The 61,456-nt window shown below is 43.4% G+C and overlaps 1 protein-coding gene across 1 annotated transcript; it reads right to left on the reverse strand.

The window, feature by feature from the left end:
* Nucleotides 1-5,289: 5,289 nt before the first annotated feature.
* On the reverse strand, nucleotides 5,290-51,210 carry LOC121609701 (semaphorin-4B-like). Its single transcript, XM_041941396.1, has 15 exons — nucleotides 51,075-51,210; nucleotides 37,540-37,973; nucleotides 24,096-24,256; nucleotides 23,704-23,766; nucleotides 22,960-23,058; nucleotides 20,483-20,594; nucleotides 19,892-20,008; nucleotides 19,400-19,557; nucleotides 13,826-14,007; nucleotides 13,160-13,310; nucleotides 12,485-12,695; nucleotides 12,259-12,374; nucleotides 11,310-11,467; nucleotides 10,537-10,628; nucleotides 5,290-10,285 (listed from the first exon to the last, which is right to left on the reverse strand). The coding sequence occupies exons 2-15, from the start codon at nucleotides 37,658-37,660 to the stop codon at nucleotides 9,513-9,515; spliced, it is 2,514 nt and encodes an 837-aa protein (XP_041797330.1). The 5' UTR covers nucleotides 37,661-37,973; nucleotides 51,075-51,210; the 3' UTR covers nucleotides 5,290-9,512.
* Nucleotides 51,211-61,456: the final 10,246 nt, after the last annotated feature.

Genomic DNA, 61,456 nt, shown 5'->3' on the forward strand with positions numbered 1-61,456 from the left:
TACCTCCTCCAAACTGCTGCTGCAATAGATCCGAATGGCTGAGTTAGCCAAGGCACATAACACAATGACGCTATTGTCCTGGGTTTGGGACATTTGTCACATTTCATCATCCCATTTTATGAAGCAAGACTTACCGGTGTGCCAGCTACGTGCAACATTATTTTAATTGATAAGAAGTGTGTGCAGGATTTTCCCTTGAAGAAATGTGTGATTATGGTGCTCATCATGTGGCTGATAAATATAACCACGGGCAGGTGCTCCTCCTGTTTCATTATGCTGAGGGCAAAGGCAGCACAATATTTTAATAATGCTTGTCTTCTGAAGATAATGCATCTTTTAAACAGTGACACTGCTGCAGCCACTTAGATAACGGCTACACAAGGAATGATGGACGCTATTAATCATGTGCCACAGTGTGTACAACATGCCTTACCTCTTCATAGTTCTATTGCTACAGATAATGATGGGGCAGGAGCTACATGTATCAGCTATAAAAAGATTGTCTCATGATGCTGCATTATGACGAGCTTCACCCAACACTAATTCATTTAATAATATAATTGTGTAATTTGAATATCACAGGACCACACAATTCTATATTGACACTAGTTTAATAGAACAATAGGAAAAACACATATACAGTATGTTGCTTCCATCAGTGCTGTGTGTATGTGGAGAAGTGGAGAAAATGTACTCCTCCTGCCCTGCGTCTCTCTTGCATCTCTTAACACACACGACTGCTTCTTTTGATGCCAATCCAGAAACCATTTTTTAAAAAATAATGTAGACATTTTTCTGAACCAGAGAGTCAGCTGAGCTCCTGGAAGGTAAATGGGAAAAATGTCTGCATGCATGGAAGAGTGTAAGTGCACATGCATGTAGCATCTGTACATGCTCACATGTACAGTAAATCACCAGCTAAATGACTGGCCTCCGACTGGCTGAGACACGGTGGGACATTAGTGAAAGATGAAAGTATTGTCCCAAAACACAATATACACACACAACTGTTACAAGGTGTCCTTCCATGAAGAGAAAGGCTGACAGTTTGGGTGTTATTTGGTGTGGTCTTATCATTAGATTTTCGAGAGTTATGAACGAAGCTGTCCTTGTCAGAATGACAAGTATTTTAAAGGAGTAGTTCGACATTTTTGGAAAAGTGCCAACTTATTTCTTGGCCTCTGTTGAATGCATGGTGAGAACAGGAAGTTACTGCTCCTGGCCAAGAAATAGTCCAACACATAACCTGCTGTTAAACTGACACCTTAAACTTGGTTTGCACATCATTTGATATAACATGTTAGCTTCAGAGCTGCTGGTAGGTGGATTATCTGACCTCTGGACAGAGCCAGATGAGCTGTTTCCAATCTCTGATGCCAAGCTGGCTTTGGCTTCATATTTATCCGACAGAGTTGTGTCAATCAAGAATAAGAGACAAAGCACAGACACAAGACAGTGGATGCTGTGAAAGCAACTTTCCCCTGGGACAGTAAAGACTATCTATCTTTGACACTACTCACCGTCTTTAATTAGGAGATGTTCTGGGTCATCATCAAGTCATCATCCATGTCATAATATTGAATGTAATGTGAAAACCCAGTTTTGAAGCACCTGGGAAGCTGGTTTAAAAGATCTTCCAGTTCCTTTCATTGACTGTGAAAAGTAAATCTGCTTTTCAATTTCACCATCAACGAAGCGTTGCCATGAAATATGCAATGCAATCACAGCTGAAACGCTGGCTGACTGTAATTGTTTTCATGGCTGAGGCAAACAAAAGGCACTTTTCACAGCGCAGTGATTTGTTAATAATGAAGAGCAAATTACCGTCTTTGCTCTTCATCAAATGGTCGGTGACAGCAGATGAGCGGCTGGCGGCGAGAGTAAATGGGATCTGTCGCAGAGCATCAAAAGAGAGAGAAGATGTCGAGATTTAGTGGGATCGAGAGAGAGGAAAAAGACCGACAGACGTGAGCTGAGCGCGCGAGAACAAAGGTGGGAATGGACAGGTTTCGTTTTGTTCTTATTAACCCTGAGTCGCTCTGAGGAGAGGTGCTGGATGAGAGGCCTCTCTGCGCAGTCACAGTCAGCTCTACCCATGTGACCATCGGAGCGTTCACACACATGGGCCGTTTGTGAGGGAAGAGGCCTGTTATTCCTGCTGGCAGCAGATCTCTGTCTCAGCAGGCGTGTTAGGACATCAATAAGGTGAGATTTATTCACAGCGCTGTCTGAGCAGGCTCTCCTGCTGAATATTTTGTCCATGTTGAGGCTGGGTTTGGGTCTGAAGGTCTCAACCGAATGCTGACTCTGGAGTCCATCTCAGCATGTCCGTGAATACAGTATGAACATGAGTGTTAATGGTGCAATAAGCTGTAATTACAAATCCTGAAGCGAGCACATAAAGCAGTCCTCAGAGGACACAGTGGACTCAGTGTTACTAGGTACGCTTACAAAGGGAAGCCTTTACCTCACAGTGGGTAGGTGGGTGGATGGGAAAGTGTTATCTTTATACAGCAGAGCCCCCCAGTGCTATTTTATGGGCTTATTTGCTTTCACTTTTGTGTCTGTCCACTGTGTCTACCTGTGCGTATTAGTATTACTTTTTGTTTTGTTGTTCCTGTCAGCAAATCCAGAGTGACGCCAGCCTCCGGAAAGACCTCTCAGATATATTGTGAACTGAATGCTGAATCAATTGTTCACCTGCTCTCTTCAAATGAGGCACCATACACAGAATGTTATTTAACCCGCCTTTGCTTCTGTGGTGCTGGCATGGAGAATGAAAAACACATGTCCTCACACTCTTCCAAGTGAGCCACGCTGAGCTGGAGTAATGCATAAACACCGCCCTTGCACTGTAGACCTAGCAAATACCAGCTTCCAAAAACCATCTTACCTACAAATTTTTAAGATAACGCTGTAGGTTGACAGTTGCCACATGGTGTTTTCTGCTGAACTGCATCTGGAGAGTCTGGTTTCATGCACGCGAGATTTCCCCCTGACTACGTATGAACGCTGTCTGACAGCTGCTGTTAATTCACTGCTGACTTCACTGACTTACCATGGTACTGACATGTACCTTGTAAGCATGGAGAAAACATACAGAAAACTCTCTTGGAAGACTTTGGTCAATAAACAGCACATGACTTGTCGTGCCACATGACACAGACAGAGAGTCTCAGCTACGTTGCACAGTTGCCTTGCAAATGCTGGAATATGACATTAAAATTACTGTTGGGCAACTTTATTAATGTGACAAAACTTCACTGGAATACTGTTTGGACCTAATGTTTTGCTTTATAATTTTATCTGATAATCACGGTCCTTAAATAGACCCTGGTGGTACACCACGTCATACATACAGTGGTAGAATCCCAACCATTTGCTCTTACATAGTAGTCCCTTTCACTCAGTTAATGACTGTTTTCCATAAATCTCTCATCTGTGTGACAGTTGTAAAAAACTGAAGCTCTTAAATGTAGCACCCAGCTATAACTCTAGAAGACTCTGCATACTCACAGGTTGCTGCCCCGGAAAACAACACGAGAGCCAAATGTGTCGCATTTTGCTGCGTGTGTCAATATCTGTGAACGATGAGTAATAAACGTGAATTTGATGCTCTCAGGAAGTGAGAGTAAAATATGCTCCAGTGAGCGTCTGGTATTTGTTTATGAGGCCAGATGGTCAAAATTTGCATTCAAAAACTGCCCTCACTCTGGTTTCTTTTTACCACTTTGCTATTGCCCGAATGGTCGGATAACATCTGTCAACACACGACAATGACAGATGATTCTTCCCTCTGTCAGAGAGACCATCTGCAATGTGGCCTTAATATAATACAGTAGCCTGTGAGCCATCAAGCAGGCTGGATGTTTGCAGGTGTCCTGTGCAGATGATGGTCAGTGATATGCAGCAAGTGAGTGTTAGAGGATGTGAAGGGCTGCTTACTGTTTGCAGCAGCTGTGGTCATGAATAGAGGAGGAAAACTAAATAACTGAATGTGCTTGAATTATCCAGAACGACTGTATGTAAAGATGTACTGATGAGCGCCTTGTGCTCCCAGGCTTTGAGAAGAAGACTATAGATTTCTATAAAGTCACCTCTTTTACAGCCAGGACCCTGATATTCCATTAATTATGATGTGGATTTGACGCAAGAAGTCTGGTTTGAGGTGACAGTGCTCCACAGGAAAGAATCATTTTGTACTTGATGATGAGCTCGTGCAGCATTCACAGTCCACAACAGGGAGCCAAGTAGGAAAAAAAAACCAAACCCAGTCTTGACCTGTGCCGGACCATAATGAAACAGAGCCCCTGTGTCATCACCTCTCTGTCCCTGCTGAGTGAACATCATTCAGCACTGGGTGGCAGCTTCACAGTGTTCAAAAATAACTGTTTGTATTGATTCACAAAGCTGACGTTTATGACAGGGCTGCCCTCTGAAACTGTGTGCAGCCATGTTGGCGTGCAGCACAATGAAGATACTTTAACCGGGTGTGAGGAACCTGAAGCCTTTCTCATAGCCGTCATGTTCAGTGTTGTGAGGAAGAATACACACTAATACACACAAACATGAACTTATACTCATAGTCAAATCAACAATCTAGGAGGAGGCTGGGCGTTGGCAGCACACAGCGTTGGCAGGAGCCTATCAGCAGAGCAGCAGTGACGATGATCGCTGTGTGCAGCTGCACGAACAGGGTCAAACATTACAAGTCAGCTGGTCGCCCAGCAGCTCAACAGCGAGCCAGTGATGGCGAAACATGAATGAAGATGCCAGTCTGCTACAGTGAAATGCAATTAATTACCTAATTAAACAATTAGTTTTTTCTTTTACTAAGTTTTACAAATACCATCATTTAAATGTAAATGTACTTAATTACTAAATTAGTTGGATTTTAAATGCTGTGATTAATTAATTGATTGATTGAATTAACTGCTCAAATGCGTATAATTATTGAGGATTATTCAGTTTGATGACAACACTCTAAAGAAGACAGAGGTTGTCTTGAAGGCCATTGGGGCGTTCACACCTGGAAGGAATCTGATATTCATCCAGAACATATCAAGCGATGTTTGTTTTAAAAAGCAAGTTCTCATCCAAAGATTGATGCCACTTACATTTCATCCTTATGCAACTGTTTATGCGCCAGCTTTCACATTCAAATTCAATACAAATGTAGTATTGAAGTGGGCCATTTTCACCTTCTTCCTCTCTTGAACATGCCCTCTATGCAAATGTCCAGGACTAAACAGCTATTTCCTGCTTTAAATGGACTCCCACATCCATATGTCAAAACATGTATTTTATTCATTTATCTTAAAAAATTAAAATAAAGTGCTTTTATGTACAATATAATAAAAACAACAGTCACAATCTCAATGATACAAAAAATACAGTTCACAATGTTATTTTTACACAACAAATAAAAAAAAGAAATCATGCAGGCAAGACCACATTTGTCTAATAGTTATTCAGTCAACTAAGCTTACGGTGTTGAGTATGCTGAGGCAAAGCTGTTGCTGTGTCTCACGGTGGAGCCGATATGGAGGATTTGAAGCTGTGCTTGCATCTTACTGCGGTACTACACCGTGCAGCACAAACGATTCACTTCCTCTATTGTGCTGTTTCTTCGTTGGATGACCGTTCAAACAAAACCCTGAAAGGATGGCGCAATGGATTGCCTACTTAAGCCGTTGTAGGAAAATAGACTGCTGTAGTTGTTCTACAAAATGTGAGAGTTGTTTACATTCATGTCCAGTGCGGTATGTTGCGTTACTGAGGAGCCACTCAAAATGAAGCATCAATCACCATGGTAGTGTTTGCTTTTTTAATGAAAAGCGCGTTGTTAATAAATATGCATTTATGACACAATATTGACCTTTTAGGCATTATTAACTATTAAGGTCATTGTAACTTCAGCTGTTCTATATGAGATTAGGACGTATTATTATTATTAAATATTGACCTGTTCAGGAAGATGTCTCCAATGTGCACAGTATCACTTTTGACACAAGCCAAGACTGCAGAATGGTACGAGATTTTGAGCAGCTCCCAGTCTTATTGTTTGCAGGTAAAGTTAATGGTTGAGGTGAATCTGTAAATCTACTGTTGACCCGTGTTGTGGAGTTCAGTGTGCCCACGGGGGGGCTACAATCACGCCATTCACCACGTCTCTGTTGGTGAGGTCACTGCTGGGTGGAGTACAATGTGGCACATGGCTAAAGGCAGAACAGCTTGATATCTAAAAAGGCATTTTGAAAATACGCTGTGAGGTTATCCTCCAAGCATCTCAAAGCAGGGTATGCAGCCACCAGAGAGGCGTTTTATCGCTCAGAAAATCTGCCTTAGCTCTGGGGACAAACAAGGCTTTTCAAATCGGATTTATTCGTGTTATGCATCTGTTGGTTAGATTTATTTTGTCAGTAAGTAAACAAGATTAAAAAGGAATAGGTAGGCCTTTTGGGAAATAGACTTACTTGTTTTCTTGCCAAGAGTTAGATGAGAAGTTTGACACCACTCTCATGCCTGTATTGTAAATGTGAAGCTACAGCCACTAGCCTGTTAGCTTGGCTGAGCATAAATACAGCTAAATAGCTAGCCTGTTTCTGTCCAAAGGGACCAAAACCACTCTGAGCCTCACTAATGAAAATATTGTCTTTATCTCTTTAAAAGGAAAAAAACAGGGCAAAAACCAAAGTGTAAAAACGAAACATTGCAGTTTTATGAAGGTTATGTGTGACATTGTGTTTCTGGGCCTGGAGCAGTGACATCCTGTTGTCTCCTTTCTGGTTCCATAGCAACCTCAAGGCAACAATGAGACTCCAGGGTGTTACTGCATGGGTTATGGGCTTTGTTACCTTTGGCCAGATCCAGGCTAGCAGGTTTCCGCTTGTTTCTAGTCTTCACGCTAAGCTACGCTAACGGCTGCTGGTTGTAGTTTCATATTCAGCGTGCAGACGTGAGTGGCATCGTTCTTCTCATCCAACTCTCACCCTGAAAGTGAATGAGCCCATCTCCTCTAATATGAAACGACCCTTTTAATTCAGTACGGCATGAAAATAAAAGGACGCTTCTCCCACTTTGACATGCTTGGTGAAAAACCAGCCCAGGTGCTGAGCTAACAGCACGGTGAGAAATGTGCAGAATTCTGTGCAAGAGTTGAAATGTTTGCTGAAGTAGGCAGTAAAGCGCTATGAAAACAAAATATCAGCAGTGTTCACTCTCTAGTTTTAAGACTATCTCTACAACACATCTTGCACAAGGTCCCTTAAAAACGCACAATATTAAGCACAGACACTGTATATACACAACAAAAACGAAAGGAAGGAGGAAACACTGACCACTGTTGCGCAGTATGCTGTGCAATTACTTTGTCACCTTGTAGCAGTTACATAGCATTTTGACATCTGCTCAGTGTTGGAAATAGCAAAATGTTTCTTCTGTATGGTACTGGAATATATACTGTAGGCTTACTTGATCAATACAGTGAACTGGTGATGTACGCTAAGACATGTGGTGCCATATTGTCCCTATGGCCGTGTAAATGTTCCTCATTCAGATTTACACAACACTACCAGCTTCCTACATCTTTGGAAAATTCTGCTTGTTAAGTCTCAAAAGTCTATGCAATGTGGGTGCAAGAGTGTCCGTGATGGCTGCGCTGGTCCCTGTAATAACTGATTTCTAAGAATCGTTTTCCGTAGCAGCCACATCTTCCGTCCCTCAGTAGTTGCATTTCTTAGAATTCGCTCCAATTGTACTGACATGTGCAAACCTGTAAGTATTCAAGACCCTGATTACTTGTGCTTTCACATTAACGTCGCTTTGACATCTGACTGTGGTGAATGCCATGCATGTAAGAAATGTGACCTGGTGGGGGAGGATCCACTGAGCTGATACAGCGTTCTGTGCAGCTACATCACTACATGGTGCAGCTGCAGTCTGGACAGAAACCTCGAAATATCATCTCTCCACTGCAGCGACAGTTGTTAGTTGTTCTTTGACTTTTTCCATTTTGAGTGGGCTTATTAGCACTTAAAAGAAGTTTGTATTGTTAGCGCTCATCAACTAGCTGTATCTGTATGTTTCAGTGTATATTAAGAAGGCATATTTTGTAACTCCTTTAAGGGCAGCTGAAGGAATATTTTTCTCACAACCACAAGACAAGTTTTCACATGGAGAAATCTCCACGCCACATCCTTTGGCCCCAGGTCAGATTTTACATGAAAGTCAACTATTTTGCCCGACGCGGTCCGAAAGGCTCGTTATGAGCTAACAGTCTTGGAGAAACTTCCAACCTCGCACTTCACATTTGTTTATCATTAGTGCCGCTTTACGTTTAGTGAAACCCAACTCTGGTTCCATCACCATGTGCTCTTCGACAGTGATCAATGCCAACACAAAGCATGGAAGTGGTCATAACAGGATGGCACTATTGCATTTAGAGAAGACAATCAAGAGAGTTCTGTTTTTTGGCACAGTGCACGTGATGATTTCGGTGCCGCCCTGAACATGATAGAGGTGTGGTCGTCGCCCTTTTGTCTTGGCTCTCTGTGTTTGTAACGTCCGCTATGACTGACTTAACAAAGGCAGGTCTCTTCTCCATATTTGCCAGGGTACCTGTGTCAGTTTATGAGCCCACCATGGTGCCTGCAGGTCAATGCTGAAGAACAGGGCTGCCTCAGGTGCACAGAGATGCAGAGCAATGGGTTGCCTAAATTGTCCACGGCGCAGTGAGTCGTGAATGAAACAAGACCTTCTTTGAACAACATCGTACGTTCGGGAGGTAAATGCCAGTCTTTAGGCCCTGAAGCAGAATTTCAGAACACCTTTCTTAAAGTTGCAGTCTTTTTAACTGTCGTTCGTTAAGAGGGCTCCATTTTAACCAAGGTGTGGCTTATTCTCCTGGTCTGACTCCTCTTTCAACATCTTTATCCTCATACAGTCGTGACAATACAGCCATCTTCTGCAAACAATGTGCAAGACTACACATACTCAAATAGGGTTGGGCAACATATCAATACTTAATATTTGTTGTTGTTGTTTTTTTTATTATATCGTGTGATGAAGATCAGAAAGACAATCTGATGTTGGATCTTGCATACCTAAAGAGAATCTGTGATAAATACTGATATTGTAAGAAGATCTTCTGTATATGTATATTTTACTTTCTTCCTCATATTGCCCAGCTCTACACTCACACACATTAGTGGCTGTTAGTGGCCACGAGAATGACTCAAACAAAGACTGTGGTGTAACTTTTCTTAGCAGCTGCCACGGTTTGTGACCGCCGCTCCCTCTTGCTGCCCATGGGCAGCGAACCGGACCAAGCTCTGGCTTTGGAGTGGAAATGGTTAAACTAAATGACCTCCGCACTGATCACAGAACAACGATGACTAAAATAAAAGATGTGCTGTGATGTAGAAGGATGTCAAGGTCTCCTCTCCTTCGCTCGGTGGCCTGTATCCTTCATGGGGATACAGGGTGGCATCTTTGTACCGGATACTGTGCTCTCATACAATAGAGTCTTTGATCTCCGAGCCTAGCCTCACTCTGGGCCGAGGGCAGGTTGGGGAGTATTCCACGTGGCTCTCCTTCAAGTTAAGCGGCCGCCTGTCGGACGACTCGGAGAAGCTCTTGCTGTTGTCTGGCGAGGACTCGTGGGTGGGCGTGCTGCAGATGTAGTTGTCATTTAACGTCTGGTAGCCCTTGTGATCAGAAGTGGAAACCGGGATGGTGTTACCATTCAGGGGTAAGCTCTCTGCAGGCTTTCCCACTATCCTCGGCTTCTTCTGCTGCATGTTGGGACACTCGCCCTGCTTCAGCATGGACTTCATATGATCTCGGTTCCTGTAGATGACGAACAAGGAGAACACCACCAGCGAGAAGGTCAGCAGGGCGCACACCACAATCAGTTCGTTCCAGTACGTCTTCATGTGGACCTGCTCAGAACGGGATTCGCCGGGCAAGATGATGGTCTCCTCTTGCTCAATGTGCGGTGTGCGTGAGTGACCAATCAGAGTGGTGCTTTCCTGGCGGGGCTCTGCCCTCACGCAGTAGTTGGCCAACAACTGGCGGAAACCCTCCTCCTCGGACCAGCACTCGTAGGTCTCAATCCTGTCGGCCTGAGCCACAACCACCAGGTTTCCCTCAGGAGTGGCGTAGAGGAACTGGCTGGCGCTGTCACTGTAGCGCCACCTCCTCTGTGCCAGGTTGGAGCGCAGCTTACAGGGCAGGACCCTGAAGGTGTTGGCTGGGATTGTAATGAGCTGGCAATGGGAGCCACCTGGGTATAAAAACAAAAAACATGAACAATACTGCTTCAAAACACTTTAAGTTTCATTCAATTAATATTTGACTGACTGCATATGGGATAAAAGAGAGGCAGGCTAGCCGTTTGCCCCTGCTTCCTGTCTTTATGCTAAGCTAACCGGTTCCTGGCTGTGTTAAGTACTAAATAGCTCCTTGCACACAGAACTGCATGTTGTTGGGTTGACACTTTAATCAAAGAGCGCTACACACAGGGAACACACTCACGTGAAGATGCTGGTCTGGCCGACCTGGTGCTGGGAAACGTCCTGTTACAAATGGCTGAAGTATCGGCCTCCTCGACATCCTGCTGCCAGTGACTGAAACCAAACATACCAAACAAAAACAACAGGGTGAGGGTCAGCAGCTGTAATGACAGGCACCGTGCATGCACCCATTTCAGCCAGCAAGCCTGTCATTTAAACCCTGAGTACACGGTAGCTTCACTGGTATGACGAACAAAACAATGCACTTTTAAAAGCTACTTCTTCAAGCACATAACTATGAGCTTCTGCATGTTTATTTCATGTGTTTGTTTGGATGCGTGTTCACATCTAACACAGAAAACACACATTCATGAAAGGTTATTATGGTTAAACAAGGTGAGGTAACACGATTTCCCAACCTGGCATGTTTTTCATTGAGTAAGCACTTCGGGTCACATGCAAAAACCACTCGTACAAACAGATTGAAGCGGCATGCACGAGCTCGTTAAGAGGACTCTTTTCTCTGGGTACTAACAAATGAATCATGTTCAGATCATCTTCCTCTCTACATGGAGGACAAAACCTGGATTTGACCTGAAAAATGCAAAATCTAAATTCTGTTCACCATATCCTCATCAACACGGCTTGCCAAGTTACAGAGAGGGTTTTAAGATTTTAGTTCTATATGGGCATGTTTTGGTGCAAAAGCAGGTTTTCTAACACCTCCCACAGGCTGTAATATTCCCTTGTCTGATGTCTCTGAAAGAGAAATTCCGTGTGTATGTAATCTCTCACCTGTCAGGTGGAGCCATCCTGACGTCCCGACACAGCCGCCCGGTCCAGGCGCAGTAGGGGTCTCTGGACAGCACGCACTCTCCGCAGCTCAGGTAGTTGGAGCAGTTGGCCACAGGAACCTCCACCAGCCCGGAGTTGGACGACACAAACAGCAAACCCTGCGGAGGAGACAAACCGCGTGTGATACAACTTTCGCAATAAAAGGTGAATGCAGGGCCGAGCAGAACTTCTGCTTTTGCTTACAGACTTCAGAGAGGGAACCTCGCTGAAGCAATTTCTTGAGATACACAGAAGAACACAACCTAAACAAAGGGCTAACTCTGACCAGCTGTTCTCTGGTATCTGCCACATAGCATCACCTCCATTTTTTATCTATTCTTCAGCATTTTCAACACTTTTCAGACAGCACGGGTCACTGTGCAGAAACACCAATATGTGACGTTGATCCTGACGTACAGCACATCCCCGTGTTCCCAAAAGCACAGTCTATATTTAGTCCGTCTTATCTACCAGTATATTAGATAGACATCATGTGGAGTCTGTCTGTCTTTCATATCCCTATTTGGAGCTCAGAATATACTCACAGAAGTATCTTGGAGTTAGAATTACATAATCTTAGATAAGATTGCTGTTTGGCTGCTTTGGCCCCGGGAGAGGCCATTATGTAATAAAGAGAGAAAGGTAATGAAATTTAGCTTCGGGTAAAATGCCAGAGAGGATCATAAACTCTGTTCCAGACGGTGCTATAACTTACAGGAAAACTCAATGGAATGGCCACTGCGGAAAGAAAATAACTGTAACCAGTTTGTGCTCTGGTAAATCTAGCTCTTCCACATTTTTATGACTTGAAAATGAGTGTGAAATGAGCAAACATGAAATATAAACTGACAAACCAGTATGACAATAATCATCACAGATGCGTATTAAAGATGACAGAGTTGTGATTTACCCTCTGAGGATCCAGCTCGATGTGTTGCACAGGCTGAGGCTCAGGAAACAGAATCATCTCCTCTATGATGTGCATCTTATCATTGGCATTGATGGCCTTATGGAGCTTTCCATCATCTGGAAGACACAGAGGATGAGTGGAAGTGACACATCAAACAAACAAAACTATATGTAAACTATGAAAATACACACAAAATAAGTTGCTGTTGTAGAGTAATGAGCTGCACCTGTTCCAATGAAGAGCACGTCGTAAGCCCTCTCCATGCCTTGGATCTTGTGCACGGCGATCTGCGTGTAGCGCACGCTGCGTTTCAGCAGCAGCGGAGCGCTGCGGATCACGCTGTCCATCAGGAAATGGTCCTTGACAAAATTGAGCACTTTATCAGGCATGTGCAAGGACGACTGGATACCCATTTGCCTGGCATGGTTGGTCACGCACTGTGCGGGAGTAAATTTGACATGAAAAATGAATCTCTGCTTACGGTAGTGGTCCTGGAAATACAAACATATGATAAGAATGCATGGAGGGCGATGAATGCTTAGTGTGAGGCATCACTGGAAACACAGTGACTACATATAAACCACTGGATTGGCTGTTTTTAAGCATTTGTTTTGCTCCTCCTGTGCAAAATATCAGCCAGAGAGTACTTTTGGATTCTGCATTAGAAAAGAAAAGGAGACCCTCTGCGATACATCAAGCTCACTTCAGCCCGATCAGTCTACAGGTACAGCTGGATATGTTTGGCTGGAGACTGTAATAAACAATTTTAAGTGTAAAAATAATAATAAATATAGATATTTGGGATTTTAAAAACCATGTGAACTTGATGCAGATGCAGAGACTGATCCAGATGAAGCTGAACTGTATTGTTTCATCACAGGATATTGCCTGAGCCACTCACCGCCCCGGGCCGTGGTTCAGGCACTGGGTGGTTGTAGGTGTACCACTGCTGCGTCTCCCTGTTGACCTCTCGGTAGCGCCCGCTGAAGGCTCTTTCCACCTGCGCCATGGTGAAAGCGCACACCGCTGAGCTGCCCGACGCTCCTTTATACCTGCAAAACACATAAGAAGTCGATATCTGTTCCCTGTTTGAAGACTCCGTACTTCTTTTGCCGTGTGAAAATGGAGCCATTTAAAGATTTAAGTCTCACGACGGCACCCGTTTATAGCACGTTACCATTTTTCACTCAGTCCAGCCTTTCTGCAGTTGTCGTCATTTTATTCAAGAAACTGGAGCAGCAACTTCTCACTGGAGAACAGTTGTAGAGTGGGCGCTTGAACGATTTCCATATAAAAACCTTTATTTGGTTGATACATTAATTAGGCATCGGGGTTGCATGAGCTTGTGTTAGTGTTTAAGCTCATTACAGCTGCTCCAAATTCAGAGGAGCCAAGTAGGAAAAGGCAACTTGCCAGGTCTGAGTGGAGATGTTAAATAAATACTGGCTGAAGATGGTGTATGTGAGCCGTGTAAATTCAAGTGTGTGTGACTGTGCATAAACATAAACTGGAACATAAATTTAATTCATTAAATTGCCTGCGTGTGACTCTTCCAGTCGTCTCTTACCACTGGGAGGTGAAGACGCCATAGAAGACGGTGCTCTCCCAGCTGTCTCCCATGGGCTTCAGGACAAACATGTCCTGGATGATGTTAAAGGGGAAGCCATCATCGGGGAGGGAACACAGGAGCTGGGCCTTCAGGAAGGTGGTCCATTTCTTCTGCAGCACCCGCTCGCCGCCTTTATCGCCCTGCAAACAGTTCATGTCTGTAAGTTAGTGTATGTTACAGAAGACTTCACAGATGTGTCACTGGGCGCCTGGCTGGCACCAGTGGATGTTTGGCGGACACACGACCCACGCTTTGACACAGAGTACAAATCGCGCAGTTGCAACAACAAATACTTGGTGACACATAAGCAGAGCTTGGAGGACATGTTGGAAAAACTCTGCAGCGTGACAGCAGGCTCTGTAGGGAGGAAGTCAAGCTACGATTGTCCTACGTGTATGACTGGAGTGTGCCACCCTCGCAGTGTTGCCAAAGGAAGGATGGCATTCCTTAATTTTTGTTCTTTTTACAAGACTGAAGTTGGCCTCTGATTCATATCTTCCAAGTCAGGGTAAGGTAAAGGGATAATGTTTTTTCACCAAATAGCCCCATTGTTACACCATCTAGAGTTGTGCAACGGGTCCTTGACATAATAAGACATGTTTCCAGTTATCCCTCAAAAAGAACAGAACACCAGATACAACACATGGCCGATGAAGACTTTCAAGTCAGTCCCAATTTCTCTTGCTACTGCAGCTAAATGTCATTAGAGCAGATGTGAGCAACAAATCTGTCCATGCCAAGTGCTCCTGCTGAGCATATGTCTTCTCGGTTAGGGTGACGTACGTGGTCCCTGATGATGGAGTGGAGACCCCACCTGGCTGACATCAGCGATCACCAGGGCAGCACAATGTCCCAAAAAAATACAAATAAAATGCAGAAAGGCAACATTTGGAAAAATATTTTCTTTTCGTTGGAGATGAACACATTGTGGTCAAAAATCAAACAAACAAGCAGAAAAACACACCCAACTCAGTAAGAACAGGCAGCTTAGTGCTGTGGTTATAATTTAGGTTTTCCATTTTATACGTGCTACAATGGAAAGCTCGCCACAAGCTAATCACACTGCAACCAATTCAGACCTGGGCTATTTATATTAACTTAAAGATCCCCTCCAGACATCAAGCCACTTAAAAATACTCTGCTGATAATCACTTGAGTCTGATATGGTTCTGCTAATTCTTTAAAAATGAATTCTTAATTCATAATAACATTAGAATCAATTAAGATGCAAATATGTTTCATTTTGAAAGGTTAAACCGCTTGGCACAAGATGTCTCCTACTCCACCGCTCCGTCCTCAGTGTATGTGCACTTCACATGTCCATATCACATTTCTGTAATTAACAGATTGAACCATGACTGGCTTTCAAACTAGCTGCAATGTCACAAAAATCAGGCTCATGCATACACGTCCTGTGGTATGAAACTCTGCACAGATACCGTTCTGCAGGGTGAAGCTCAAACATCCTACAGAAGTAACAATAAGCACAACACATTTTGACTGGGGGGGGCACCTCAAGTTGGTAGCTGTGCAGGTCCAAAGAGACCTGCAGTGCTCTGAGTCCTTGTGCCTTATTAAAGCTGCATTTCCTTGACTGTACTTTAGAAGGTGCTGCTGAGGTCAAAAAAAGGAATCAGAGAGTAGTTATTGTGATAGCCATGACCTCTGTTTCAGGGAAATAAACTGGACAAACAGTCCCAACCAAACAGGACTTTAATGTTCTGATCCAACTCCAACTACTTACATCCTTTCCTGTGCAGCATATGTGCGTTTATACTGAATTGCAAATGATATTTTGACAATAAAATGTCATAAAAGATGCCTGAGCATCAGCTATGAGTTGTTGTTTGAAGGAGAGGGGATGGTGAAATGGAAAACAAACAATGGTTAGTTATTAATTACAGCTTTGAAATCAACATCAGTGTTTCCCGCCTCACATCTCCTCCAAGATCCAGCGGAGACTCACTCTCCTTTTAAGCTGTCACAGAATATTCACATAAACAGTTATCAGACGACTTTGCTGGGACCAGCAATTATCAAAGAGCTTGTAAACACAAACCAACAGAAAACTCCTCCCAAATACAGCTAGCAAGCTGGAAAAGGATGAGCAGGAGGAGGAGGAGGAGAGGAGGAAGAATAGCAAAACAAGTGGTCTCGCCCAGTCTCAAGACAGTTTCCTTGACTCAGATCCAAACTATCCCGTCAGCAGGGCCTCCAAAACCCAGAGCAACTCCTACATAACAGCACACGGAGTGAATCAGCCTTGAGGAGATAATAAAATGCAAAACTATAACTACCTCTGCCCCCCCCTGTTTGTGCTACACACAAACACTCATGTTGTTGAACGGTGAGGTGAAAGCTCGCGGGGCTGATGCAAGCCCAGGGAGCCAATTACTAGCCTGTGGTAGTAGCCTGTCCACATAATGAGGAGACCACATTCCTGCTCTCTCAGCTGTCCACCGCCGTTGTTGCTGTGCTCCACTGTGTGCACCCAATCCCCCCCCCCCCCCCACACACACACCTCCCCCCGATAGCTGCCCTCCAGAAACACACTCCCTCATATGTGCTGTTTTACGACGCTCTCACGTTTGATCCGAACTTCACGTTTCAGATTCCTCACGTTTGTCGACCTGAGAAGCAGACGAACAAGAAGTAAAGAAAGTGGTGCCACACAATGTTCAGAATGTGCCTGCTTTCCTCCGTCCCTCAGTGTGCACACCTGAATAAACAACCGAAAGAGGGAGTGGAAGAAGGGAGGGGGGCAGATAGGAAAGAGGGGGGAGGAAAAACAACTCGGAAGCAGAATAACTTGGCAAACCCAAGTAAAACAGTAGTTAGGAACACTGTGAAAAAGCTGAAGAGGCTTTGATTTATCTTTCCTAACCAGAAACATGTCCTCTTTATAAGGCAGCAAACATGTCTGCCAACACATGCAAAATGTTTCAGGTATTAAAACAGAACCACATTTAAACATATCTGGCCTCGGCCTGGTGCACGGGGGGGAAAAAAAACAGTGCATGCTCTCTGTCAGTCTGCAAAAAAGTGTGTTATAGTTACTGAGTCTGCTAACAGGGAGCGGCCTTCATACCTCCCTGTTACCTAACTGATCTGAGTCCAGCACTTTCTGCTCAGTGAAGGAGTGTACAGGGTGTGTGCTCAGATGTGAGAAACAAAAGGTGAATTTGGTAGTAGTTAAGGATGCTAGCCTGCAGCAATTCAGGGACTGGTCTGTAGTGTTATACTGGTCTTACTCTGAGAACTGAGGAGGCTTTCCAACTGTGAGGGTGTGGGAGAGTTGCTGGGGGGGAGGAACTCACGTGAGGTAAAGCGAGACAGGTGTATGCTGGTGTGCTGGACACGACAGGAAGTTACTAATTGTGGTTTGGCCTGCTGATTCGGCCCCCTCACTAACACAGTCAGCAGAAGCAGCAGTGACACACAGCTCGCGAGGCAATAAAGGCGCAAATCGTGTGGTCCTCCTCTGAGTCACAACTCACTTCAATCTAAACACACAGACATAATAAGCATGTTTCACTACCTCTGATGTCCGTCGCACATAAACATCCACAAATCCGTGTACAGATCACAAAAAGATGCTCCTTCTAACTCCAGAACTTGCTTGAGAATTATCAAATTTATTTATTAGATTATCAGAAGTTTTCTTCATCCGAAGTAATCCAGTGATTGTTGTCTGTACATCCATGGGTACTTAGCAAACAGCAATAAAATAATAAATGATAGGGAAAAATAAAGGCTGACTTATTTTAAGCCTTAAAAGTTAGCCACTCTTACCCGCCTGGGCTAACTCTGAACAGACTGCGCGTTCACATACTCCTTGGATGTATTCCCCAGCTGGGCAGTCGTTCAACTGACTTCTGTGCATTCACAAGCTTATAAGTCGTGATGTGGAAACAACACAAACGCTACAAAGGAGATGTGTTTTAACATTTAATTAATAGAAACTTTCTTACCTTTAACCGAACATTAACTTTTGTTGTGTTTTTGCATAAAGGACGTCAAAAATTTCTGTAAATTCTGCAAGTTGGAGCTCAGTCACCACACACATACACCACATGAATGCGTAATAATAGCAATGTTTCCCAGGCAACGATCAGTGGCACCTGTATATTTGTACTGAATGTTCACAGTAAAACTTTCCTGTAAATGATGAATTTCTGCAGAAGGCAAAAGTTTTCTGCTGGAGTGAAGGCGGCTGAGCAGTTTGACGTGGTTGCTCGGTCAGATTTTGAAATCTAAAAAAGTCCTCACGGAGGGAATTCATGGAAAAGTAGTCCTAATTAAGACAGTCCACAACCAGACAGCTTGGAGCAACAGATGAATTTGTCTACCTGAAGTCTGACCACAATTAGTTTAGTTAGTTAGAAGCATTGCTTTTAGTAGAAACTGGAGAATGTGTGGAATTCCTATGCATCATCTCAATGCACTGATTTGTTAACGTTCTTGAACATTTCTCCAGTGCACTGGACAATAAACCACCTGCATCACTACTGTAGTGCCACAGAACAGCATCTGAAAAGATGTCTGTCTGAAAAAAGAGGGCTGCTGCATTCCAGTGAAATAAAGGCGCTTTACAGAGCAGAGAAAGCCATTCTTCTGTCTCTACTGCACAGTTCATCTGCAGCAAGTTGCCACAGTCTGGGGGCCTTTCTGTCAATGATTTCCATATATAGAACCCAGGAGGTGCTCCGCCGGCTTCGAGAGGTGTCGCAGCACCGAGTGCCAGAGCCTAGCAGGACTAAGTCATTAAGCTGTCACTTAAGATTACATGCTGTCCCCACGATTACTCACATTACTGCCTCCATGAACAAGAGGCATCAGTCAGGGAGGGATGCTGAGTGCATGTTTATCAGGCAGCTTCATAGCCATTTAATTGATCTGATGACAGGTGAAAAGGGATAAAGTCTGTTGTTGATTATTCAGGGTGATCGACCAAACTAAACTCTGGCGGAGGGAGGAGGGGAATGACGTCGACGCCTTCAACGACGCCAGTGAATTCTGCAGTTGCTGCATGCTTTGCCTGCAACAAAAACAGGCCATACAGTAGAGTGGAAAAAGAATCTCATATTGCTGCGAAGCACCCTTGAATACTAATAATGCCTGCAAAGCTCAAAGCGCTGGCGGAGAAAGGCAAAGAGCTGGAGGGATGGACGAGTGCAGCTGACATTGTGAGGGAGATGGAAGGAGAGGGGGAGATGACATTGCAGAGAAAAGGGAGGGAGGGCGGCGTGGTAAGGAGGAGAGGATGATTCAGGCATGGGGAAACCAAATCTGTTGCAAACATGTTTGCACAATGAAACATAAAAAAGCTTTAATGCACCAGTGACACATTTCCACTGCGTCTGCACGGGCATGACGTACAGTCCAATGTGAGCATGCGTGCTTTGGCGCGGGAACGTCATGGCATCAGGATTATCAAGGATTATCAAGAGGAAGCTGGAGAACCGCGCTGTGCATCTTGTTGTTGCACGGCTGTCTTAGGTGATGACCTCACCCCAACCCCAGGTGTCTTACCTTGCACACGCGAGCGATCCTCGACACAATGGTGTTGTCAAAGAAGTCAAATTCTTTTCCCGCCTCGCTAAAGAAGAAGTAAATCTTGTCGTCGTCTCCCACAGGGTTGCCTATTGGCTGACTCTCCTCGATGTAAGCCGACCCGACAAAGACGGGATCTGTTAAAAATAGAAGTTTGTTACACCTTTATCATCCACGCCATGGAACTATTTTCTCGGCTGTTTCATCACTTTTGTTCCAGCGTAAATTTGGAAAGAAGTCAGAGATCACACAGCAGAGATATGTTTTGAAGTGCAGGTGCGCCGACTGATAGGACCGGGCCCCCGCGATCTAACAGAGCTCGTCCTCGCTCTCGGCCTGCATGCACTGGTGGCCGTGCCTCGCTAATGATCGCTACTTTTTTGAGCTTATCTGCTCTGCTGGGTACATGATGGGAGATGTGTGTGGTGGGGGGAGCAAGTCTGCCAATCTGATGGGGTAAATGGGGTTTACCTTGCAGCCATTTTAAAGAGTTTTCTGTCTTCAGAGCAGTTCCCTGACCCAAACTCTTGTAAATGACTGGTTCATTCCCTTGGAAGTTGCTGACAGTCCCAGTGTACAATTCACCATCTGCATGAACACAAAGGAAAAGACAAAGGTTGCAAGATTTTAAATTAAGAACTTGATTTAGTCTTAATTCAACCTAATAAACTACAAATAAATGATATGCTGGGGGCTTCCTTGCAATAGATGAAGTCAGTAGTAGTTGAGAGTGAGCATTATGAGTGAGGGATTAGTCACGTCATGTCTTCCACTCATATCCAGCTCAATTATTCACTAATTGCTTGTTAAAGAAGTTGAACACAAACAGCGCCTGCTGGTGTCCGGCTTTTTATCAGAGGAGCCGGTGCAGACAAACAACATCAGCAGGCACATCATGACTCATTACTGAATCAAAGTGGTAGTTAACATCAAAGTAGCTCTGGAGAACAGCTGAGCCTGGTTTCAGAGTCTCTGCCCAGAAAGAAGCCACTCATAATAATACCTTTGTCTTTCCACAGCAAAAGTTTAAAGTGAACACAAAGAGAGAATATTTCTACATACCAACAATGATGGCAGTGGATTTGTACTCTGGATTAAAGGGGCAGCGACTGCGCCCATCTTCCATCACGACCTCGCCCACTTCATCTCTCTCCAGTGTGAATGTTGACGTGTTCTGGAGACGAGACACAAACAGCAAATGTCCCTCAGGCACAGTCCAATTAAATTCTACTTACAGTAGAGAGTGAGCTAAAGTGAGCTCAGTGACCTCGAGCTCATTCTCTCCACTTCTTCACTTCAATAACTGACTTTTAGGGGGTTTGGTCACTTTGAACATACAGTAGCTCTGTCTGGTGGACAAGCCAAGGCTTCAGGATACTGTATGTCAAAGGCTATGAACACAGCTACTGTAGTTTACTCTGAGTCAACATCACACACACCGTCATGCTGCAAGGAACGCTCGCTAATGTGTATCAATCCCCTGCTCAAAATAGTCCCCGAAATGCAATCTTTACTACGTTTAAGTGATGTTTGCTAAAACTACAGTGACCAGCTGTTTCAGGAAATTACTGAGCCTTTAAAAAAAATTTAATTATACACTTCTGAACCATTTTTAAAGAATTATGTCATTCAGTGGGGACAAACAGACTTGATAATAGGATTTCACTGATAATAAAAGCTGAGATTTGGTTTTAGAGATTGTCAACTAAAAGGCCATATAACATGTATTTTTGCTATTTCTAGGATATATATATATATATATATATATATATATATATATATATATATATATAGTTTAGTCAAGTGTATTGAGTGTATTTTCAGCCTCTGAAAACAGTTGTGTAACAGTTGTATAATGCCTTCTTTGGCTCTGTCAAGTCTGAGAAAAAGTGACATTACTTGAGTAATCTCAGGGTTGGGCCTTTTTAACAGAAAGCCTTTGTTGGATCAGTGAGCAGGGAGTTTGAAAGATGCTGGTATTAACCGGCCATTGTGTTGCATTATGGCGAGTGTGCATGACGTCGTCTGACCAACTGTCCAAAACCAAAAGGTGTTCAACGTGCACTGACAGAAAACAGGGAGAAGCAGCAAATTCTCACATTTGGCATTTTTGCTTGATACTTATACATATATATACACACACACACACACACACACATATATGTATATACATATACACGTATATATACATATATATACATACACATATACACACACACACACACACATATATATACATATACATACATATATACATATATATACATATATATATATACATATACTACTGATACTTATACTTACTTATTTTCTTTTGTTTACCCAAACATTCCAATGTTCAAGTACAGGATCCCAAATAAGATAACACTCATGTTTAAAGGATAGATTCACATTTTTTCAAGTCTCTCTTGACACTGAACTGACATGTGTATATGTACACTGAAACAGCAGGACTTTGGTACTAAAACCAACATAATGTTGGAAGACATGTGATTTGTCTTCGGCTAAGCTCAATGCATTTTTGTAGATTTTGTCCCCTCACTTATGTGGAAATTGCTTTAAGAGAACATCCCTTTGCAGCTAATATAGCGAGGAACATTTATAGTCAACAAGAAAGCATTCAATGTACGTACGGGAATGTGAGTATTTCGTTCAGATGGACATGAAAAAAGTGTATGTCGTCAATTAGCGATCAAAGTAATAACTTGTTCCATTTAAAAATAACAGCACAGAGTGCCTCCATTGCCTGGGGAAACCTTCCCATGCTTCATCATCATGAGATGTTGTTATATTGGGGGCTTATTTGAATTCACGTCCGTCATTTGATTGTTTAGTGTATCTTCTTGGCTTCAGCGTCCTGTTTCGCTGCCTGTAAAACTCTCTGCGACTGTTTTGAGAACAGCTATAAAAATAAAGCGTTTATTAATCTTAATATTATGCATCTGTGAGTCTCTGGATGGTTGGAAAGGACCGGGTGACACACACAGACACAGACACAAACACACACACACACACACTCCGGACTATGTCAACATGACAAGTGTTCACCCAGGCTCTGAGTTGCAGTCCCAGTTCAGGACCTAAAGTCCTGCCAAGTCATCTTCAGTCTGAGACGTCCCATGTTTTTCTCTTGCCCTGACGTCAAACAGAGGGGGGGGTGGGGGTTGTTATGATCTGGTTTTAAGAGCCTAGCTGTCGCCAAGCTCGACCCCCCTCCCCAATCACTGAAATCAATGTCATCCTGCTGCCGGATTCCATCACTCCAGATTTCCTCCCCCGCTAGATAACAGATCTACCACTTCCCTCTCGCTGGAAACCACGTGCCTCGTGTACCCCCTGTTGACTTGTCTGGCTAAAGTGCCTCAGCAACATTTGGTTACGCTCGGATAACAACAGATCCAATACTGACATGGTGGATGAAAGAGCTCGATTCCTCAAGAACACCAAAGAAATACATCAAAATTCAAAAGCTGTGCTTGTGAGAGAAGCAGAGAGAAATGAAAATGCAGACTCGGGTGGACGGAGAGGTCATCACTTACTATGTAGGCGCAAATGGGACTGAAGGCGTAGGTGCCACACACGTAGAGGTGAGTGCTGTTCAGCCGCAGGAGGATTTTGATGTAATTGAAGCAATCAGTCTGGATGGGGCACAAAAGGAGAAGCAAGTATGAGGTCTACGAATCCATGAGAAATCTTTGAAACCAAACATGTTTTTTTTTTTTCTTGAGCGCTCTTTAAAGTCTGTGCCTGAAATACTGGAGCTCGTAATCACAACCCACAAATACTTCAGAAACGGTACGATAGAAACCGTTGGAAGCATAAAAATGTTCCCTTTCCTCAAACGCTGCTGGGAAAAACCTCCCAGCGCCACACAGCATTTACCTGGTGGGCTCTCTGTAATAGACAGACCAGAGTTGTGTACTAGTCTGTACACTGCAGTACAAAGATTACCGAGGTTTGCCGCCTAGGGATACAACAGCTGGCATGACAACAAGGTAACAGACAGACAGAGAGAGGAAGAAGCAGTGCACAAAAAAGAGCAATTCCCTGGCGAGCCTGCACACTTGATGAATCTATTTGTAACCGGTGTAAAGGTTTGTCAACACAAGAGCTCAATGCTCATTTTATCTTCTCAAGACACCGGTGAAACGACTCGGGGAGGGCTGCAAGGAAGGAGCACACACCCTGTACGAGAAACTTCACGCTTTTGATATTGTCATTATGGAACTGTTTTCCTGGGGTATTTTCATTATTTCGCTGGAGTGGTAAAAGGTGTCTCTCACCTCCAGGTTCTTCCCTTTGAAGCTGCACTCCTCTCTTTTTCCAGCGGGAGTGCCCCACGTCAGCTGAAGATGAAAAAGAAACCCTGAATAAGTCGGCGAAATTCCACGAGGAGCTTCATAAATATCAAAACCTATACAAAGAACTGCTGTGTGGTATGGAAATAAACACACACGACGTCTTATGATGCAGCAAGTAACATGCGGAGTCAGGTAAGCTCCTGGAAATGTATTATTTAGTTGTAGTTACAAACCACATGATTAACCCAGATAAAACTATTACCGAAATTAGTCTCCAAATGCCACTTATCGCCATGATTATAGTCAGAGCAAATTATCTGCCAGCCCACTTCTTCACCACAGCTTTAATCCACCTGGCATTTGGACATACTCACGTTCTTCTGCAGCTTGGTCTTGCTGATGTCTGAGAGGCTGAGGGCGAACAGCGCCTCCCTGGCTCCGACGTACAGCATGTCGTCCTCCTGGCTGAGCAGCAAAGACGTGTAATTGAAGACGCCGTCCGCAGAGAATCTCTTGGCTGACCTCTCCTTTGCATCTGGGAAACAGCAGGAAAACACACACACACACACACACACACACACACACACACACACACACACACACACACACACAGGAGATTATCATCACATAGCAGGACAGAGCAGAGAGGAACAGACTGGTACAGAACATATCCTGATGCTGGAAGCATGAGAACACACATAAATGTGATCACAAGCATATAAATAGGTCCCAATTTACAACGCGCACAATACTTTCAAGCTGCGAAGACGGAGCCTTTGCCTTCTGCGGGGAGGAAAAACAATTAATGATTTCCATATCACAGCGCTGGGATATAAAATGCATGTTGAGGAGTGTTTAAGGGCTTCAAAGGGGCTCCCAGCTTTCATCTCATGATCGGGAATAAAAACGCTTTAACGTTTTAGCGCCTGACAAAATGATTCGTTTTGTGACGCACAAAACATCCTCACATGTATGTAATTGGTCGTATCCAACCAGAAAGTCATTGTACATGCTAAAAATGATAACAAATGGTATGACCTTCCAGGTGGTGACGAAGAAAAAGAGCACTTTATTTCATTTAATAAATTATAAAGTAGACATCATTAAAAACAGCTGCCACAAAGTATGATTGCCTCGAGTTCAGCAGTCGCATGCATCATAACGGTGCAAGTAACTTTGTGCTACTGCTGGGAGGTCGTCAGGAGATCAACGCAGAGATACGAGAACCAATAGGAACTAACTGCAGCCAATCAGCTATTAAAACTAGCTGTGGAGGGGTTCAGAGGTTAACTCGTTATAGCATTATTAAACACGCCTGTTAAACTCCTAAAACTCCTGCTGACTACCACACATCGGCAGTTAATAACTCCCATTCCTGTGTTGGCCAAACACGAACGTACGGTCACAGAGCTCTCCAAGGAAATCTGGGACTCTCCGTGGAGGCTTACAGGGAGCGACAAATCTCTCAGGAAACGAGAACAAGTGGACGGACATCACATCACATCCAACTACAGTTCAACACCAAGTGCCGAGCTTCAGTCAAATTGATTTACAACACAAAGGGGGGAAAACTCTGATTGAGCATCATTTCTGTGCTCCTGGAGCAGACGGTCTTGTGTGTTTATGCCAGCAGCTCCTGTAGCTCCATGAGAACATGCGACATGTGCGCCAGCGAGCCACGTCTGCACTCTCCTGCGCTGGCCGGCGCTCTCTTCGCTCTGCTCTGTACTGGCAGCACTGTGAAAGCCTCGTCCACTCAACACCAATCTGGACCTCTTTCATTCTGCCGCTCACCAACCCGCTTCAAATGGATCTCTTTAGCAGTGGGCCGTGAGTCAAATGAGTTACTTCTCGCCCCGCATCGCTCCCGTCCCTGTAGCCTCAAATAGTTCTTGTGATGAGGCACAGATTCAATGTACACATTGCTCCTTTTATAGCGTTTCCCTTGGCGCTGCAAACGACTCGGGATCCTCTACAGTGGCATCAGCAGCAGCTTTTCACTGCTTGCCACTGTGAAAGTGATGTTTTGAAAGGTTTGGATTGATTTTTGCGTCTGGTTTTGTCGGAGGCGATGAGTCTGACAATCGGTCACATTTCAGTTTGACTCACTGTGTGATAAACAGCTCAAATTACCAAATAAAAATGGCAAGAAGGAGTCCAGGAAGTCATGAAAAGTGGTTAATTCAAGGCCTTCAAGCATTGTGGAAACAAGAGCTGAACTGGAGTCTGCATGTATCTGGATGGGTGGATGTTATCACTTGATATCCATCAACAGCACCAACGATCTTCTGGAGGTCGACAAAGACATGGGATACGTGCAATCAAATATTTGTGCATCCGTTGCTTACATACTTCTTACCCTTTGCAGTTTTTTTGACCATCTTTGTAAATGTTTATCTATTGCCTCCCATTCCAAACATATTAAAACACACTCCGTGTGCTCCCCAAGCCAAAGCGCTGGGGGTCACGGACTCCATTTGCTTATCCAAATAAGATTACTGCCTCGTATCTGGAGTCGTCAACACTAATATTTGCTGCAGTTAAACCGTTTACAGCCTTTTTCCTCGCGTATAACCACCAAACTGAATTCAAATTTAGACACTTCTGACAGTTAGAAAAGACACCAGCAATACGTTTATCACCAGCACTCCAGGTGGTGCACTGGACCATACTGCAAATGGAGCCAGTAAACAGCAATAAATGTTTACAACCCCCGACTTAAACTTTTCAATATGCTCGCAAACAAATGGTTCATCTAACACTCGAGGCACTTTGGCAGATGATCCCCTTATGGGAGAGAAAGCCAGCTGCACAAGCCACGTCTTGTCCAAAATCAAATCTGAGGCCCTTTCCAGATCAACAGCCCTCACTCTGTTTAAGACGTTGTGACATCTGGAGTCAATGAAGAGAGGGGCCTGTCATTAAAATCCAGGGAGGGGATACAAAATTGAAAAGACTTCACATTGTCATGTTTGGAAAAAAAAAAATCCCTGTTCTGACCGAACCATTCATGCAAAGGAAAAACTGGTTTTATTTCAAGGTGAATTAAGTCTGTTAAAAATGTTCTAAATGCTCATAAAGAGAGCTCTCCTCAGTCCCAGAGGACCCCACCGTTGGCAGACAAAGGAGTGCCGGCTCTCCTCTCAACAGGGGGACATATCATAGCTTGACTGTCACGGCTCCCCTGAGTTTTGGCCATTCACTGGAACCAAAAACAGCCTTCCCTCGGCATATTAAAACTCTCTGACATAAATCACAGTGACATCCTCTTAGACAGACAATGGAATAACGAGCAGCGGAGAGCACACTCATGAAACTTTTACTCAGAGAGCAGTCTGGGGCTACTTAGCGGGAGGGAGTGTAGGGGGGTGGAGGTCGGGGTACTGAGTGGGAGTTGTGGTAACCAGGAAGATCGGATTGAGACGTTGACCTACGGAGAAACATGCAGACGGAGGGGAGGAAAATGTTATTTTCAAAGCACTCTGAGATGGATTTTTGATAAGAGTGGAAGGTCAAGCAGTAACGAACGTCAGCGCGGTGTCAAGATGCGACCACTTCAAACTGACACTCACGGCTTTCACCAGGAGTTGGTTCTTTGGGAGTGAGGATTTTTTTTTTTTTTATTAAGATGCAGCAGGATCAGCTGTGTGTTTTGACATGCTTGCAGCAGAATGCTGGGCATCTGCAGGCCACTTCACAGCCAGGCTCCAGGTCCATTCATCACCCTCCTGTTTAATCAGCTGGCTGTCACCAAGCTGGGCCCTCAACCTCTGCTAATGCTCATCACATCACACCTACTGTCAATATGGCTGCTTTATTGCCGGTGCTAACATGCTGAATTAGTTAGTATCACCAGTGCAGCCTGGAACGCAAACTGTGTTTATTTGCTGAAATGTGTCCGCGCCGTGGCATAGTTCAGGTGGAAGAACGGAGTCTGCATCACAAACTAACAACACTCAAGACCTGACTGTCTTTTCTCCACTGGCACATAATAACCTCTCGGCAATTAGGTGAAATTTAATTTTGGCAGCGTATTCATAGCATCCATTCACTGTGATGTTCTTTTTTTAATCAATGGAGACAAAGATAGCAGCAACTCGTCATATCGCGGAGGATTTCAGAGAGCAGCTGCTCTGTGATCACAGGAACGTTTGTTTTATAGTGAGAGAATCACACTAATTCTGTGCACGCACAAAGAACAGCCACAAACTTCTTCAATTAAAACAGAGATACATGAGGGCAAAGTCCTGCAACTGTGCCTTAAAGAGGGCCTAAAATCTCCAATTCTGTGTGTAAATAATCCATTGATTATTGGAAAATTCTTCCATATGCAAATTATGCAATATTTCCTGCCTATAGATGCTGGTATTAATGTAAGCTGCCTTACCGATAATGCAATGTTTCATCGTCAATACTAGAATAAGTGCAAAATGCTCTGGCTCAAAAAGGTGTTTCTCAGCTGGGAGACACTGTGTTTTTTTCATAACAGCCCCCATAAAACCACAAATTGTTTTTTTTAGAATTAAACTTCATTTGTCAGCTTTAGAGGTGTTGGTACGTGATTTTTTTTTTTAATATTTGGACAGAGCCAGGCTCGTTTCTCCATTTCCTGCCTTTATGCTAAGCTAAGATAGCTGGCTGCCGGCCATAGCTTCATATTTAATCTATACACATGAGAGTGGTGCCAAGCTTCTCATCGAAATTTCAGCAGAAAGCAAAAGTGCACATTTAGCGAAACGCTGCACTTTGCACAGACGTTGAAACAAATACAACTGGCTGTTATGGGTGTGTATGCATTAGATGAGTACCTTTGAGGGACAATTCTTATGAATCATAATATCAAATAAATATTTTTACTATCTCCCAACCTTACATATTTTTTACTTTAAGATTAAAAACACCTTTTTCCCCCTCTATCAGCATTGAGAGCCCGGACCTCCAATAAACACAATGACATCAATTAAGACTCGTGGGCCTCTAAATCTCTTCACTCACATCACAGCTGAGTGTGTTCGCTGTGTGCTTACTCACCACTGAGGTAAGATATCATCACAGGGTGCCAGCTTGCAGACGCAGTGTCGCTGAGTAATAAAATACATGCCAGCACTTTGGCAGGCATCATATTTCATAGAAAGTGGAGCAGGATCAACCTATTTTTCTAGGGTTTAATAGTACTCTAAGGGTGGGGCGATTGATTGGCTGCTTGGTAGGCATTCTCCTGCCAAGACACTCCCAAAAGCCCCGACTGTAAACATGGCCCAGATTTACTAAAGCAGCATGAGCCAAGTCACAAGGCAAGGGGGCAACGGGGACAAAGGGGTTCACTTGCAGCTGGGCAGAGAAAACCCAAAGGAGAGGGGAGTGTAGCACAGCTGATATTCATCTCACATCGAGCTCTGCTTATCTTACATGCGAGACACAAGTTTATCCAAAAAAAAAAAAAAAAATCCATCTCTGCCCTCTGCCAGCCAAAGCCACACAACAGCACACAGCTTCAAGGCTCCCTGTCTGACATGATTTGACAATGGACTTGATAGCAGCGCTGGAGCTCCCTGACAGAAGCCACTTCAAGGTCATCGCGGCGCTGCTCCTCCTGATATTTGGGCAAAGTGATGGTTATTTATTGGTCGGTGACTACTGACAACCGAGAGCAGCCCCGCTCTGTGCTGCTGCTGCTGTGGACCGCCAGCCAGGTCGGCAAAGAAACACTGTTTGTCTGCACAGTGAGAGGACACGGACCTCTGGTGAGGAGGCAGAGGGGCAGGAGGAGCTGGGGGCCGACTTAAAACAGACTTCACATGTTGTCTCTCCATTTTAACATGAATGGTTGACTCTGTATCGGGTTCCAGGGGTGGGTTCTGTTATTATTATTATTTTTTTATTTGCAAATGAATGCACAGTGAGTAAAAACCCCACAAAACCTGATATAGACAAAGACAGAGAGAAACTGGGGCAGAGAAAAATCACACTTTCCTGGACTGTAAATAAAAGCTGACAGCGCTGAATCAGTCTCAGAGTGACTGTGACACCTACAGTATCTGTAAGGCCAGGCAGGGAGGCTCACACGTGTGTGGTTTGTAATCATGGTGTGACTTTGCTTTAAAAATCTGTGTATATGCAGCATATTATGTTCGTGCATGTGCATTTGTGTGTGTGTGTGTGTGTGTGTGTGTGTGTGTGTGGAGAGACGGCTGCACCTTGCAGATAATAACCAGAGCCTGATGGTGTGTAAGTCTAGTGTTTGCTGTGTGTGCGGATTATGCAGCAAAGAGGTGTTAATGGTGCCACACGGGTTGCATGTGCAGGCGCAGAATCAGGGTAACAACAGGAGACCATGAAATGAGAGTTGGAAATGTCCAACAGACGTGTGCACTGTAAAAGCCCTGAAATACTGAAAACTGCTGCCTTCATCCTCTGAAGAAGAAAACAACATCTTCTCAACACACGTGTACAAGGATGAGGTCAGTGCATGAAACACAGGGTACCTCTAAAAGCAGAGAACAAGGGGCTGATACAGACATGATGCTCCGCTCTGTAATTACTGGCTCTTAGGTGTCATCCTGATGCACTCTAGATTGGCACGCACCCAGCCAACACTCAAAGCAGCGGAGCGATGGAGCGCAATGGTCTATCACGGCTGAAAGCTTATAAAATCCTGGATATTAGCTCACTGAGACACACACACACGCACACACACAGACACTCTACGTGGTATCCGAGGGAGTTATTCAGACGCAGACTGAAACACAGAGAGAGGCAGACAGATAGTTGGTATAATTTCCTCACACACACAATTCAAAACAGACGTGCCTGTGCTTGTCATGTGTGGCGAGTCCCTTCAGTCTCTCTCTCCAGGCAAAGAGACGGTGGATGTCAGTGGAGTCTGACACACACAGATTCAAACATCTCGCTGAGAGATTTGTGGTCAAATGGAACTGAAGCTCAAAACTGAAGCTACGAAAAAGCAGCACTTTTTAGGGTAACAATTGATGTCTATGGTAAATTTAACTGTACTTGCTTTGATTTTGAAAAAATAAAAATGAACGTAAATTTTCACCTCTAAAAGAAAACCAGTTAACTTTTGTTCAACCCTCCTTATACAAAAACTGTCATCACAAAGCCTGTTTGTTTTTTTTCAAGAAATAAACCTTCTTTTCCCCATTTAGATTTTTTTTCCTACAATAGCCATTCAGGAATTTACATTCTGTAATGAACTCTCCATATAGCAGCTTTCATTGCTAATGGCTGATGCCACCATTCCTGCATTGGATTCAAAAATGCGTTCACACTCAGTAGGGATTCGCAGGAAATGATGACCCAACGCTGGCATGTAAAAGCTGTACTAAGTGACTGCTAATGCAAACTCAACATTTCAGACAGAGTGGCTTTTATTGTGAAGCAGCCACACTGAATGTAATGCATTTGTCAATGAGATTAGCACTCACAGCGACTGTTCATCAGCGACAAGACAAGAAAAACAAGAATACAGTCACTTTCTGCATCCTTTTAGGTGCTCTGTTGCATTTTCTGGCAAAGCAGCTGCTCAATGATTGCTAACCTGCACGTCTTACTGGTGGGACAGTAATCTCAGCGGTCAAAATCAACCAGGGCTACTTTACTCATGTCCTTATGCACACTGAATAAACACAGGCGAGAGAGACTGTCTTAATAAATGACACGATAGCCACGGCTCAGCCAAATGGACTCAAAGAGAAAAAACAACGTCATTTGTGTTGGCACCGCAAACATCCAGTCCAGCTGGCTGGGACATGCCTGCAGATGGTTTCTGCTACAGCTTGAATCCCATCAAAGAACACTTTGATACATCTCTTCTGCCATTTTCCAGCATGCACACTTGTCGATTTTTAGGGCACCAGTGGAGCTGTGTGCAGCTTACTAAGTGCACTCCGTTTGGACCGACATGTGTTGAAGGTCGTTAAGTGCTACCACAGCATGCAGACACAACCCTGTACCCTCTGTGTGTGTGTGTGTGTGTGTGTGTGTGTGTCTATGGAGAGGCCCTCGATGAAAAGAGCAGGCTGGAGTCGAAACTGAGTCTCCTGCTCTCTACCTCATCCACCACAAAGTGACTGTGGATGAGAAGTGGTCAAGTGCAATGGGTTTACACTCTTTGCTAATAGCTTTTCTTACACACGCACGCACACACACACACCTCTTGACTGTCATATTTATTTTCTGTCATCATGCTGCTATCAGCGGCCTGGTGAGCTCAGGATCTCCACACCTGCTGCATTAGATCCCATATTTTGGACCACAAGGATTATTCTACCCTGACATAGTCTAAAAACGATCCAACTCCATCTGTCTGTCAACAGACGTCATTCATATTGATAAGGACGTTGCTTCCACTCATGGATCCATGAGGGCTACTCCTGCACACACAGCAGACTGTCCGCTGTTTTTACTGATCAACCAAAACAAAAGCAGACAGATGAGATTTCAATAAAATGAGACAGAACGACAGAATCCATCACTTCATTCTATATAATATACATACAGCCAGGCCTCACGGGGACACACACCTCACCCTCTGTTTTTACACACACCCACAAGTAGGAAAGAAGCATGTGGAGCGCATTAACATACTGGAACCGGATCAGGAAAGTTCTGACTTTTAATGAAAGATACACGAGACGACGGCTTTTAACTATTCAAACTCTGCCTCGACTCAAATGCAAAAACCTCAAGTGTTTCCAGAGTGCATAAATGAGCACACACTTACTTTCTGTAGTGCATAGTTGTTTTTAGAGAATGGTGGTGTGTGGCAGTGATACACTTTCAAGGGCACGAAAAGATTTGATTTGATTTTTCATAGTGCGTATCGATTTTGGGTTTTCTTCATATGACCATATAGTTGGGTCGTACAAATTGACAGATCACTGTGGTCACTTACCACAATAAATCAGCAGCTTGTAATTCCACTTAGTGCAGCATTACTTCTGCAAAGAAAATTACCCTTTTTAAAGTTTTGAAATGTTTAAGTGAAGTCTAGCATGATAACAACATGTTATGATTAAGAGCCAAAAGTGGACTCGTTCTTCAGCACACAACACTGTAAAGAGGGGGAAAGCACACGCACACACACTGACAGTGTATCCACATGGACGGACAAGACATAGTAGGGATGTATAAAGGAAACTCACTGACATAGTTACACTATGTTAGGAGAAAGAATTACGATTGTGTCTTGGACATAGTGACGCATTTACACCTTTTCAGCCTCTAGAGGTGGTTTAAGCAATCGGATTTCAATCTAAATGCATTTACACTCGATTGAGATCGGACAGTCTCCGAATATCTTCCAGTAAGAGCGCCATCAAAGCTCACTGTGATCAAAACAGTGTGTTTATTCTGCACCTGTCTTATGCTGAATGCAATGGAAAAAATAGAAAATGCTTTTCTGACACCAACATGGAGTGTGTGTGCTGTAAGTCACAGCATTTGTTTGTGTGTCATAAAAGTTGTCCAAAGTGATTTACAGCCAGGTTTCATTACGCAATGAAAAGTAAAATTCAGTCCATCATAAAATATGTTGTTTTATTTTATGTGTGTTACAGTAACTGTGAAACTCTCTGCTCTGCTGTTAACAGTGATGAGGCAAACCACATTTTGTTTTGGACAAATCTGCACTGCACCCCGGCGAGCCAAAAAACACCTAATGACTCTCTTTAACCTCGCATTCCTCTCTGTCCATCTTAATTAACAGCCACACCGTTATTTCTCCTCTGCTTGCCATTTTCTTCAAATCAAATGTTCCTGATCGAAATCTGCGAGGACTGAACTTTTCTGTACATTCCCTGGAGCGTGCAAGTGATGAAGCCATTAAAACGTCTGGAACAGACGGAGTTGATGTGCTGTAATTATGCTCCATTGTTGCGGCTGTTATGGCGTTCTATGCAGGCACTTGTGAGTGCCACCTCTGCTGGAAGCCACAGACTGCTTTTCTTTCAGGATCAGTGGGCGTGTCCTTGCCGGGTTTTAGGTGGGCATCGGAGCATGTCATGAGTATTTGGCCTGACCCCCCTCTCGCTGCCCCTCCTCTGTTTCTGCACTGCGATCCGCACACTGCCAAGGTCACTGGATTAGCATGCATGAGAGAAAGCGCACAATATTCGCTGAACATAAACCAAACGTAAATGTGGAAGGACACTGTGTACACTATGCACACACAGCTTTCTCGGTAGCTTGGCTTAAAGGGGCATTTTGATTTGCTTCTCTACTAGAAGCCTGTGTGAAAGTGTTAAGACTGAAAATGTTCTCTTCTGATCTGAGTGCTTCCTTTGTTACATTCACAGCACAATACATACAGAGCTAACTGACAGAGTCTCTGGACGCCTCCTTGTCAATCAGGAAAGAGAACATATATTCATTAAATAGAAGATTCAAATGAAGACACAGGTTTAACTGTGATTCTTGTTGATGACTATCAACACATATTTGAGCTTTCATGGTCAAGAAACATTCAGAATATGCAGGATATAAAAAGGTTATGCTGCATCTAATGCCAGACATAAACACCAGATAGGAGGACAAGGTCATTCTACATACATAAAGTAAGTTATTCATTTAGTGTTACATGAGAAGCTATTAACCTGTTAGCAAAAGTAGCGATATCAATGCATGGACTTTTTTTCACATCTGCATTTGTACAGACAAAACAAGTAAGATAAAACAAGTTAATCAGCCCTTTCCCCCCATTTCTAGTCTTTATGCTAAGCTAAGCTAAACTAACCGGCTGCTGGCTGTTTCATATCTAATGGACAGTGATCAGAGTGGAATCGACCATCTCATCTAACTCTTAGCAAGAAAGCAATGAATCATATTTTAAAAAATGAACTGAACTGCTGCTTTAAGAGGAACCAGAATCACAGCCAAAGCAGGGTGACATAAAACAAAGTTCATGTACTCAAGGCGGCACTAAAAAGAAATACATTCAACTGCTCGAACCAGCTCATTAATGTAAACTGCTGCTAATATGTGCAGAACTTGAATTTCTTCTTCTTGTTCCAAGTGAAAGAAAAACAAAGGAGGAAAAATAAATCATCTCCTCAGTGCATCTCTGGAGAACGACAGTAACATCCTGCCTGAGAGGTTTCTGATAACCAACAGCGATACATACAGCGTGCTTAGTCGCTGCTTACTGCTTCAAGTCCCATGATCCTTTGTGCTGTCTCTCTGCACAACAGCCATAATGAAAAACAGACAAGCCCTCCCACTGCAGCGACCACAAAAACCTCTACTCACTACACATGAGAGATTAGCCTGCTCATTAGGAGAGAGGGAAGGAGCGGGAGGAGAGGGAAGGAGCACAAAAAGAGAAGGGACTCCTCTACAGGAAAAAGGCCACGTTGAGGCAAGGGTCCTCTCTCAAGAAAACAGCCAGGTCCCCCTTTTCTTACCGAATACACAAACCAGAAAGAAGGTTTAAAGGGGTGACCTGCTTTACATGTTTTGCATCAATGGTGCGGGTTGAATTGAGGCTAGTTTATACACAAACGTTTAGTATGTCGCTGATGCTGCACACCCTGCTTATGCAAAGGCGTACTCTAAATGAATAAGTTACAATCAGTGTCAGTGACGTCTAAATAAGATTTTCTACACCGCATTATCTGCTGAAAAGCATGTTGTCTAACACCAGTCGTCATGCTCTCCAGTTGAGAGAATCTCAATCACTCAGTGATGGTGTCAAAATACATGAAATTTAGATTATGAATGCCAAGTGGCGCAAAGCAAAGTGGGGAGGGCGAGGGGGGGGGGGCAACAGCGGTTTGCAAAACACTCAGTTGCTGGGAACCAGCCTTGAGCCTTTTAACTTGTTTCTCAAAGAACTAAATGGATTAAATTGGCTCAAGTATGTGAAAGGTTGTTCTTGGGTATAAGCGATGCCAGTTTGAGATGGTGCATGTGAATTACAGCATTACGCCTCGCTGAGCTGGCTGAGGAGTGAAGAAAACAAGCATCAGATTGTTGTTTTCGGAGGGAGGAACTTCAGATTCAGACAGGTAGTGTTTACAGAAGCCAACGCAGGCCGACATCCATATAAGCCTGTACTTTGGTTTCTGCTGGATGCTGTAAAAACAGAGGCAAGGGCAGGATAAAAATATATAAACCAGGGAGTTAATTTTAAGAATTAACTTGATGTATACCTGTCCTTTTCCAATGGTTATGACACAGGATGTTGAAAAGTAATTGTTTAGTGACACTTATCTCCTGCGAGCCGCATCCAAACAGCAACCTTATTTCTCTTTTCCCTCATTTGTCATAAGCTCCCATAATGCATCAATCAATTGCCAAAAAGCTGTTAGCTGAACAAATTGTGCACCATGTTTTTACATGATAAAAGCTTAATCCACAGTTATTATAATAAAAGGAGTGCTGCAGTGTCTAGTGTGAAGTAATTACACGCAATGATTAAGTCAGGTGCAAAAAGGTCTCCCACACAATCAGAGCATTCACCGGGAGAGACATTAAGTTTATATTTGTAGGATTCAGCTGGACAATACCAAAAGGTCAATTAGTCGGGGGAAGGAGAAGATACGTGCTGCAAAATACTCGCCTCAAATTGCTGCACTTGAGCAATACTGAGGAGTCACATGTTATGCCATGCACATTTCACCCCATTGTTCTGTCGAGGCTCAGGGTGAATGTTGCGAGGAGTGGTGTTTGTAGTGCAGCCATCTTCACGTTGGCACGTGTGCATCTGGGCCTGCAGTCACTTGTGGTCTCTGTCATGTCTGGCTTAATATGCTGTTGCAAAGGCTGCTTCTCTACACAACTTGCAGCTGTGTTTGTTGTCTTTATGCACCATTGACCTGTGATGTTCTTTGGTGTGGTACTGACAGATTTCTCTCAGTTACTGTTGCTACACCTACTGTTACAGTGATAAGAGTGGAGAATCTACCTCTTGAAACGCTCTGTTAATTTGCTTTTAGGCAGACGAAGACAAACACAGGCTCATGATTTGTAGCTAACGACACTCAATTATTTCTGCTGAAAATAGAATCGTAGCAGATTCCTCAGCTGTAGCTAGCTAGCTAATTAAGCTAACGTTAGCTTCTGATTGGTTGATAACGTCACCGCTGGCTGACTTTATTTTTCAATGTGGCTTGATTTAAAAGAAGAACTGTGTGCAGGATGGTATTTAGCTGCTTAGCTTACATACTTGGATGAGTAAGATTGATTAAAAGCTCTGCTGGTCAGATTTTTAAAAAGTATGTTTAACTTACTGAACAAGAAAAGAGAAAGGGCTTCTGAATGAGGACTAATCAATGTGTGGGCAAAAATGAACAGCATCTTAGAGCCTGGCTGGGGTTGGTTTACTAGCTGCTAACATTAGCCTATAGGCTAACATAGTAGCATCCAGCTCCAAGCCGTGGACAAACACTACACAGTGGATGTGCTAGTCATGAATGGAGCTTATCATAAACGTAAGCCTGTAACTCCACAAAATAATGGTTTTTTTTTTTTAAAATAATGTTGTATAAAATGCCACTGTCCTTGGATCTAGTGCTGGGTTAGGTTAATACGGTAACTAGTAAGCTAGCTGGGTGCTAATATTTGCAACTTACATTGGGGCAGATAAACGCACTGTTAAATCCATTCTTTGCATGTTTGCTCTTATTTGGTTTTTGAAAGGATAAAAAAAATAAACCATCATCCAAATTCTTTATATACAAATTATTATTATTATTACTACGGCCCCATGCAAACCACTTCAGCATGTGATGCCACGTTTCTAGCAATGCTTACAATAATCCCATCTGAACATAAATGCGTTGAATGATTATTTTGACTTACTGTAAGGGAAACTGATGCGTGGTGTGACATCATCCTCAGTGGCCATCAGTGAATGGAGGCAGCTAGCCAATAGCAGTGCAGCAGCCAGAAGACAGTGGACAGTCGCAGCTAATGTCCACATGGTTGCCTGATCCTCTCACACAGACATACACAAATGCACAATTTGCTTTAAGATTCCCTGGAAAGCTCCTCTCGACTCTGCAGAGCTTTATTTTCTCACTCCCATCTTGCTGCAGGCTGAGGGGGAGTGAACGTGTCCTTGACTTGATTCTTGTACTCCCAGTGGTCCTCACACACGGTCAGCAGACTCTTAGCACAGAGAAGAGGAATCCTGTCTGGATTAAAGGCTGCTCGTTGTCATCTACTCATAGTGCCCTTCGATGCATCAGCGCTAAGCTCCGACCAGTGGCCATTTAGCAAAAGTCATTTTGGATCTGTGGAGAGAAGAGAGAGAGAAGTTGTTTCTTTATGTCTGTTCCAAGAAGACGTAAAAAAAAAGATGAAAGACAGAATAACAGATCCACATCCAACATCTGATGCTATAACCAACAACTACAAAAGCACAAGAACTGATACATTTGGCTGCGGGTCACTCTGGGGAATGGTGAGGATTTTACTGCAAACAACGAAGCAAGAATTTACGGTTAAGGTATTAATCAGCTTTGACAGCGAACAATGGCATCACCCAAAAATCACCCGCCTCATTCCCCTGTCCTGAGACTTTAATATCCAGCTGTAGCATGCTGACGGCTCCAGCTAAAGCCCTGATGACAAAAACAAATATTTGTGCTTCTACTGGTTGCTCTTTTACCACACTGCCAACAAAAACTCATCTCAACAGACTTTTGAGACCACCAGCCAGCTAACATGAGCACACACATGCACCATGTGGTAGCTCAAAGGGTTTCATAAACCTTTAAATCGTAGTGAATGTCCAATTTGCTTCCTCCGTAAGATAAAACGCATGTAGGACTTTTTTTTTAAAGCCTTATGACAGCCTAAGCCTTATTATGCTGTCATCAACAATCGGTGATAGATCCCCAAGAAGGCGATATGGCAGCTTGGCTCTAATTTTGTGGCTATGTGGAGAAATAAATGAAAGAACAGTGGCTCCCAAGACAACTCTGTAATTTGTCTCAAAGAGGCGCAATGAACACATCTGCTTTCTGACTTTTATTGCCTACAGTGTGAGTGTGCAGAAAAGGTGCCTGTTATGTAGATCTATGCTAAGATTTCAACTTAGAAAACACTTGAAATAGGTGCTTCTCCCATCTGTTTCATCACTCCTTGCTAAACAAACACAGGAAATAAGCTGTATAGCTCTATGATGAAAATTAACTGGGAAACTGCATCTTGGTAGTTCTTAAAGTGGCAGTAACAGATTTTCGGACCACTTATATTAACATTGGATCAGATTGTCATCTGATCCAATGTTCATATGAAAATAGACTTTAGCTGCTTTCTGTGACGCTGTACTATTGCACAGCAGCCCTTTAAACTAGATACTAACATGCAAGCAATGGCAATGCTAAAATAATTAGTTTAGAATGTTAACAATTATCATAATTAGCACTGAACACTGTAAGTAAGCCTACAGCTGGGGCCGATGATGCAAACTGTTACCTGATTACCCGTTTACAGACACTTAAGTCGGTGAACACAGCAAAGCCTGTCCCTGTGGTAGAACACAACTCACTGCTCCTTACTGTCTGACAGCGCTGCCTCCGTCCCACCGTTTAGAAAGTAAACACTGGAGAGCACATGGCGTCTCTGGCTGAGAGCTTGCGTCACTGCAACAACTCCCAGAAGACCTCGTTCAAATATTTACGGGAGCTAATAAATCCAACAACAGAACGAGACAAGCGGGGGTCAGCTAGTGGCCCCTGGTTGTCTGCTGAGACAGTGCCCAGCTGGAGGGTTCCAGTTTAAAACTTCTGATCAACCTGGAGATACTATGAGAGTGCATGTTAAACAGAAATTTACAACCACGCGTCTCCACGCTACTTGCCAGTGGAAAGACTGACCGAGGACGAGTTGGCTCTCAGACTTACAGACTGGCACCAGGAAAATTAGCAGCTTGCTGACTGAATGGCTTGTTGAGTTGAAGGCTGGTAGCAGACAGATTGTAGTTGACTGGCAAGCTGTTCATCCTCCATAATGACTGGGTATAACTGCCATTTTTGTAGGTAGGAGGATGGTCATCTGTCTCACCTTTGCAATGGCAGGACAGATGCTACTACTGTGACTGAATAAAACCTTTTCCCCTGATCTCTTGCATCCATGCCTCGCTGTCACACCGCCGTCTCTGTCCATCCCTTGGGTCTGGACCAGCGAAACAATAAGTCTGTGTCACTCGTCACTTTTCTACCAGCCTGCTTTGGTTCCCGCTGCTCCACTGAAGCTAGCTGAGTCATTGGAGGCTGAAACATCCGTTCATGATCCTGTAAAACCCCCCACCTCCTCTGCTGGTCCTTTTTATGCCTGTTGAGACTGCAACAACAAGCATGGCAGCCTTGTGTGTGTCGCACACCCCAGGTCTCCATGTTCCCAGGGCATATCCTTATGTAACTCCAGAGGTCTTTTAAATATTAATGAAAAGAGAGGGGTGCTGTTAGGAGGGTTTCCTGGCACTCAGATAAATGCAGAGACTTTTGGGGTAATTCTGTAGGGCAGTAATGCATAAAGAAATATCTCAACACTATGCATTGTGCTTTCAGTGGCCAATAGTTATTAATGCCCTGCCAAACTTACTTGGCCGGTCACCATGCACAGTCACATCTTCTAGAAAAGAGGTTAGCTGGGGTCACTGGGCAAGAGGTGATATATGGTGGGTAACTTCCCAGAAAGTGTCAAGCATTTATTGCATCAAAATATCTCAGATATGATCTATATGAATTGTAGTTCTTGTCCTTCCTGTATTTCAGTCAACAACACAAAGTTAGTGAGCTCAGTGAGTTATGTCACTATGAAGAGACGACTGCAGCAGACGGGGAAACTTATGGTATCTGGTGAAACCAAAATACAAGATGACTCAGGGGCATGATGTCTGAAATGTTCATATAACTGAGTCCAGCTCCTGAGGAAGACGAGATGGATGTTCCACACCCAAGAGGCAGGTCTGCAGAGGCTCAGCAAGGGCATGAAGGGCAAGAAAGCAGATGTAATGACGCACTTGTCCAGCTTTCTCCTACATATTTTTGTTGTTTCAATACCATGTCACCAGTACATGCATTTTAGTCAAATTAATCATGTAGTGTCCTAATCCATTCTGAAGAACAACAAGGGACGGATCTGAAGAGAAAGTATTAAATATTAATAAGCATTAAATCATATTTGACAGCAAGTGCTCGACCAAAGAAAGTGATCTTATTAGAAGCAACTATTATAGGATTTATAGGATTAGAGCTCTATTCAACTGGAGCTGTTACAGTACAGGCAACCCGCTATGCTCAATGCCACAGGACCCATCTGCTCATCTAGGAGAGGGTCTGCTGCTCCTTGTATCTATGAAGGGTGAATCTGGTGCCATATTGCTTAAGGCAACAGATTCATTAACCTTTCGAACCTCCCTCGAGGCTCCCTATTAATACCTGCATCTGTTCAGAGAGAGAAAGGATGTGACAGACAGATTGGACGATACACTCGCCCAGGTCAAGCCAAGTTCACCGGATAGGGGGTAGCATGAATGCTAACCATTTGGCTAGCTTTGTTCGAACGACTGGGCTTTGTGCTCGACAACCAGCTCCCAATAAGTCATCCCTGCAAAATGACTTGTCTCTCATTTAGTCTTTGGCACAGGCTGAGGCACTTATGGAGATAATCAGTGGCCGGGCAGGACCCTGTGATGAGAGCGCTATCACAGAGCCCGACATGAGGTCTGATTAGGCCGCCGTCCAATCCATTAACAGTATCATGAGTACATCTAAGCCCAAAGTGAAAGAGAACTATAAAAGCATTGCATTTTATTGCGCAGCTGCAATCAAGTTTGAGACTTTAGTCTCTCAGTTTTTGCCAGGGAGACTTTGTAAGACTGCAACAGAAAGTATATCAGTAACTGCTCCCAACCAATACAAAAAGAGAAACAACGAGTTAAATCATTTCAGTACGGTCAAATATCTGTCCTTGCAATGTCTTGCAATAACGTTTAACTTGATTTTTTGTCCATGTGTGACCCTAAAAACAACATGGCCCCTTGGGTGCAGATTACTATTCAGAAAGATTTATGGAGCCATTGTGTTGAGGAGAAAAGACCTCGGTAGGTGACTGACAAGGCAGAGACTTGCTGTGTCTGCCATTATAACTCTCACTTATAGCAGTCTGCTTAGCTGAGTGGGCAGTGCATGGTGGGTTTAAATTCAACCACGGGTATGGTAGGGGGAAGGTAAACCACCTCACCCCACACATGCACACGCACGCACACACACACACAAAAACACACACAAAAAAACACACACACACACACACACACACACACACACACACACACACACACACACACACACACACACACACAAAAAAAATCAATGGTTGGCTATTCACTATTATTATTGCTGGGAACATCTTTTATCCAAAACATAATCTCAATAACATTAGCTTGTTGATCTCGTTGTATGGGTTCAATGGAAATCAACTTCTCATTACATACTACTCATTAGAAGAGTAGTGGCATTACAAAGTACTCAACAGCAACAGTAGTTAGTTACTCACTACATTACCTTTGTGACTCAGCACAGCTCCAACATACATGCCTTTACTCTAAAGCCTCCACACAGATGGCATCTTCTGCACTGAACATATGTTGAAATATAAAACCAGACTCTGTGGTTCAACATGCAGCCAGTCTAACATTAAGAGATCTGAGGTATTCTCTGTACAGTTAGCTTAGCCCCGGTGGCTAAACAGCAGACGTTCAGAACTCCTGTCCTCAGGGGTTCACATACAGGGACCCTCCAACTCTGAACAAAACCAGGTGCTGACTGTGGATTGACCAGAAAAGTGGAGCACGTCAGCAATAGGGATCGGTACCGAAATTTAGTCCACTTAACACACAGCTGTGTGTGCTTTCTGGCAGCATGGACAAGCCATTATCAGCTGCTACAACAGGAAACTTCAACTTTGCAAAGGACAGTAAGCTCCATGAAATCAATTTTACTTTGCCTCACTCATCCTTTTCTGACCACATTCAGAGCGATGTGCCGACAAAGAGAGGCTGCTAAAGGCTGAGCAATCTGCCCCACAGTGCCAACGCTGCCTATGTTTCCTGCACCAAACTGTGGCAGTCGCACAGAAGCTGTACATTAATGTTGTTTTTTTTTAAATAACCAATTTCAGACTAGTGCTTTGTGACGTGACAGAATATCTTTAGATTAGCTTTATCTGTCTGACAGGGCAACCGCTGGCTGATTAGCCCAAACATCTCTGCTGTGCGAATGTGTTCATTTCCTGCCACCACAGTAATGGCAGCTATGAGAGAACACAACACATAAATCAGCTGGCAGATTTCTCAAAGCAGCTTCAGGATCTACATCATATAAGCTGCCAATCATTTCACTGCAAAGGATGCGATGCAATGCAATACAGCAGGTAGGCCCACAATGCTATACAATACATATTACTGCTTTTTCTTGCTTGATATCGAAGCAAAGTTTACTTCTTAACTCTCTAACTCCTGGATGATGTAGCACAAAACCAGGTTCTCATACTTTGCCAACTAACTTTGTAGGTTTCGAATCGTGAATCTTGTCAGCGCATTGGTACTGCACTGTGTACGGTGCATTGTGTGAACATGAGGTAGCACATTTCCTCTCATCCAGCCCACCTGGGGATGAGACAGGAGGGAGTGAAGAGGAGGGGACTCCTCCCAGCACCAAGAAAGCAGACTCTTAAATAAATCACAACTAGGTTAAAAATAAACCGTAACCGGAAAATCTATGGTACGTCTGCACTGGCGCTAAAATGGCTCATAGCTTTCTTCTAAATGTATAGCAGCTTAACAGGATATCCTCTCACAGAGGCCTTCAAGAAGCTTTTATTACGCACAATCTGAACACAACGCAGGCCTGAAAAAAACATCTTTCCATCCAGATACTGTTCTGCTCTTGCTTCTTAAAGGAAATTCTTATAGAGCAGAGAAATGTAAAAAAAATGTTTTAATGTCAACAGAAATAAAGGAATCAATAGGACATGCTTTCACTTTTCACAGTGTAGTCACAGTGTAGAAGAAAAATCTAAAACACACACACACACACAGAAAAATGTTCTTATATTGTCTCTCCAATATGATTTCTGCCCTGCAGGTAACACGATCTTCTGTTGGCTCTGAAACCAACCGAGGCCTCTGTGTCAGCACACAACAGAAGAGACTTTAACCCGGGATAAAATAAAAAACCTTTACGCACGCTCCAACTTTTAGGTCTAGTAATATGGGACAGCTGCACACTGAAGATTGAGGATTGTGACGCCTGAGGGCAAACTTCCTCTGAAAGAGGCAAATTTGTACAAATGGCACGAAAAAACATTTCTGACTGCTAATCAAGAGCCATTGACTTAACGTATCCCTCTCCATTTCCTCTATGCAAATGTGTTTGTCTTAATGATGCGAGCAAGCAGCTGATAATGTACAAGCTGCAACACGTTCTTCCAATCCTTTACAGTAAGTCTGTTAAAAAGAGATGAAGACGGATTAAAAGACTAAATATGCTTGTGTTTTCTGTCTGATTTCATCTGTATGTTTTTCAATAATGTTCATCTGTCCTGTTAGCTGATAGATCATAAACTACTTGACAGATATGAGGCTCACTGTATATTTTGACGTACATCAATATTACTAATTTATAAATCTTTTATTTTGTTACATGACCAACTCCTGAATGCAATGCTGACTGCTTTTGAGATGTAGTGTAGTGGCCAAAAAAGTTGAAATCTTAAGAAAACGGTTATAAGAAAGTCTGTTAGAATTGAAACCAACAGCCTTTTACTGAATTATTGATTCCCATGTGCAATAACAGAGTGATAATATGAGGACACTTTTCCTGTCTGGGTTATTAAATATTCATAGAATCATCTTTCTATTGATGGCTGGCTGTAATGCATCCTGCTGTGGTATGTCCCTGATGCATTCAAAGACACAACGACGATGACTTTCAAACAACAAAATAACAGCAAAACGCTGTATAGCAAGTTGTGACTTTCCTCCAGGGACATCAGGCTTACTATGAAGCTAAAGGCAACTCAGGTCAGAAACCAGCCACTTCCCATGACCCCCAAGTGACTCACTCCCTGATGGTTCAAACTGCCAAGGGGTGAACATAAATATGGATCAAAGACTCCTTTTAGCATAACAGACACAAAGTGTACTTACTAAACCAGAAAACGTTCCATGATTGCAAGTTCTGCTGCTCAAAACTCCAAATGTGCTATTTTAGTGAGAATGTAGAATTGGCTAATCTGCTTCTGGATCCAGATCTGCATCAAACCACGCACCTTCCACTCTTGAGCTAAAGACACACTTAAAAAATACTCATCATATCACTCATGTGGACACAAATAATAACATTAAGATTTCTTAAGATTTAGGTGCTTACATGGTTCACAGGAACATAGTTTTCACAGTGTGATTGTCCAGAAAGGTGTGTGATCTCCAGGTCAATACGGCAGGAAATACTAAAACAAAAACAAACTGTTGCATATGGTGGATTTTGTTGATTTGAAGAGGCACTTAGGTTAAAACTGTTAGCTGCAGTGTCACATGAAAGCAATTCTGCTAAAATGCTAAAACAGTTGCAAGCCATTACTGGTCTGAAAAAATAATGAGTTAATCGAGGTATGTTTAGATATCAGTCTTAATGTGAGTAAAATAACCTGGTTTAGGTGTGACATGACGATAATCAGAGTCTTTCTTCCTGCTCATAATCAAGTTACCCCCCAATTGGCTTTGCATGACCCTGAACTACCAGACAGGCTTGTGCTAATTGTTTAAATACAGTACTTGCACTGTTTCCACGATCCCATCGTGTCCGCGTCTCTGACTCAAAGGTATTCATTAAAATGCAGCGACGGGCTCCCTCTGTGTTATCGTTATGATAGCAACGGGACTTGTCTTTGGGTGACACCTATCCCAACATGCTATACACACACACAGCGCTGAAGAGCGCAGAGCGGGGCGTGACACCGCTTTCAGTGTGATCCTAAGCTCCAATAGGCTCCGAGGAATATTCAAACCTCCTTTTACATTTGTGCACATACTGCTCAGCTTTGCCACGCAGGAAAGAGCAATTATCATTTCAAACGAGTGAGTGAAGCAGAACTGGCAGAGGAGATAAGTGCTTAAAGGGGAGCTGGGGTCACCTTATTCCCTCTGATACAGAGCTGCCCTTGCCTCAAATTATTCGAGGCTGACAGGGGAACGGTGGGAGATCGGTTCTTGAAAAACTTGCAAAGCGTCAATAATGAGCTGTGTGTGTCAGTCAGAACGCAGTGTGATAGGAGGCATCGTTTCCCAGAGTCCCACTTGATCGTAGCCTGGTTACAGAAACTATGGGAACCCTTTTGTGGAAGCCACTTATGAGGAAATCACTTTACTGCATTTAAAAATGATTGCTATTAGACTACAAATTCACTGGAAAACAGATTATACTAATCTCCTTTTGTTTATTATGTGTTGGAAAGCTTGCCACACTCTAAATCTGATGACCCATTTAGACTAATGAACTGTGCTGACCAATCAGGAAATCCTCATCATTAGAGCTTAACATTTTGCTTCCGGTGGGAACATCACAAAAAAAAAAAAAAGACACAGTAGGAGATATACTTGCTTTGGGCTCTGCAGCATGACAGACGACAATTTAATGATTGTCCAAAGACGTCAGCAGTGAGAGAAACACAGGCATCGCATTTATTAGCCCTGCAACTCTGGTTTCCTTGTGACTTTCTAGCCAAGATGCGTAGACGACACTTGTTGCTATCAAAGCTGCAAAAGGCCACAACACGGGACTCTTTCATCTGCAGGGCTGATGATGATGTCAGTCCAGTCTGTGGACAAACTCTGTGGCGTGACAAAGGAGAGTGAAGATTTACAGTCATGTAATCACACAATAGAGGCCTTTGTGAGGTCTGGGCCACGCTGTGTTAGCATCACAGTTCATCTGCTAATTACACCATCAAATCCGAAGACTTGGCCATCCATAGTCGGCTATTCATCTCATGACTTAAACATGGAGTTGGGGGGGCACGAGTAATCCCTGCAGTAATACCGATGTGAGGACTCATTTCTTTACTCGATTCGACAAGCAGGGCAATAGGATTTAAAGGCGTATCAGATGACGATATTCTGTTACTGGCCCCTGCTTCACCTCCCCAGACCTGCGCTGCGATCACCTCGCCGTGTTCAGGTACAAACGCCGACGATGGTGACAGCGGACCCCCGGACCACAAAACTGCTCACATTACTCATCCCAAGTGGAAACATGACACAGTTTGTCTGAGTCGTTTGTCTGCTTCACCACCTCAAGGCTGTTGGCTGTTTACTCTCTGCAAACATGTCGACTTCAAAAAGGAACAGCTGAAGCACTTCTGCTTTGTTTACTGTCAGGGGCTCCGTCTCTGTCTTTGCGAGCAGTTGTCGCCGATAAAGGAAGTAATAAGTCAACAGTGTGGTCCCTCCTGGCAGCAATCCCGCTGATAATAGCTGATACATGGGAAAGATTAAAAATGGTATAATTAATTTATAACGGTTAATTGTGTAAGAAAAGCTGGGAAATAATTAGAAAGACTGCTAATATCATGATTAATTGATTTCCAAAGAAAATGCAATGGGGGGCTAAATCAGCCTATTTTTATGAGTTAGGGGCTGTAGGAAAGTTATCTGTGTGGAAAGTGGGGCTGAATCTTATGTCTCAAAAAAATAAAAAAAATAACTGAACAAACAAAAGCCATTCCCTGCTTTACTAAAAACATTTTTGGGGTCTTCTTTGGAATTAGAAAAAAACTGCAACAACCCCCTACCCAATATGTCATTACTCTTAAACAATGACCAATAAATTGGTACGACTCACTGATCCTGTGGCCAAATTTGGTGAAACAATTATGTGGCCCTGATGTTACAGTTAAGGCCCAACTGAAAATGTCAGTTTCATGTCTGGCAAACATGACAAATTGGTGCGCAAAGTGCACATTTTTACACAAAAGTTGTAACATCTGTAACATGTAGAACCATTAGTTACATTGCACATCTTCCCTAATAATTTTCACACAGTCCCTAATTGGTTTTCTATACTGGAGCATGCTTAAAACGATGAAGCACTACAGCGTGTACTAACGTCATTTGTTAAAGTGCGGTTAAGAGGGTGTTTAAAAAGAAAAAAACTGCAGTACTTCCTTCAGTAAATGGCTTCCAACAACACCTTTTCTGTGACTGCAGGTGCCCGATAACTGTCCCCTCCTGCCACATGTAAGAATACAACTTCTTTGTTTTCATAGGAAAATAAGACTGTCCTATTTGGTAATTTCAGATGTAAAATACTGAATCTCAGGACCAAAGTAAAAACACAATAACTGGATCCATATCGCTCCAACTGAAACATAAGATACGTTTATCAGCGGATTCACAAGGAAAAACATTCCAGACTCACGGAAAGTCTGCTTTCCATTACATAGTCACAGTTTATCTTTTTCTCTAGATTTCTTTCAAAACAAGAGAGGGAGAATGGGGAAGACATTAATTTCTCTCTGGAGAGGAACATGTTACATAATATATTTTCATCCAAAGACAGACACCTCAGTGAAGGCCTCATCCAAGTCGAAGCAGAGGACATTTCTAACGAACTTTAACACTCGTCAGACGGACACAGTGATACAAATAATGAACTATAATACTCCTAATAAACCTGAATGGGTTGACATAACACCTGGTTTTGCACATTGCTCCAACCCAGTTCAACACAGCTCAACTTTATTGAGGGAGCGTGAACCAACATTTCCATAACGACTATAAGATTAATATACATTATGGACTAATCTGAGTGTAGTTGATCTTCTGGTCCTCTCAAGTTTTACTTCTCTGCTCAATCTCAGGCGTACTAGAAAATGATTAGACTGTAGAATATTGCATTAACCTTTCATAAAGGTGACCAAATGTACAATAGAAACACTATAAATATGCACATCATACTGAAACTCCAGTGTAAACACAGCAGAAATGAATGAAAGTATACTCTCTGTATACATACACACACACACACAAACACACACACATAAATTTGCTTAACAGTGTTGAGCAAACAGCGGTGAGCAAATATACAGTATGTCAATTAGGACTGGTGCAATTCTGTGATATGAATGGACCAGCAGCTACAGACTCTGGTCCTGCGTGAACAGCGAGGACCAGGCCTGACAGCTGTCTGATATGAATGAGTCAAGTGGAACACATGTCTTTAGATTTGTTTGTGAAAGTAATGCCGGGCTGCATAAAGAGCAAGCACTTGGGGAAGGCAGAAAAGTCCAATTAGGGAAATTAATTTCAGGTTCATCTGCCTGGCCGCCCAGAGGGACATCACCTGCGCTCAGAGCCCTCCCTTGGCCCAACATCTAAACCCCTGCAGGGCCTGGCCAGCCTCTCCACACGACCTGCAGGTCCTACTGAATATGAATGGAGTGGCAACTGAAAGACAAAGGTATGCATAGACACAGCAAAGACGGTCGGCAAATGGGCCTGCAGACAAGTTTTAGTGAATGCAAATGTGAACCATTAAACCTTATCGCCCCTGAGTAAGAGAGGTGTGACTTTTCACAGTTTAAGCTGCAATAATGCCATAATTCTTACACATTCCTCAAACTAACACCACTGACTGCCAAACGTCCTGGGTGCAGGAAAACCTCCCAGAAAACAAAAACCTGCATGGCATTTTTACAAATTGCTCCTTTCATTTGGGATGGACAACAGACCCTTTCTGAACTCATCTGCACTAACTCAACTCAGCTGATGCACCACGGCTGGCTTCGGGCCTGCCCCGTCCCGGCTGCGATCTGGCTCCAGCCCAGTGAAATGACTGCGTTCCCACATCTCAGCATTGCATGGGCGGCCGCACCGGGACCCCTGAACACGCAAGTTCCCAGAAGCTTGTGCTGAACACATTGAGTCCCTCTGGACACTGCATGGGATATCACTAACCTTCTGGGGGTTAAAAGCAGCACAGTGTCTCCCCTCCCCGGTTTCCACTTCCCTTCCAACTCTTTTACCACAACCTCTCCACATGCTGACCATTCCTCTGAAGTTGTTACAGTGGGTGGAGTGTTGGGTGGAGTCTGCGTGTTTGTTTTGAGCGTTTGAATGTGTGTGTGATTGTGTGGGTGGAGGTCTGTGTGTGTTTTCCAGAGAAACAGAGGGAGGATGGAGGCGGGGGATGCTTCAAGAGAAAAGGTTTCTGCAGCTTTGTTGACAGTAAGAGAGCCAGAGACTATCAGTGTTATTAGTGTTGCTGATACAGAATCAGACACTGGTAGGAGAAGCAGAGGCCCAAGGGGAACGACTGCTCCACCGGTCATTTACAGTCAGATCCCAACAAAGCATATCACCACGTAAACACGAAACTAGACTTCAGCTCTCACGCACATCATGGCCTCCAGAATTGGTCCATCAGTTCAGGATAAAGTACAGATTTCATAAGCGTTCGTGCTTTTTGGCTTCCTCGTTGAAGACATACACAGAGAGGAAAAAAGGGGGTGCTTTATCCAGGTGTGTGTTTCGTAGAAATGCAGAGTAATATGGGAGGTATGTCAACACATTCTACAAAATGCCAGCAGAGGTAGGAGGAGGCGGCTGTCTGGAGGAGAATAACAGGAAAGAAGCGAGGTGGCATTAAGCAAGTGTAAAGTTGGACAGAATCAATTCCGAGGAGCTCCACATGGTGTTAACAGACCTGTGTGATCAATCAGGGCTCAGCAGCAGCAGCAGCCTTTTTTAACTCAATGTGTCTTTAAGTCTGGTGAAAATAAGACAGAGCCAATGCAACAGCAGTGTTTCTTGTTTGTTGCTTCGTTGGGCTAAATGTGACTAGCAGCTGTTTACCCACATGTGTAGATAGAAAGCAGAGGGGCCAGTCCATCAGGCGGCCTCCACACCTACTGCTTTTACAACAAGCTGTTTAGGTTCACTTTTACAAATGATCATTTGGGGACTTCACAAAGTGTGCATGAGACCCTCACCAAACACTTCCCTGATGGGGAGAACATGAAAACAGCTCTGAATGACCAAGAGCACATTTAGGGAACACACTGAAAGTCCGGTTTGGTAGCGACTATCAGGCAAAACACCAGCAATCTGAGGAGTTTCTCAGAAAACCGCTTTAGGATCCCACTTGGAATGAGCTGCCTAAGTTTAATACTTGTACACTAATTGCTAGGCTAAAGAGGTCCACAAAATATTCTTTAATCTCTAAAAACACGAATAAACGTGTGGTTCCACTTCCGTCCGTCTAACCATAGTAAAGGTGTTCAACCTGAAAGCCGGAGGACACCGAGCGGGCGCGAGAGGACCTTACCATGCACGAGCTGCAGCGCAGGAGACTCGCTCACGGCTCAGCTCCTCGCCGTCGTTGGAAAAACTGTCCACAAACGGAGCGAAACGACGTTTAAATCCGCAAAGTGCGCTCACGCCAGCGTGTGTCCCGGTCCGTCAGCGCGTCCGTGCAGTGAGGTCCATCCTCCGGCGTCTGGAGACTAGCCTCCTCCGCTACAGACTGACGGCTGCTCGCGCTCCAGCCAGGAAACTTTAGCTCCTCCCACAGCACGCGCTGCCCGCAGCGGCCGCGACACACGCTCATCACTCACGTCCTTTACGTGTTACTACCAGCCACCTCAAGCAAGAAAATATCACGCGCGTTTCAGTGTAAATGTAGTTTTCTCCTTCCTAAAGTTGCTTTCAAGTGCGTCTGATCTTTGCAAAATACAGAAATTGTATTTGTTGCAAAGAGCTGCAAGTATTTCTGCAGACTTGTGGGAACTTAGAAAAATAGTGTGTGGAAATTTTAAATATGTTTTTGTATGTGTGCATGGCAGCATAATTGTTTTACACTCTATCAAATAATGTAAAAACATGGCTACGTGTCTCATCAGTATAAAAGCCTAACGCAGCAATGGCTCAAAGGTTGGCAAAAAATGCAAATTATTCTGCATACAGTGATCTGTGCAGATGAAAAGTAAATTGTCGCCTGTGTGCAGGAGTAGTGGGTTGATTCAAAACTCGTCTCTTTGTAAGATATTCGTATGTATCAAATGTGTTTTGCAGGATAAGAGACTGACATCTTGCAGCATCTTCTCTCACATTCTGACAGTGACATATTTCCTTGCTGGGAGAAAGTTTTCCCTTTGTCTTGGGTATCAGAGTTCCTCTTCCTCTCTCTTCTTTGGGCTACCCTGCAGCCGTCAAACAATGAATGACAACCGAGAGCGCCCACCACAAAGAGAATTACAGGGGATTATGTACAAAGGCAAAGACCTGAACACAACCAGACTCAGCCATTCATGTAATCTCCTTTTTGCTCCAAGTAAAGAGTAAAACAGAACTGTGGACTCATGCAGTCAGAACAACAGCGCTGCTGCCCCTTCTGCTCTGCTCAGGACGTCCAATCAAAATTTGCATTATCTTTTCTTGACAAGGAGGGACACAAATCGTGCATAACCCAAAACCTCTCCTCACACCCGAAGGGGACAAGATAACATTAATAATTAGTCTCCAGCCCTTTGCTTTCAGTGACGTGCGACAATGTGAGAATTTGTCAGATATTTTGACTGTTAACACCAACAAATGTGATGGCATTAACTGCGCCAGGCACACTGCGCTTGAGGCTGCATCCTGATAGGCCAGTCTGACAGAGCCCTGACACTTCTGGAAATGTTGTCACTTTCTGGTTTTGTGTGGCTGTGGCACAGATAAAGGCCAGCAGCCCCACACTGGAAGTGTACATGGTAGGTGAGGGTTAGATTTATGGCAAAGTCTCGCTTTCTGTTCCTGTTTTTCTTTTTCTTTGACTATCTTCAGCTCTTTCTCTTTTGTATGTTCTCTGATAGACAGACGCCAAATCAAAGTTGCTCTCCTTTATCTGCCGGGCCCTCAGTAATCCCTCAAATTCAATCAAGGATTACTTCTGAGGAGATTAAAATCAACCAATTTATGCAAAAGTCAGAGTTGCAACAACAGGGGTGTTGGATGGACCATTCAGCAGTCTGAATTCCTCTAAATATGGACAGGATTTTCTTTATTACGTTCCTATTCACTCTGCAGTGATGTGGTGCAGTAATAAATGAATGCATTAAGATACGAGTACCCTAAGACTGAGACTGAGTTCTCTAAAAACAAATGGATTAAAAAATTATATGTGCAAATTAGCCTCTATCTCACAGTGAAAAAGGAGAAAAATGAATGTGCCAAGCAGTCCTCAGACGTTGGCACTTCCAAACTGAAGATGCAATAACAAGATGCCAAGTAGCTCTGCAGCAGTGGGGGAGAGGCACTTTGATAAGAATTAAGTGGCCTCCTGGTAATGAGCACGTTGGGGGCTTTTAGAGCTATTTTCACTTTGAAGAAAGTATTTCTGTCTTAGAAACAAAATCATCAATCTGGACAGTTTGTAAGTCCTGAAGGATGCATTCCACACACGCTCAGTTGTTGACCACATCACCCTTAATCTGCCGGCGCACTCAAATAATATCCCTTTGTCTTGGCACGCGAACGCACCGGGGAGCATACAGAAGCCATTCATATTAAGGTCACAGCCACCCGTGGAGCTTTTATTGGGGTTAAGTATATGACAGACTCTTTTAGTAATACACAACACCAGATTTGGAGACTCGCCTCAATTGTTTTGTCAATTTACCCTCCCAACAAGCTGTAAGTAGTACCAGTTCACAGCAGAGCCAAGCTTATGTCAATCAGATTAACATTTTTCACTTGATAGACAGGTTCTAATGCACTCTAACAGCAGTCGTTTGTTCCCTTATATTGCGCATATTGAGAGAACTTGAGAACTTCAGGTTCTTTAGAGTAGTAGACCACTTTGGTCCAGGCTGAGATAATTTAGCAACTACTGCGTGGATTGCCATGGAATGGGGTACAGACATTCATGGTCCCCAGATGATAAATTCCAATTAATTTGGTGGGGTTTTTTATTTTTTATTTTTTTGTGAACACATACCTGCAAAACTTATGACATTCTAAACTAATACTAAACTAAGATGGTGAAGGTGGTAAAGCACTAAGCACTCCTGTGCAGAAGTCCAGCCTCACAGAGCTGCTAGCATGGCTTCATACTTACAGTGAAAAGCGTGTTATTGAACACAAATGCAACAGATATGGTTCAATGTAATATGAGGGATTACTGGCTTGTTGGTAAAATAAATAGTGACAATTAGAGTTTGTGCCTTTACCAACAATGACAAGCAGGCTATCATACCAAAAATATCACAGATATTGTGAACGAACGTTTGGTTTACTTGTGCCCCCCAAGGAAAGCTGTCTGGAGACTTCGATGTCTTAATGCAGGAAGGTTTATTGATGCTCGGCCGAGGAGAACAGAGAGATTATCAACACAGTGTGAACTCTGTCTGATGCCACCTCAATTATAAGGAATGCTTCCCGTGATCAGTCCTTTATCCTGGCTGGGAGCGCTAGATCTGGTTCATGCCCAATTATGGTCATTCTTCAGGCAATAAGAATATGTGTGAGCAATTGATTGGCTCTCCATACCTAAAACAAGGAACTATCCTCATCCACGTTCCCCAGCTTACGTCGCAAGTGTCTTTAGGTTGCTATCAACAAGTTCCTCTAACAGAAGACAGTCTGCCCCGCCATGTCTGGAGGGCAGCACAGCCTAATCATATGCCCTTGGTTTTCTCCACAACGGAGCTTCACTCCCTATCCGAAGGACACCAGTTTCGTGAAACAACCCAATGGCTGCATTGTACTCCAGCAGAGCAAAACAGACCTCTCCCTTCACCTGGATCCTTAACCGGCCTGAAGACGACCCCTTTGCCTGACCATGACCCTGAGGCCTCCTGAGGTGTAGTCAAGTGACAGAAAATTCCATCACAGATATATTTTTAATTTATGTAGCATGAGTAGAATCTGTTAGACGAGATGAAGGCAAGAGACGTTGACATGCGACAAGGTCGACTCATGACTCCTTGAGCGCAAGGTGTGCACACCATGACCGGGGAGCTCCACCCCTGCAGGCTGTGATGAAGTCAGAGCCGCCGGTGCAGGTGCTTAACAGCGCTATGACTCATCCCTGTGTCCTCACCTTGTCCCGCTACGACAGCCCCCAAAATGTCCCCACATCTCACTCACCCTCTCTCTCTACGCAGGAGACTGTCTCTCCTCACACCGATGATTCATGACTATTCAACTGATGCAGCACTCCGGTCTGAAAGTGTCCCATTTGCTTCCTCTATAAATGATCCTGAGTTGAGCTGTTTTGACAAGTCGCTCATATATCATGGATAAGAATGACTTGCTGTTTTGATACCTTTGAATCAAACTGCAAGTGATGTTGGCTGTGGCCATATTTTTCTGCACATCTGGGTAACTGACGTAAACTAATGTTTCTGGGACCGGATGAGAATCAGAATGAATATGTTTGGCATGTTTGAAACCATCGTCAAACATGTAATGTAATGAACCGTAGTAGTGCTTGCTTGACCCACCTCAACTCAGCCAATTAACTACTCTGAACCCTGATACAGTTTAAAGAGTCATCTGGTTGTGCAGATAGTTGAAAGTTAAAGACCTTCATTTTTACTGCTAGTGTAGGCGATTTTACAGCCGTGCTAGCAGCTCTGTGAGGCTGTATTTAGACACAGTGCTTTCAGCTAAATGCTAACACTAGTATATATCCACACTGACAATTCTAACATGCTAATGTTAAGCAAGTGTAATGTTTATCATGTTCTCTAGCTTAGTGTAGCATGTTAGCATGCTAACACTTGCTAATTAGCACAAAAAACAAACACTGTGTTGCAAATCCATACTACATACTGAGTCTAAGCAGCTTTTCATTGTCAAAAAGTCAAGTGTACTCAAAGCAGACTAAATACAGTCACTGTTTTAGTGCGCTGATGATGCACACTATTCTCCCACAATGCAATGCACAAGGGAAATGGAGTTGTGCAAGATGTAAATACAAACAGAAGGCAATCATTTGCAAACAAACTGTGTTTGCTAACAGTTGCAACTGTTCCTGAGTCCATGTAGGAGGCTATATGATGCTATCACCTGTTACCAGTTAACCTGTTTACCTGCATTCCACAGCTTCCCAGCCTTTTATCAACTTCTTGTTCATCAAACTCAGAATAAGCATACTATATTTTCAAAAATCAAAGAAGCTGATGGGGTATAACATTAAATATACTGTCTTTGTGCTGCTCAAAATTGCGTATATGTCAGAAAGAATTAGAAAATGATCATATTCTGCTTAATTTACTTTTTTGGAATATGGGTTGTATTTTGTTATCGTAACTGCTATAGCTGTTTAACGTACAGTATATTATGGCCATCAGTATGTAGCACATAAGGTATGTAGCATGTATGCAGTAAAGTATGTATTATGGATTTGGGACACAGCTAAAGCACAGTTGAGGCTGATGGGAATGTCATTAGCTTTGCAGGTATTTGGTCATAAACCAAAGTCTTCAACAAATTGAAATTTTGACCTGATGTTGGTGCTGAATGAAAAGTCAGAGGATCAGCAAAGTTATTAGAATTTATCCTGAGGGGGACATTAATGCTTCTGTCACAGCAATCCATTCAACTGTTGTTAAGACATTTCACTCAAAGCCACAAATGTCAACCTGCTGGTGGCGCTCAGGAAAAAGCCGGGGTTCACCAAAGTGATTAGGATTCATCCTGGGGACCACAAGTATCTCTACAAAATTTCATGATGATCCATCCAACAGATATTTCAGTCTGGATCAAAGTGTTGGTGGTTTGGCTGACAGACAGACCAGAGGCCATCAATGCAGAGCCTCTAGCATGGCTAAAAAACCACAACAGAAACAATGACCCCATTACTCTGGACAATCCACAGGCATCAGTTTACACTGGACCTACTTTCCACCAAAGTAATAGTCAACACAGATGCAGGGGGGGGGTTTATGGAAAGACGCATTGCTTATGAATTTTCTTCAAATCATTTTTCAACACTGTGAGCAGCACAAGCAAAATTCCATTCACCTCCATACAGGGGTCAAAGCAGAAATCTCAGCCAAATACCTGAAAACCTGAACACATAAAACCAAAACTATCTGCATGGCTACACACCACCGGTGAACTGACCCTTCAAGAAACCAGGGTAACAGCCAGTGTGACCGAACAGCATCAGCGAGAAAGACAGTAAATCACTTTCATACCACAGCGATGGCAGCTCATGTCCATATCAGAGACAGGAGAGGTGGCTTCCCCCCGTCTCTCTCTCATGCACGCACACATCAGAAGCAGGCCTGTGTTTATAGTGACAGGGAAAATAATTAAACACGAGATGCAAATCATGTCATGGACTTTAATTGGCTCTTTCATTCCTGACATGTTCAATCATCCCAGAGTGAGTTTTTAAGGCCTCCGGTTCAGCCACATATTTAAAGCTTAAAGGTTTGCCAGCTAACTTGTCAATAAAGTTGAGCAGTGTGTTATATTTCATGTTCTGACCAATTTTTCATTTTTATGATTTAGCTTTAGGGTAGCGGTGGCAAAGAAGGCTGCTGGCGGCATGTCTTTTGGATTAGCTTCTTAGCATTTCTGCTCCACGGATCAGCAAACAGTAACATTAGAGGGGGAAAAAAGCTTCCAAACAAAGGAAGACAAATGGAAAACCAGATTAAGAGAGTCAGACATGTTGCAAAGATTATGAAGCGAACTCAAAGCCTTGACGCCACAAACACACACTGGAGCTAGCTGAACTCTTTGGATGAATCTTTATCGGCCATAATGAAAAAGAGCAAATATCTATCGTCTGACAGCTTCTCTGGGGAAGGGCTGACATGAGGCGCTACAAATTCTATAGGATGTTATGAGATTAGTGCACGTTAATGTGGTCTGGTTTTCCCCTGAGAGCTTGACTGATGGCCGGTGCTGTTTAAATGAAGACGTCTTTGCTCAATACATAGATTTTCTTTGTCTGGCTCTTTCGAAGCTGGGAGGCTATGGATGCCGCAGTAGGAGGGCATAGGTGAAGGTCCTGCACAGCTGCACAGCGGGAGAGGGGAGGGCTGTGGAAGAAAGCCTCCAGGCACCGGGAATGAATTAATGAGTTTCTGATTTTTTGATGAATATTTCAGCACAAATAATTCAAATAAATCTTTACATTAAATATAGTACAGTGTTAAAGGGGAATGTCGTTAAATGCAAGAAATCGTCTACGTGTTTCTTTGGTCTAATGGCAGGTTTATCCATTAAGTTTTCGGTGATGCTTTGCTGAAATTAAATCAGATCTCAGAACTGCTCCACTTCCAGTAAAGCTCTGTAGAGGTTTGTGGAATGTTAGAAAAGAATCAGCACATTGAAAACAAAATGAAATTTCCATCAGCTGCTTGGATATCATGCAACATATTAGTAATCCTTTGGAGCAAGAATTAAGGCATTTTAGCAGCACAACAGACAAACTAGATTTTCAAGTGTTAAACAAAGATCATCCATATTTTTCTTTGCTCTCAACCCTCTGTTGTGTGTTTAGTCTCTGTTAAAGCACTGTGCAGTACCAGGAATCCTCATGCTCGAAGCTGTGTCCATTTGCAGACACGCAGCTCTTGACTTTGAAAGTATACCATGTTTTTTAATCAGTGCGGTTACAAATCAGACTGAATACTTTTAGATTTATTTTTTAGTTGAAAATCTTGGCCTGATTGGGTAGAATATATGACATTTGGTGGATAGCTTGGGTGAAAGAGGACTTCAGTGTTTTTAGGATGGTAGAAGTAGAGCAGCTGTCCTGGGTCTGGTTTTTCCATAAGTAAGTCCCATATCGTCATGTGTTTTATTCTAAGGAGTACTTGTGGTGTCTGTGTTTAGAGCCAATGGGGGAAAAAAAAACATTCAACAGTCCCAATTTTTGATTTAAAAAAAAGAGAATAACAGCAGACAGTGCTCATATGGCAGCCTGTATATCGGTGCACACACATGCACACATTCAGTGCAATAAAACAGTGACTGAGTTGAAGTCTTCAAGAAGGTCAGAGGTATGTGAATCCTTCTCTGTGCTGCAGGACCCAGACTATTTACACAGTTGGCAGAGACAATGAAATACTGATTCAGATGTGTCATGTCCACTCAAGCTGGGGGGAGCTATCTCAAAAAGTCACACCCACCCTGTTCCGATGGAACTGGCTTCTTCCAACGGTTGTAGGATTAAGTCAGGTAGCCTATGCACCCGCACACACATACTGCTGGAGGAGATGCAGGCTACAGCAGGAAGGCATGTTGCTGAAGTGGATAGTCGAGCATCAATACCTTTTACAAACGTTTGCTTTGCATTATAGTTAGCTAGTATCAGCTAACGTTAGCAAATTAACCCTCAATTAATCCCTCAATCTGGCCATTTAGCCAGCCAGCTCACTAGCTAGTCCCAACTTGCGATAGCGTAACATTCAATACTGTTGAGAGAGAGATGTGTGAATCCTACGGCAGGTTATAGTTTGCGAAACACTGAATTCAGTTTCAAGATGCAGAGGAGAATCTAGTCATTCTTCAAATAAACATCAGAAAGCTGCAGCGCTGTCCTGTCAGGAGGTGGATAGTAAAATGTAGGTTATCTGAGGCGAGATTTATCGTGACAGGCTGTTTTTGTTGACTTAACTGAAAGACTTGTTCCCTCTTTCACATGATCATTTCAGACCAGTCAAGGGATGATGATGATGATGAACATAATCAGGCAGTGACAGTTGGTGATGTGTGTGAAGCAGATAAAGATAAGTTAATAGTCTGACGATGATTCCCAAAACAACAACGTACTAATGCTACTAATGATAAATACATGTAATGGAGCAGACACTACTATGTGTACAGGCTCATCTGTACTCATGCAGCTATTACCATGTAGCCTTTTTTTGTGAATTTATGCCCCTTAAAATGTTTCTTTTTCAAGAAAAGTGGTAGCAGTGAAGAAGCTGGTGGAGAAGTGAGAGAATAAACAAATAATTGACATTAAAATCTCATGACAATAAATCTTGCATTTACTCTAATATTAAGTGGGAGATTACTGAGATACATAAACTGATTCAGTGAAGCTTTAAAATTATCCCCTCAAAGTCTCTGAATATATATATGTCAATATATATATATATATCAAATGGTAGAAAACTTGTTTGTTTTCTGAGGAGGGACCCCCATGCACCCTGCTGTAATTGTGCCCAATGCAATTTTGGCTTGCATGACGCCCCTGTATTGATTCAATTGACCTTTTTACTTTCCCTATTTTCTTTCACTGTTCCTTCCTTGAGTGAGATCAAAATATTCATATTCCCCTCTGCTGATTGGTTTGACGTCAGTAGACCCAGTGAGGGGAGGACACAAAATTAAAAGGTTCAGTCAGCATGAAATTGTAGCAGATCTAATGAACCAGCAGCACAAGCTCTGCATCCTCAACTCCAAAACAGAGGTGAGAAAAGAATCCTCGCAATCAGAGGATGACGGAGTAACAGGAGGACTGCTTCAGGGAGAATATTAACATTTAGATTCTCTGCCAGGTTCACAAAGTGCAGCGTATGATGAGTGCAATATTAGCTCCTGGTTTTACTTTTAAAGGTCTTTGGGGCAGTGGGCTGTAATGGGATTCAAACAGAAAGAAATCAATAAACTATCTCAGCATGACCACACAACAACCTTTTAAGGACCTCAAATAATGCCTCAACAGCCAATAGGAACTGACTTTGCACTGCACTTCCTCATTGCCTGTTGGTTTGTTAGTTTGTTGTTGGACCCCCATCCTAATTACTTTCCATTTATCCCTACAGAGAGTGTGTCAGAGCGAAACAGCCTCGAGGAAGAGCTGTTTCATGTGCTAATCATCGATTAAAAAATCCACCACCATGTTTGCACACACTGTTCCATTAGGCACTGTGGAGAATTTGAACAAGGCCAGCTGACTTCCAAAATATCTTTGTGGGTTTCTTCTTCTCTGTGTGGTTATAGCTGCAATCATTGATAATAATGAGCGAGCTGAAGAGCATCGCAAAGCTAATTTGTTTGTTGGTTCATTGAAGAACGGCATCCAGATCATGCGGCGTGGAAAATATATTGTTTGGGTTGCTGCCAGTGAGTTGGTGATGGATTACACTTCCTTCCAGATTTACTAGATATTTGTTTGAAATATGGATCCCACCAGTGCACCAATCAACCAAACAGGATGGAGATACATTAAATGAGCCAATTCGAGGCATTTATATTAAAATGGAAAAGCAATGAATTATGTCTGGCTTTTTGTCAGCTCCATATAGAAAAGGGGGGGGGGGGGGACCCATCTGGTTGAATTAGTTATGAGAGTGTCCACATGTGAAGTAGACTAACCATTATAAAATATTAACATTCCAACACACGGGATATAAAAGGTTAGGTTGCAGTGCCTTGCTACAGAAAATGGAATTTGGTCAGCCTCAGCCCAGAAGGAAAAATGCACCAGTGACTCCGTTCCTCTGTCCCATTATCATTAATGTGTCATTTAGCAGTCAAAAGCCGAGGCAATAATAGAATTACTTTTCAGACTCAATGTCATTGAGCAGCACAGTGAAAGAGCCCAGCGCACATAATGGGGAAGGAGAAGACAGAGAGAGCATTGCAAGTGTCCAAATGTCACAGGCGCACGAGTTCACACCACCAGCACACACCCTGTTTTGTCAGTGACACAACAGGAACAATCTATACGTACATAATGAGACTGTCAGG

Source organism: Chelmon rostratus, chromosome 1 (assembly GCF_017976325.1).
Source record: "Chelmon rostratus isolate fCheRos1 chromosome 1, fCheRos1.pri, whole genome shotgun sequence".
NCBI lineage: Eukaryota > Metazoa > Chordata > Actinopteri > Chaetodontiformes > Chaetodontidae > Chelmon > Chelmon rostratus.

Bases quoted from the DNA above. Each gene is read 5' to 3' on its own strand.
- LOC121609701 (XM_041941396.1), bottom strand. From the start codon at position 37,660: ATGTGGACATTAGCTGCGACTGTCCACTGTCTTCTGGCTGCTGCACTG. The intron at 23,059-23,703 runs GTGAGAGACACC...TGCCCCATCCAG, and splicing joins TCAAAGGGAAGAACCTGGAG to ACTGATTGCTTCAATTACAT. The intron at 12,696-13,159 runs GTGAGTGGCTCA...ACTCCCGCACAG, and splicing joins CTGAACCACGGCCCGGGGCG to TGCGTGACCAACCATGCCAG.